The following is a 56,691-nucleotide window of genomic DNA, read 5'->3' as shown; positions in this document are numbered from 1 at the left end:
TTCTACACCCCCTGCCCAACCTGCACTCCCTTCCCCACCCCCCAGTCCATTCTGCACCCCCTGCCCAATCTGCACCTCTTTCCCCACCCCCTGGTCCATTCTGCACCCCCTGCCCAATCTGCACCCCTTTCCCCACCCCCCAGTCCATTCTACACCCCCTGCCCAACCTGCACTCCCTTCCCCACCCCCCAGTCCATTCTGCACCCCCTGCCCAATCTGCACCCCTTTCCCCACCCCCCAGTCCATTCTGCACCCTCTTCCCTGACCACCAAGTGTATTCAACCCCTCCCCTCCTATCCAAACTGCCTCTCATGTGTTTCTCTCTTGTTGCTCTCTCGTATTGGCCAATACGTTCTGTCTGTTTTTTTCTGTGTCTTTGTCCTTGGTCTGCTTCTGCCGTGTCCTTGTACAGGACACGTACAGGCATTCCAGGTGAGCATCTCTACGGGTTAAGGGCCCAGGAGCTAAGGGGAATTCTGCAGGTACCCCAGTCGCGCAAGGGAGAGCAACGGGAGACCAGTGGTGCGTCATGGCAGACTGACTCAGTATTGTTGTAATGGACCCGATACAGAGGGGCGGGGGGGGCAAAACAGTGGTCTCCAACCTTTTTACACCCAAGATCACTTTTAAATGACAGACCAAGCCAAGATTTACTGCCCTGCCCCTTCCTTGAAGCCCCGCTCTCTCTATTCTCCTCCTCTCCATCACTTGCTGTCCCCAATCTTTATACTGTTACTTTTCTTTTAAAAAAAACAATTCTTCTGTAGAATGAGGTTTTTCCAACATTTGGCCTGTCTAGACTGGACCAAATGTCAGAAGAAAAAACCCTTCTTTTGGAAGCCACCTTATTCCTTGGGGAAAGAGGAATATAGGGGTGACCGAAAGAGCCTGATTGCTCTTCCACTAAAAAAGCGGAAGAACAAACGCAACCCTGGATGCAGCAGAGTTTTTCTGAGATATCTCCAGAATCCTGAAAAACTCCTGCAGTCTAGCCGGACTCCCGCTGGGTTGAGACAGGATGTGTAGTCTCTGCGGTGGGAATGAGGGATTTGGGTGTGGGAAGAGGTGAGAGGTGCAAGCTCTGGGAGGAAATCTGGATGGAGGAGGAGGTGGAGAAGGGGACACTGGCTCGGGGAGGGGGCTCCAGGCTGGGCGGTGTTGGGATACTAAGCAAGTCACAGGCTTGTGGATGTGAGAATGCAGGAATTTGGGTTGGGGTATGTGAAGGGCTCAGGGCAGAGGGTTCCAGTGTTTGATGGGCTCAGATCTAGGGTCTGGGGAAGAGGGAGTGCAGGAGTGGTTGTGGCCAGATGGGGGCTAGGCCCCAATTGGGGGTTTGTTGGCCAAGCTCCATTTTTAAATAAAATACTATGTTAAGCACAAAAAGTTTCTGCATTGTCTTTATTTATGAGAATGGCAGGGAACCTGCCTTGAGTCAGGGGTCACTGACGCATAGAAAAGTCCTTTGGGAGCAGGAAACACAATACTGGGGAGGGGTGCTAGTGGGTTCTGGGACAGGGAACAGGGTGCCAGTGGGGACAGGGGAGAGGGGGCAGGGTGCCAGGACAGGTTTCTGCAGCAGGGGACAGGGTGCTGGGGGGGGGGGGCAGGTTTCTATAGTGGGGAAGGCAGGGGGACAGGTTTCTGCAGTAGGAGGCAAGGTGCCAGAGGGAACCGGTTCCTGCAGGGGGGGCAGGGTGCCGTAGGACAAGTTTCTGCAGAGTGGGGAAGGGTTATATAGCGGGGTGGGGGGGCAAGGGAGAGGGAACGGGGCCAGGAGGGCGGGGGACAGGTTTGGGGCAGAGGAGAGGAAACAAGGTTGGGGGCAGGGAGTTCCCTACACAAGCCACGGAGGGAAGCCTCCGACCCGCGCTCCCTCCGGACTGACCGCAGGGCAGCCAGGCTGGAGTGAAGAGAAGCGGCTGCCCGGAGAGCTGGTCATGGCGCTCAGCCAGGGTGCACCAAGCTCCACGTGGGCAGGCGCAGAGGAGAAGCCGCCGATCAGCTGGAGCGCGGGGCAGCGTCTTTCTGCTGAAAGCCACAGTCAGCTGGCTGGGGTGTTTCAGCCCTCCAGAGCTCCCAGCTCCCACCATTCCTTGCAGCTACACACCTGTGTTGTTGCTCGGTGAGTAGCTGCTCCTCAAATGAGGAAATCTAATGTAAATGTACTGCGCACGCACGCAGTTCAGAGAGGGCTGAAGAGCTACTCTTAGAGCCTCAACATCTACCGGTAGATCGTGATCTATTGGTTGGTGACCATGGGGCTAAAGGCTAGAATTCCCGCAGCCACAGACCTTAGCGAGTGAGAGCTCACGCTGCGCTTTTTCTGCCGCCCTTGCAGAGGAATCAGTGCGGGTCCGTGGGCGGAGAAGAAACCGCCCGGGATGGACTTGAGCTGCCTGGACGTGATTCTCGGAACACGGGAAGGGTCCTCAGCGTTCGGCCTTGCCATGGCTCTGTGTGAGTAAGAGATGCGTGCTTTCAAATCTTCAAGCGTCCTGGCAGTAGGTTTCTTCTGAGGCAGAGAGCTTCCTGCTGGGGCACGGAGCCTGGTGGCTTAGGGACTGGTGAAGGGGCAGTAGGCGGTTCAACAGAGCGTGGATAGAGATTCAAGGCCTCCTTTCACTCCCCGTTCCTGTACTGGCAACGGGAGGTGGTGGCCGACGGTGGGAGGCTGCGGTGCGATGGTGGGAGGAGAAGCGATGCCGCGTCCTTGCGGACTGAAACGCTAAGTTGTTTGTTTGTTTTTTCCCCTCTGCTGTGTTCGGTAGCGAGCGATAAGAAGTCAACCCTCCCGGTGTCCTCCCTTCTGGGGATGGAACGGAAATGAGAACAGCCAGCTCGGGAGCTTGATCGAAGCGAGAACCGTCCGTCTGGCAGCGGAGCAGCCATCGCTGACACGGAGATAAGTGTCGGGTCTGGAAATCTCTCGCCTTACGGCCCACTCGGGTCTAGGAAGGGAAGTCAGGTTTGCTTAGACAGCGAGTCCGAGCGGAGGTTTCCGAGGTGCTTCCTAGGTAGTGGGAGAAACAGGGCTCCCGTTTGTCAGGGGTGCTGGTTTCTTTGGAACACGGTGTCCTTCTCAGCAGATGCTTGGCTCGAGGAGGAAGACGCAAGGTGGTAAGGTTTCTGACTGCCTCTTATGTGTTTCCATCTTGTTGCTCTCTCGTATTGGCCAATACGTTCTGTCTGTCTGTTTCTGTCTGTGTCTTTGTCCTTGCTCTGCTTCTGCCGTGTCCTTGTACAGCACAGTTGCAGGCATTCCAGGTGAGCATCTTCAAGGGTTAAGGGCTCAGGAGCCAACGGGAATTCTGCAGGTACGCCAGTCGCGCAAGGGAGAGCGGTGGTGCGTCATGCCTGACTGACTCAGTGTTCTTGTAGAGGGCCCGATACATAGGCGAGACGGGGGGAAAGGGCTAAAGGATAGAATTCCCACAGCCACAGACCTTAGTGAGTGAGAGCTCACGCTGGGCTTTTTCGGCCACCCTTGCAGAGGAATCAGTGCGGGGCCGTGGGCTGAGAAGATAGCATCCGAGATGGACTTGAGCTGCCTGGACGTGATTCTCGGAACACGGGAAGGGTCCTCAGCGTTCGGCCTTCCCATGGCTCTGTGTGAGTAAGAGGTGCGTGCTTTGAAATCTTCAAGCGTCCTGGCAGTATGTTTCTTCTGAGGCAGAGAGCTTCCTGCTGGGGCACGGAGCCTGGTGGCTTGGGGACTGGTGAAGGGGCAGTAGGCGGTTCAACAGAGCGTGGATAGAGATTCAAGGCCTCCGTTCTCTCCGCGTTCCTGGAGTGGCAGCGGGAGGGGGTGGCCGACGGTGGGAGGCTGCGCTGCGATGGTGGGAGGAGAAGCGATGCCGCGTCCTTGCGGACTGAAAAGCTAAGTTGTTTGTTCGTTTTTTCCCCTCTGCTGTGTTCGGTAGCGAGCGATAAGAAGTCAACCCTCCCGATGTCCTCCCGTCTGGGGATGAAACGGAAACGAGAACAGCGAGCTCGGGAGCTTGGTCAAAGCGAGGCGAGAACCGTCCGGCTGGGAGCGGAGCAGGCCATCGCTGACAGGGAGATAAGTGTCGGGTCTGGAAATCTCTCGGCATACGGCCCACTCGGGTCTAGGAAGGGAAGTCACGTTTGCTTAGACAGCGAGTCTGAGCGGAGGTTCCCGAGGTGCTTCCTTGGTAGTGGGAGAAACAGGGCTTCCGTTTGTCATGGGTGCTGGTTTCTCTGGAACACGGTGTCCTTCTCAGCAGACGCTTGGCTCGAGGAGGAAGACGCTTGGTGGTAAGGTTTCTGACTGCCTCTTATGTGTTTCTCTCTTGTTGCTCTCTCGTATTGGCCAATACGTTCTGTCTATCTGTTTCTGTCTGTGTCTTTGTCCTTGCTCTGCTTCTGCCGTGTCCTTGTACAGCACACTTGCAGGCATTCCAGGTGAGCATCTTCAAGGGTTAAGGGCTCAGGAGCCAACGGGAATTCTGCAGGTACGCGAGTCGCGCAAGGGGGAGCGGTGGGGCGTCATGGCTGACTGACTCAGTATTCTTGTAGAGGACCCGATACATAGGCGAGACGGGGGGAAAGGGCTAAAGGATAGAATTCCCACAGCCACAGACCTCAGTGAGTGAGAGCTAACGCTGGGCTTTTTTGGCCACCCTTGCAGAGGAATCAGTGCGTGGCCGTGGGCGGAGAAGAAATCGTCCGAGATGGACTGGTGCTGCCTGGACGTGATTCTCGGAACACGGGAAGGGTCCTCAGCGTTCGGCCTTCCCATGGCTCTGTGTGAGTAAGAGGTGCGTGCTTTGAAATCTTCAAGCGTCCTGGCAGTATGTTTCTTCTGAGGCAGAGAGCTTCCTGCTGGGGCACGGAGCCTGGTGGCTTGGGGACTGGTGAAGGGGCAGTAGGCGGTTCACCAGAGAGTGGATAGAGATTCAAGGCCTCCGTTCTCTCCGCGTTCCTGGAGTGGCAGCGGGAGGGGGTGGCCGACGGTGGGAGGCTGCGCTGCGATGGTGGGAGGAGAAGCGATGCCGCGTCCTTGCGGACTGAAAAGCTAAGTTGTTTGTTCGTTTTTTCCCCTCTGCTGTGTTCGGTAGCGAGCGATAAGAAGTCAACCCTCCCGATGTCCTCCCGTCTGGGGATGAAACGGAAACGAGAACAGCGAGCTCGGGAGCTTGGTCAAAGCGAGGCGAGAACCGTCCGGCTGGGAGCGGAGCAGGCCATCGCTGACAGGGAGATAAGTGTCGGGTCTGGAAATCTCTCGGCATACGGCCCACTCGGGTCTAGGAAGGGAAGTCACGTTTGCTTAGACAGCGAGTCTGAGCGGAGGTTCCCGAGGTGCTTCCTTGGTAGTGGGAGAAACAGGGCTTCCGTTTGTCATGGGTGCTGGTTTCTCTGGAACACGGTGTCCTTCTCAGCAGACGCTTGGCTCGAGGAGGAAGACGCTTGGTGGTAAGGTTTCTGACTGCCTCTTATGTGTTTCTCTCTTGTTGCTCTCTCGTATTGGCCAATACGTTCTGTCTATCTGTTTCTGTCTGTGTCTTTGTCCTTGCTCTGCTTCTGCCGTGTCCTTGTACAGCACACTTGCAGGCATTCCAGGTGAGCATCTTCAAGGGTTAAGGGCTCAGGAGCCAACGGGAATTCTGCAGGTACGCGAGTCGCGCAAGGGGGAGCGGTGGTGCGTCATGGCTGACTGACTCAGTATTCTTGTAGAGGACCCGATACATAGGCGAGACGGGGGGAAAGGGCTAAAGGATAGAATTCCCACAGCCACAGACCTCAGTGAGTGAGAGCTAACGCTGGGCTTTTTTGGCCACCCTTGCAGAGGAATCAGTGCGTGGCCGTGGGCGGAGAAGAAATCGTCCGAGATGGACTGGTGCTGCCTGGACGTGATTCTCGGAACACGGGAAGGGTCCTCAGCGTTCGGCCTTCCCATGGCTCTGTGTGAGTAAGAGGTGCGTGCTTTGAAATCTTCAAGCGTCCTGGCAGTATGTTTCTTCTGAGGCAGAGAGCTTCCTGCTGGGGCACGGAGCCTGGTGGCTTGGGGACTGGTGAAGGGGCAGTAGGCGGTTCACCAGAGAGTGGATAGAGATTCAAGGCCTCCGTTCTCTCCGCGTTCCTGGAGTGACAGCGGGAGGGGGTGGCCGACGGTGGGAGGCTGCGCTGCGATGGTGGGAGGAGAAGCGATGCCGCGTCCTTGCGGACTGAAAAGCTAAGTTGTTTGTTCGTTTTTTCCCCTCTGCTGTGTTCGGTAGCGAGCGATAAGAAGTCAACCCTCCCGATGTCCTCCCGTCTGGGGATGAAACGGAAACGAGAACAGCGAGCTCGGGAGCTTGGTCAAAGCGAGGCGAGAACCGTCCGGCTGGGAGCGGAGCAGCCATCGCTTACCGGGAGATAAGTGTCGGGTCTGGAAATCTCTTGGCTTACGGCCCACTCGGGTCTAGGAAGGGAAGTCACGTTTGCTTAGACAGCGAGTCCGAGCGGAGGTTCCCGAGGTGCTTCCTTGGTAGTGGGAGAAACAGGGCTCCCGTTTGTCAGGGGTGCTGGTTTCTCTGGAACACGGTGTCCTTCTCAGCAGACGCTTGGCTCGAGGAGGAAGACGCAAGGTGGTAAGGTTTCTGACTGCCTCTTATGTGTTTCCATCTTGTTGCTCTCTAGTATTGGCCAATACGTTCTGTCTATCTGTTTCTGTCTGTGTCTTTGTCCTTGCTCTGCTTCTGCCGTGTCCTTGTACAGCACACTTGCAGGCATTCCAGGTGAGCATCTTCAAGGGTTAAGGGCTCAGGAGCCAACGGGAATTCTGCAGGTACGCCAGTCGCGCAAGGGAGAGCGGTGGTGCGTCATGGCTGACTGACTCAGTGTTCTTGTAGAGGGCCCGATACATAGGCGAGACGGGGGGAAAGGGCTAAAGGATAGAATTCCCACAGCCACAGACTTTAGTGAGTGAGAGCTCACGCTGGGCTTTTTCGGCCACCCTTGCAGAGGAATCAGTGCGGGGCCGTGGGCTGAGAAGATAGCGTCCGAGATGGACTTGAGCTGCCTGGACGTGATTCTCGGAACACGGGAAGGGTCCTCAGCGTTCGGCCTTCCCATGGCTCTGTGTGAGTAAGAGGTGCGTGCTTTGAAATCTTCAAGCGTCCTGGCAGTATGTTTCTTCTGAGGCAGAGAGCTTCCTGCTGGGGCACGGAGCCTGGTGGCTTGGGGACTAGTGAAGGGGCAGTAGGCGGTTCAACAGAGCGTGGATAGAGATTCAAGGCCTCCGTTCTCTCCGCGTTCCTGGAGTGGCAGCGGGAGGGGGTGGCCGACGGTGGGAGGCTGCGCTGCGATGGTGGGAGGAGAAGCGATGCCGCGTCCTTGCGGACTGAAACGCTAAGTTGTTTGTTCGTTTTTTCCCCTCTGCTGTGTTCGGTAGCGAGCGATAAGAAGTCAACCCTCCCGATGTCCTCCCGTCTGGGGATGAAACGGAAACGAGAACAGCGAGCTCGGGAGCTTGGTCAAAGCGAGGCGAGAACCGTCCGGCTGGGAGCGGAGCAGGCCATCGCTGACAGGGAGATAAGTGTCGGGTCTGGAAATCTCTCGGCTTACGGCCCACTCGGGTCTAGGAAGGGAAGTCACGTTTGCTTAGACAGCGAGTCCGAGCGGAGGTTCCCGAGGTGCTTCCTTGGTAGTGTGAGAAACAGGGCTCCCGTTTGTCAGGGGTGCTGGTTTCTCTGGAACACGGTGTCCTTCTCAGCAGACGCTTGGCTCGAGGAGGAAGACGCAAGGTGGTAAGGTTTCTGACTGCCTCTTATGTGTTTCCATCTTGTTGCTCTCTAGTATTGGCCAATACGTTCTGTCTATCTGTTTCTGTCTGTGTCTTTGTCCTTGCTCTGCTTCTGCCGTGTCCTTGTACAGCACACTTGCAGGCATTCCAGGTGAGCATCTTCAAGGGTTAAGGGCTCAGGAGCCAACGGGAATTCTGCAGGTACGCGAGTCGCGCAAGGGGGAGCGGTGGTGCGTCATGGCTGACTGACTCAGTATTCTTGTAGAGGACCCGATACATAGGCGAGACGGGGGGAAAGGGCTAAAGGATAGAATTCCCACAGCCACAGACTTTAGTGAGTGAGAGCTCACGCTGGGCTTTTTCGGCCACCCTTGCAGAGGAATCAGTGCGGGGCCGTGGGCTGAGAAGATAGCGTCCGAGATGGACTTGAGCTGCCTGGACGTGATTCTCGGAACACGGGAAGGGTCCTCAGCGTTCGGCCTTCCCATGGCTCTGTGTGAGTAAGAGGTGCGTGCTTTGAAATCTTCAAGCGTCCTGGCAGTATGTTTCTTCTGAGGCAGAGAGCTTCCTGCTGGGGCACGGAGCCTGGTGGCTTGGGGACTAGTGAAGGGGCAGTAGGCGGTTCAACAGAGCGTGGATAGAGATTCAAGGCCTCCGTTCTCTCCGCGTTCCTGGAGTGGCAGCGGGAGGGGGTGGCCGACGGTGGGAGGCTGCGCTGCGATGGTGGGAGGAGAAGCGATGCCGCGTCCTTGCGGACTGAAACGCTAAGTTGTTTGTTCGTTTTTTCCCCTCTGCTGTGTTCGGTAGCGAGCGATAAGAAGTCAACCCTCCCGATGTCCTCCCGTCTGGGGATGAAACGGAAACGAGAACAGCGAGCTCGGGAGCTTGGTCAAAGCGAGGCGAGAACCGTCCGGCTGGGAGCGGAGCAGGCCATCGCTGACAGGGAGATAAGTGTCGGGTCTGGAAATCTCTCGGCTTACGGCCCACTCGGGTCTAGGAAGGGAAGTCACGTTTGCTTAGACAGCGAGTCTGAGCGGAGGTTCCCGAGGTGCTTCCTTGGTAGTGGGAGAAACAGGGCTTCCGTTTGTCATGCGTGCTGGTTTCTCTGGAACACGGTGTCCTTCTCAGCAGGCGCTTGGCTCGAGGAGGAAGACGCTTGGTGGTAAGGTTTCTGACTGCCTCTTATGTGTTTCTCTCTTGTTGCTCTCTAGTATTGGCCAATACGTTCTGTCTATCTGTTTCTGTCTGTGTCTTTGTCCTTGCTCTGCTTCTGCCGTGTCCTTGTACAGCACACTTGCAGGCATTCCAGGTGAGCATCTTCAAGGGTTAAGGGCTCAGGAGCCAACGGGAATTCTGCAGGTACGCCAGTCGCGCAAGGGAGAGCGGTGGTGCGTCATGGCTGACTGACTCAGTGTTCTTGTAGAGGGCCCGATACATAGGCGAGACGGGGGGAAAGGGCTAAAGGATAGAATTCCCACAGCCACAGACCTTAGTGAGTGAGAGCTCACGCTGGGCTTTTTCGGCCACCCTTGCAGAGGAATCAGTGCGGGGCCGTGGGCTGAGAAGATAGCGTCCGAGATGGACTTGAGCTGCCTGGACGTGATTCTCGGAACACGGGAAGGGTCCTCAGCGTTCGGCCTTCCCATGGCTCTGTGTGAGTAAGAGGTGCGTGCTTTGAAATCTTCAAGCGTCCTGGCAGTATGTTTCTTCTGAGGCAGAGAGCTTCCTGCTGGGGCACGGAGCCTGGTGGCTTGGGGACTAGTGAAGGGGCAGTAGGCGGTTCAACAGAGCGTGGATAGAGATTCAAGGCCTCCGTTCTCTCCGCGTTCCTGTAGTGGCAGCGGGAGGGGGTGGCCGACGGTGGGAGGCTGCACTGCGATGGTGGGAGGAGAAGCGATGCCGCGTCCTTGCGGACTGAAAAGCTAAGTTGTTTGTTCGTTTTTTCCCCTCTGCTGTGTTCGGTAGCGAGCGATAAGAAGTCAACCCTCCCGATGTCCTCCCGTCTGGGGATGAAACGGAAACGAGAACAGCGAGCTCGGGAGCTTGGTCAAAGCGAGGCGAGAACCGTCCGGCTGGGAGCGGAGCAGGCCATCGCTGACAGGGAGATAAGTGTCGGGTCTGGAAATCTCTCGGCTTACGGCCCACTCGGGTCTAGGAAGGGAAGTCACGTTTGCTTAGACAGCGAGTCTGAGCGGAGGTTCCCGAGGTGCTTCCTTGGTAGTGGGAGAAACAGGGCTTCCGTTTGTCATGGGTGCTGGTTTCTCTGGAACACGGTGTCCTTCTCAGCAGACGCTTGGCTCGAGGAGGAAGACGCTTGGTGGTAAGGTTTCTGACTGCCTCTTATGTGTTTCTCTCTTGTTGCTCTCTCGTATTGGCCAATACGTTCTGTCTATCTGTTTCTGTCTGTGTCTTTGTCCTTGCTCTGCTTCTGCCGTGTCCTTGTACAGCACACTTGCAGGCATTCCAGGTGAGCATCTTCAAGGGTTAAGGGCTCAGGAGCCAACGGGAATTCTGCAGGTACGCGAGTCGCGCAAGGGAGAGCGGTGGTGCGTCATGGCTGACTGACTCAGTATTCTTGTAGAGGACCCGATACATAGGCGAGACGGGGGGAAAGGGCTAAAGGATAGAATTCCCACAGCCACAGACCTCAGTGAGTGAGAGCTAACGCTGGGCTTTTTTGGCCACCCTTGCAGAGGAATCAGTGCGGGGCCGTGGGCGGAGAAGAAATCGTCCGAGATGGACTGGTGCTGCCTGGACGTGATTCTCGGAACACGGGAAGGGTCCTCAGCGTTCGGCCTTCCCATGGCTCTGTGTGAGTAAGAGGTGCGTGCTTTGAAATCTTCAAGCGTCCTGGCAGTATGTTTCTTCTGAGGCAGAGAGCTTCCTGCTGGGGCACGGAGCCTGGTGGCTGGGGGACTGGTGAAGGGGGGGTAGGCGGTTCAACAGTGCGTGGATAGAGATTCAAGGCCTCCGTTCTCTCCGCGTTCCTGGAGTGGCAGCGGGAGGGGGTGGCCGATGGTGGAAGGCTGCGGTGCGATGGTGGGAGGAGAAGCGATGCCGCGTCCTTGCGGACTGAAACGCTAAGTTTGTTTGTTTGTTTTTTCCCCTCTGCTGTGTTCGGTAGCGAGCGATAAGAAGTCAACCCTCCCGGTGTCCTCCCGTCTGGGGATGGAACAGAAACGAGAACAGGGAGCTCGGGAGCTTGGTCGAAGCGAGGCGAGAACCGTCCGGCTGGGAGCGGAGCAGCCATCGCTTACCGGGAGATAAGTGTCGGGTCTGGAAATCTCTTGGCTTACGGCCCACTCGGGCCTAGGAAGGGAAGTCACGTTTGCTTAGACAGCGAGTCCGAGCGGAGGTTTCCGAGGTGCATCCTTGGTAGTGGGAGAAACAGGGCTCCCGTTTGTCAGGGGTGCTGGTTTCTCTGGAACACGGTGTCCTTCTCAGCAGACGCTTGGCTCGAGGAGGAAGACGCAAGGTGGTAAGGTTTCTGACTGCCTCTTATGTGTTTCCATCTTGTTGCTCTCTAGTATTGGCCAATACGTTCTGTCTATCTGTTTCTGTCTGTGTCTTTGTCCTTGCTCTGCTTCTGCCGTGTCCTTGTACAGCACACTTGCAGGCATTCCAGGTGAGCATCTTCAAGGGTTAAGGGCTCAGGAGCCAACGGGAATTCTGCAGGTACGCCAGTCGCGCAAGGGAGAGCGGTGGTGCGTCATGGCTGACTGACTCAGTGTTCTTGTAGAGGGCCCGATACATAGGCGAGACGGGGGGAAAGGGCTAAAGGATAGAATTCCCACAGCCACAGACCTTAGTGAGTGAGAGCTCACGCTGGGCTTTTTCGGCCACCCTTGCAGAGGAATCAGTGCGGGGCCGTGGGCTGAGAAGATAGCGTCCGAGATGGACTTGAGCTGCCTGGACGTGATTCTCGGAACACGGGAAGGGTCCTCAGCGTTCGGCCTTCCCATGGCTCTGTGTGAGTAAGAGGTGCGTGCTTTGAAATCTTCAAGCGTCCTGGCAGTATGTTTCTTCTGAGGCAGAGAGCTTCCTGCTGGGGCACGGAGCCTGGTGGCTTGGGGACTAGTGAAGGGGCAGTAGGCGGTTCAACAGAGCGTGGATAGAGATTCAAGGCCTCCGTTCTCTCCGCGTTCCTGTAGTGGCAGCGGGAGGGAGTGGCCGACGGTGGGAGGCTGCGCTGGGATGGTGGGAGGAGAAGCGATGCCGCGTCCTTGCGGACTGAAAAGCTAAGTTGTTTGTTTGTTTTTTCCCCTCTGCTGTGTTCGGTAGCGAGCGATAAGAAGTCAACCCTCCCGGTGTCCTCCCGTCTGGGGATGGAACAGAAACGAGAACAGGGAGCTCGGGAGCTTGGTCGAAGCGAGGCGAGAACCGTCCGGCTGGGAGCGGAGCAGCCATCGCTTACCGGGAGATAAGTGTCGGGTCTGGAAATCTCTCGGCTTACGGCCCACTCGGGTCTAGGAAGGGAAGTCACGTTTGCTTAGACAGCGAGTCCGAGCGGAGGTTTCCGAGGTGCATCCTTGGTAGTGGGAGAAACAGGGCTCCCGTTTGTCAGGGGTGCTGGTTTCTCTGGAACACGGTGTCCTTCTCAGCAGACGCTTGGCTCGAGGAGGAAGACGCAAGGTGGTAAGGTTTCTGACTGCCTCTTATGTGTTTCCATCTTGTTGCTCTCTAGTATTGGCCAATACGTTCTGTCTATCTGTTTCTGTCTGTGTCTTTGTCCTTGCTCTGCTTCTGCCGTGTCCTTGTACAGCACACTTGCAGGCATTCCAGGTGAGCATCTTCAAGGGTTAAGGGCTCAGGAGCCAACGGGAATTCTGCAGGTACGCCAGTCGCGCAAGGGAGAGCGGTGGTGCGTCATGGCTGACTGACTCAGTATTCTTGTAGAGGACCCGATACATAGGCGAGACGGGGGGAAAGGGCTAAAGGATAGAATTCCCACAGCCACAGACCTCAGTGAGTGAGAGCTAACGCTGGGCTTTTTTGGCCACCCTTGCAGAGGAATCAGTGCGTGGCCGTGGGCGGAGAAGAAATCGTCCGAGATGGACTGGTGCTGCCTGGACGTGATTCTCGGAACACGGGAAGGGTCCTCAGCGTTCGGCCTTCCCATGGCTCTGTGTGAGTAAGAGGTGCGTGCTTTGAAATCTTCAAGCGTCCTGGCAGTATGTTTCTTCTTAGGCAGAGAGCTTCCTGCTGGGGCACGGAGCCTGGTGGCTGGGGGACTGGTGAAGGGGGGGTAGGCGGTTCAACAGTGCGTGGATAGAGATTCAAGGCCTCTGTTCTCTCCGCGTTCCTGGAGTGGCAGCGGGAGCGGGTGGCCGATGGTGGAAGGCTGCGGTGCGATGGTGGGAGGAGAAGCGATGCCGCGTCCTTGCGGACTGAAACGCTAAGTTTGTTTGTTTGTTTTTTCCCCTCTGCTGTGTTCGGTAGCGAGCGATAAGAAGTCAACCCTCCCGGTGTCCTCCCGTCTGGGGATGGAACAGAAACGAGAACAGGGAGCTCGGGAGCTTGGTCGAAGCGAGGCGAGAATCGTCCGGCTGGGAGCGGAGCAGCCATCTCTTACCGGGAGATAAGTGTCGGGTCTGGAAATCTCTTGGCTTACGGCCCACTCGGGTCTAGGAAGGGAAGTCACGTTTGCTTAGACAGCGAGTCCGAGCGGAGGTTTCCGAGGTGCTTCCTTGGTAGTGGGAGAAACAGGGCTCCCGTTTGTCAGGGGTGCTGGTTTCTCTGGAACACGGTGTCCTTCTCAGCAGACGCTTGGCTCGAGGAGGAAGACGCAAGGTGGTAAGGTTTCTGACTGCCTCTTATGTGTTTCTCTCTTGTTGCTCTCTCGTATTGGCCAATACGTTCTGTCTATCTGTTTCTGTCTGTGTCCTTGTCCTTGCTCTGCTTCTGCCGTGTCCTTGTACAGCAGACTTGCAGGCATTCCAGGTGAGCATCTTCAAGGGTTAAGGGCTCAGGAGCCAACGGGAATTCTGCAGGTACGCCAGTCGCGCAAGGGAGAGCGGTGGTGCGTCATGGCTGACTGACTCAGTGTTCTTGTAGAGGGCCCGATACATAGGCGAGACGGGGGGAAAGGGCTAAAGGTTAGAATTCCCACAGCCAAAGACCTTAGTGAGTGAGAGCTCACGCTGGGCTTTTTCGGCCACCCTTGCAGAGGAATCAGTGCGGGGCCGTGGGCTGAGAAGATAGCGTCCGAGATGGACTTGAGCTGCCTGGACGTGATTCTCGGAACACGGGAAGGGTCCTCAGCGTTCGGCCTTCCCATGGCTCTGTGTGAGTAAGAGGTGCGTGCTTTGAAATCTTCAAGCGTCCTGGCAGTATGTTTCTTCTGAGGCAGAGAGCTTCCTGCTGGGGCACGGAGCCTGGTGGCTTGGGAACTGGTGAAAGGGCGGTAGGCGGTTCAACAGAGCGTGGATAGAGATTCAAGGCCTCCGTTCTCTCCGCGTTCCTGGAGTGGCAGCGGGAGGGAGTGGCCGACGGTGGGAGGCTGCGCTGCGATGGTGGGAGGAGAAGCGATGCCGCGTCCTTGCGGACTGAAAAGCTAAGTTGTTTGTTCGTTTTTTCCCCTCTGCTGTGTTCGGTAGCGAGCGATAAGAAGTCAACCCTCCCGGTGTCCTCCCGTCTGGGGATGGAACAGAAACGAGAACAGGGAACTCGGGAGCTTGGTCGAAGCGAGGCGAGAACCGTCCGGCTGGGAGCGGAGCAGCCATCGCTTACCGGGAGATAAGTGTCGGGTCTGGAAATCTCTTGGCTTACGTCCCACTCGGGTCTAGGAAGGGAAGTCACGTTTGCTTAGACAGCGAGTCCGAGCGCAGGTTCCCGAGGTGCTTCCTTGGTAGTGGGAGAAACAGGGCTCCCGTTTGTCAGGGGTGCTGGTTTCTCTGGAACACGGTGTCCTTCTCAGCAGACGCTTGGCTCGAGGAGGAAGACGCTTGGTGGTAAGGTTTCTGACTGCCTCTTATGTGTTTCCATCTTGTTGCTCTCTCGTATTGGCCAATACGTTCTGTCTGTCTGTTTCTGTCTGTGTCTTTGTCCTTGCTCTGCTTCTGCCGTGTCCTTGTACAGCACAGTTGCAGGCATTCCAGGTGAGCATCTTCAAGGGTTAAGGGCTCAGGAGCCAACGGGAATTCTGCAGGTACGCCAGTCGCGCAAGGGAGAGCGGTGGTGCGTCATGGCTGACTGACACAGTGTTCTTGTAGAGGGCCCGATACATAGGCGAGACGGGGGGAAAGGGCTAAAGGATAGAATTCCCACAGCCACAGACCTTAGTGAGTGAGAGCTCACGCTGGGCTTTTTCGGCCACCCTTGCAGAGGAATCAGTGCGGGGCCGTGGGCTGAGAAGATAGCGTCCGAGATGGACTTGAGCTGCCAGGACGTGATTCTCGGAACACGGGAAGGGTCCTCAGCGTTCGGCCTTCCCATGGCTCAGTGTGAGTAAGAGGTGCGTGCTTTGAAATCTTCAAGCGTCCTGGCAGTATGTTTCTTCTGAGGCAGAGAGCTTCCTGCTGGGGCACGGAGCCTGGTGGCTTGGGGACTAGTGAAGGGGCAGTAGGCGGTTCAACAGAGCGTGGATAGAGATTCAAGGCCTCCGTTCTCTCCGCGTTCCTGTAGTGGCAGCGGGAGGGAGTGGCCGACGGTGGGAGGCTGCGCTGGGATGGTGGGAGGAGAAGCGATGCCGCGTCCTTGCGGACTGAAAATCTAAGTTGTTTGTTTGTTTTTTCCCCTCTGCTGTGTTCGGTAGCGAGCGATAAGAAGTCAACCCTCCCGGTGTCCTCCCGTCTGGGGATGGAACGGAAACGAGAACAGGGAACTCGGGAGCTTGGTCGAAGCGAGGCGAGAACCGTCCGGCTGGGAGCGGAGCAGCCATCGCTTACCGGGAGATAAGTGTCGGGTCTGGAAATCTCTTGGCTTACGGCCCACTCGGGTCTACGAAGGGAAGTCACGTTTGCTTAGACAGCGAATCCGAGCGGAGGTTCCCGAGGTGCTTCCTTGGTAGTGGGAGAAACAGGGCTCCCGTTTGTCAGGGGTGCTGGTTTCTCTGGAACACGGTGTCCTTCTCAGCAGACGCTTGGCTCGAGGAGGAAGACGCTTGGTGGTAAGGTTTCTGACTGCCTCTTATGTGTTTCCATCTTGTTGCTCTCTCGTATTGGCCAATACGTTCTGTCTGTCTGTTTCTGTCTGTGTCTTTGTCCTTGCTCTGCTTCTGCCGTGTCCTTGTACAGCACACTTGCAGGCATTCCAGGTGAGCATCTTCAAGGGTTAAGGGCTCAGGAGCCAATGGGAATTCTGCAGGTACGCCAGTCGCGCAAGGGAGAGCGGTGGTGCGTCATGGCTGACTGACTCAGTGTTCTTGTAGAGGGCCCGATACATAGGCGAGACGGGGGGAAAGGGCTAAAGGATAGAATTCCCACAGCCACAGACCTCAGTGAGTGAGAGCTAACGCTGGGCTTTTTTGGCCACCCTTGCAGAGGAATCAGTGCGTGGCCGTGGGCGGAGAAGAAATCGTCCGAGATGGACTGGTGCTGCCTGGACGTGATTCTCGGAACACGGGAAGGGTCCTCAGCGTTCGGCCTTCCCATGGCTCTGTGTGAGTAAGAGGTGCGTGCTTTGAAATCTTCAAGCGTCCTGGCAGTATGTTTCTTCTGAGGCAGAGAGCTTCCTGCTGGGGCACGGAGCCTGGTGGCTGGGGGACTGGTGAAGGGGGGGTAGGCGGTTCAACAGTGCGTGGATAGAGATTCAAGGCCTCTGTTCTCTCCGCGTTCCTGGAGTGGCAGCGGGAGGGGGTGGCCGACGGTGGAAGGCTGCGGTGCGATGGTGGGAGGAGAAGCGATGCCGCGTCCTTGCGGACTGAAACGCTAAGTTTGTTTGTTTGTTTTTTCCCCTCTGCTGTGTTCGGTAGCGAGCGATAAGAAGTCAACCCTCCCGGTGTCCTCCCGTCTGGGGATGGAACAGAAACGAGAACAGGGAGCTCGGGAGCTTGGTCGAAGCGAGGCGAGAACCGTCCGGCTGGGAGCGGAGCAGGCCATCGCTGACAGGGAGATAAGTGTCGGGTCTGGAAATCTCTCGGCTTACGGCCCACTCGGGTCTAGGAAGGGAAGTCACGTTTGCTTAGACAGCGAGTCCGAGCGGAGGTTCCCGAGGTGCTTCCTTGGTAGTGTGAGAAACAGGGCTCCCGTTTGTCAGGGGTGCTGGTTTCTCTGGAACACGGTGTCCTTCTCAGCAGACGCTTGGCTCGAGGAGGAAGACGCAAGGTGGTAAGGTTTCTGACTGCCTCTTATGTGTTTCCATCTTGTTGCTCTCTAGTATTGGCCAATACGTTCTGTCTATCTGTTTCTGTCTGTGTCTTTGTCCTTGCTCTGCTTCTGCCGTGTCCTTGTACAGCACACTTGCAGGCATTCCAGGTGAGCATCTTCAAGGGTTAAGGGCTCAGGAGCCAACGGGAATTCTGCAGGTACGCCAGTCGCGCAAGGGAGAGCGGTGGTGCGTCATGGCTGACTGACTCAGTGTTCTTGTAGAGGGCCCGATACATAGGCGAGACGGGGGGAAAGGGCTAAGGGATAGAATTCCCACAGCCACAGACCTCAGTGAGTGAGAGCTAACGCTGGGCTTTTTTGGCCACCCTTGCAGAGGAATCAGTGCGGGGCCGTGGGCGGAGAAGAAATCGTCCGAGATGGACTGGTGCTGCCTGGACGTGATTCTCGGAACACGGGAAGGGTCCTCAGCGTTCGGCCTTCCCATGGCTCTGTGTGAGTAAGAGGTGCGTGCTTTGAAATCTTCAAGCGTCCTGGCAGTATGTTTCTTCTGAGGCAGAGAGCTTCCTGCTGGGGCACGGAGCCTGGTGGCTGGGGGACTGGTGAAGGGGGGGTAGGCGGTTCAACAGTGCGTGGATAGAGATTCAAGGCCTCCGTTCTCTCCGCGTTCCTGGAGTGGCAGCGGGAGGGGGTGGCCGAAGGTGGAAGGCTGCGGTGCGATGGTGGGAGGAGAAGCGATGCCGCGTCCTTGCGGACTGAAACGCTAAGTTTGTTTGTTTGTTTTTTCCCCTCTGCTGTGTTCGGTAGCGAGCGATAAGAAGTCAACCCTCCCGGTGTCCTCCCGTCTGGGGATGGAACAGAAACGAGAACAGGGAGCTCGGGAGCTTGGTCGAAGCGAGGCGAGAACCGTCCGGCTGGGAGCGGAGCAGCCATCGCTGACAGGGAGATAAGTGTCGGGTCTGGAAATCTCTTGGCTTACGGCCCACTCGGGCCTAGGAAGGGAAGTCACGTTTGCTTAGACAGCGAGTCCGAGCGGAGGTTTCCGAGGTGCATCCTTGGTAGTGGGAGAAACAGGGCTCCCGTTTGTCAGGGGTGCTGGTTTCTCTGGAACACGGTGTCCTTCTCAGCAGACGCTTGGCTCGAGGAGGAAGACGCAAGGTGGTAAGGTTTCTGACTGCCTCTTATGTGTTTCCATCTTGTTGCTCTCTAGTATTGGCCAATACGTTCTGTCTATCTGTTTCTGTCTGTGTCTTTGTCCTTGCTCTGCTTCTGCCGTGTCCTTGTACAGCACACTTGCAGGCATTCCAGGTGAGCATCTTCAAGGGTTAAGGGCTCAGGAGCCAACGGGAATTCTGCAGGTACGCCAGTCGCGCAAGGGAGAGCGGTGGTGCGTCATGGCTGACTGACTCAGTATTCTTGTAGAGGACCCGATACATAGGCGAGACGGGGGGAAAGGGCTAAAGGATAGAATTCCCACAGCCACAGACCTCAGTGAGTGAGAGCTAACGCTGGGCTTTTTTGGCCACCCTTGCAGAGGAATCAGTGCGTGGCCGTGGGCGGAGAAGAAATCGTCCGAGATGGACTGGTGCTGCCTGGACGTGATTCTCGGAACACGGGAAGGGTCCTCAGCGTTCGGCCTTCCCATGGCTCTGTGTGAGTAAGAGGTGCGTGCTTTGAAATCTTCAAGCGTCCTGGCAGTATGTTTCTTCTGAGGCAGAGAGCTTCCTGCTGGGGCACGGAGCCTGGTGGCTGGGGGACTGGTGAAGGGGGGGTAGGCGGTTCAACAGTGCGTGGATAGAGATTCAAGGCCTCTGTTCTCTCCGCGTTCCTGGAGTGGCAGCGGGAGGGGGTGGCCGATGGTGGAAGGCTGCGGTGCGATGGTGGGAGGAGAAGCGATGCCGCGTCCTTGCGGACTGAAACGCTAAGTTTGTTTGTTTGTTTTTTCCCCTCTGCTGTGTTCGGTAGCGAGCGATAAGAAGTCAACCCTCCCGGTGTCCTCCCGTCTGGGGATGGAACAGAAACGAGAACAGGGAGCTCGGGAGCTTGGTCGAAGCGAGGCGAGAACCGTCCGGCTGGGAGCGGAGCAGCCATCGCTTACCGGGAGATAAGTGTCGGATCTGGAAATCTCTTGGCTTACGGCCCACTCGGGTCTAGGAAGGGAAGTCACGTTTGCTTAGACAGCGAGTCCGAGCGGAGGTTTCCGAGGTGCATCCTTGGTAGTGGGAGAAACAGGGCTCCCGTTTGTCAGGGGTGCTGGTTTCTCTGGAACACGGTGTCCTTCTCAGCAGACGCTTGGCTCGAGGAGGAAGACGCAAGGTGGTAAGGTTTCTGACTGCCTCTTATGTGTTTCCATCTTGTTGCTCTCTAGTATTGGCCAATACGTTCTGTCTATCTGTTTCTGTCTGTGTCTTTGTCCTTGCTCTGCTTCTGCCGTGTCCTTGTACAGCACACTTGCAGGCATTCCAGGTGAGCATCTTCAAGGGTTAAGGGCTCAGGAGCCAACGGGAATTCTGCAGGTACGCCAGTCGCGCAAGGGAGAGCGGTGGTGCGTCATGGCTGACTGACTCAGTATTCTTGTAGAGGACCCGATACATAGGCGAGACGGGGGGAAAGGGCTAAAGGATAGAATTCCCACAGCCACAGACCTCAGTGAGTGAGAGCTAACGCTGGGCTTTTTTGGCCACCCTTGCAGAGGAATCAGTGCGTGGCCGTGGGCGGAGAAGAAATCGTCCGAGATGGACTGGTGCTGCCTGGACGTGATTCTCGGAACACGGGAAGGGTCCTCAGCGTTCGGCCTTCCCATGGCTCTGTGTGAGTAAGAGGTGCGTGCTTTGAAATCTTCAAGCGTCCTGGCAGTATGTTTCTTCTGAGGCAGAGAGCTTCCTGCTGGGGCACGGAGCCTGGTGGCTGGGGGACTGGTGAAGGGGGGGTAGGCGGTTCAACAGTGCGTGGATAGAGATTCAAGGCCTCCGTTCTCTCCGCGTTCCTGGAGTGGCAGCGGGAGGGGGTGGCCGAAGGTGGAAGGCTGCGGTGCGATGGTGGGAGGAGAAGCGATGCCGCGTCCTTGCGGACTGAAACGCTAAGTTGTTTGTTTGTTTTTTCCCCTCTGCTGTGTTCGGTAGCGAGCGATAAGAAGTCAACCCTCCCGGTGTCCTCCCGTCTGGGGATGGAACAGAAACGAGAACAGGGAGCTCGGGAGCTTGGTCGAAGCGAGGCGAGAACCGTCCGGCTGGGAGCGGAGCAGCCATCGCTTACCGGGAGATAAGTGTCGGGTCTGGAAATCTCTTGGCTTACGGCCCACTCGGGTCTAGGAAGGGAAGTCACGTTTGCTTAGACAGCGAGTCCGAGCGGAGGTTTCCGAGGTGCTTCCTTGGTAGTGGGAGAAACAGGGCTCCCGTTTGTCAGGGGTGCTGGTTTCTCTGGAACACGGTGTCCTTCTCAGCAGACGCTTGGCTCGAGGAGGAAGACGCTTGGTGGTAAGGTTTCTGACTGCCTCTTATGTGTTTCCATCTTGTTGCTCTCTCGTATTGGCCAAAACGTTCTGTCTGTCTGTTTCTGTCTGTGTCTTTGTCCTTGCTCTGCTTCTGCCGTGTCCTTGTACAGCACAGTTGCAGGCATTCCAGGTGAGCATCTTCAAGGGTTAAGGGCTCAGGAGCCAACGGGAATTCTGCAGGTACGCCAGTCGCGCAAGGGAGAGCGGTGGTGCGTCATGGCTGACTGACTCAGTGTTCTTGTAGAGGGCCCGATACATAGGCGAGACGGGGGGAAAGGGCTAAAGGATAGAATTCCCACAGCCACAGACCTTAGTGAGTGAGAGCTCACGCTGGGCTTTTTCGGCCACCCTTGCAGAGGAATCAGTGCGGGGCCGTGGGCTGAGAAGATAGCGTCTGAGATGGACTTGAGCTGCCTGGACGTGATTCTCGGAACACGGGAAGGGTCCTCAGCGTTCGGCCTTCCCATGGCTCTGTGTGAGTAAGAGGTGCGTGCTTTGAAATCTTCAAGCGTCCTGGCAGTATGTTTCTTCTTAGGCAGAGAGCTTCCTGCTGGGGCACGGAGCCTGGTGGCTTGGGAACTGGTGAAGGGGCAGTAGGCGGTTCAACAGAGCGTGGATAGAGATTCAAGGCCTCCGTTCTCTCCGCGTTCCTGGAGTGGCAGCCGGAGGGGGTGGCCGACGGTGGGAGGCTGCGCTGCGATGGTGGGAGGAGAAGCGATGCCGCGTCCTTGCGGACTGAAAAGCTAAGTTGTTTGTTCGTTTTTTCCCCTCTGCTGTGTTCGGTAGCGAGCGATAAGAAGTCAACCCTCCCGATGTCCTCCCGTCTGGGGATGAAACGGAAACGAGAACAGCGAGCTCGGGAGCTTGGTCAAAGCGAGGCGAGAACCGTCCGGCTGGGAGCGGAGCAGGCCATCGCTGACAGGGAGATAAGTGTCGGGTCTGGAAATCTCTCGGCTTACGGCCCACTCGGGTCTAGGAAGGGAAGTCACGTTTGCTTAGACAGCGAGTCCGAGCGGAGGTTCCCGATGTGCTTCCTTGGTAGTGGGAGAAACAGGGCTCCCGTTTGTCAGGGGTGCTGGTTTCTCTGGAACACGGTGTCCTTCTCAGCAGACGCTTGGCTCGAGGAGGAAGACGCTTGGTGGTAAGGTTTCTGACTGCCTCTTATGTGTTTCTCTCTTGTTGCTCTCTAGTATTGGCCAATACGTTCTGTCTATCTGTTTCTGTCTGTGTCTTTGTCCTTGCTCTGCTTCTGCCGTGTCCTTGTACAGCACACTTGCAGGCATTCCAGGTGAGCATCTTCAAGGGTTAAGGGCTCAGGAGCCAACGGGAATTCTGCAGGTACGCCAGTCGCGCAAGGGAGAGCGGTGGTGCGTCATGGCTGACTGACTCAGTATTCTTGTAGAGGACCCGATACATAGGCGAGACGGGGGGAAAGGGCTAAAGGATAGAATTCCCACAGCCACAGACCTCAGTGAGTGAGAGCTAACGCTGGGCTTTTTTGGCCACCCTTGCAGAGGAATCAGTGCGTGGCCGTGGGCGGAGAAGAAATCGTCCGAGATGGACTGGTGCTGCCTGGACGTGATTCTCGGAACACGGGAAGGGTCCTCAGCGTTCGGCCTTCCCATGGCTCTGTGTGAGTAAGAGGTGCGTGCTTTGAAATCTTCAAGCGTCCTGGCAGTATGTTTCTTCTGAGGCAGAGAGCTTCCTGCTGGGGCACGGAGCCTGGTGGCTGGGGGACTGGTGAAGGGGGGGTAGGCGGTTCAACAGTGCGTGGATAGAGATTCAAGGCCTCCGTTCTCTCCGCGTTCCTGGAGTGGCAGCGGGAGGGGGTGGCCGATGGTGGGAGGAGAAGCGATGCCGCGTCCTTGCAGACTGAAACGCTAAGTTTGTTTGTTTGTTTTTTCCCCTCTGCTGTGTTCGGTAGCGAGCGATAAGAAGTCAACCCTCCCGGTGTCCTCCCGTCTGGGGATGGAACAGAAACGAGAACAGGGAGCTCGGGAGCTTGGTCGAAGCGAGGCGAGAATCGTCCGGCTGGGAGCGGAGCAGCCATCGCTTACCGGGAGATAAGTGTCGGGTCTGGAAATCTCTTGGCTTACGGCCCACTCGGATCTAGGAAGGGAAGTCACGTTTGCTTAGACAGCGAGTCCGAGCAGAGGTTTCCGAGGTGCTTCCTTGGTAGTGGGAGAAACAGGGCTCCCGTTTGTCAGGGGTGCTGGTTTCTCTGAAACACGGTGTCCTTCTCAGCAGACGCTTGGCTCGAGGAGGAAGACGCAAGGTGGTAAGGTTTCTGACTGCCTCTTATGTGTTTCTCTCTTGTTGCTCTCTCGTATTGGCCAATACGTTCTGTCTGTCTGTTTCTGTCTGTGTCTTTGTCCTTGCTCTGCTTCTGCCGTGTCCTTGTACAGCACACTTGCAGGCATTCCAGGTGAGCATCTTCAAGGGTTAAGGGCTCAGGAGCCAACGGGAATTCTGCAGGTACGCCAGTCGCGCAAGGGAGAGCGGTGGTGCGTCATGGCTGACTGACTCAGTGTTCTTGTAGAGGGCCCGATACATAGGCGAGACGGGGGGAAAGGGCTAAAGGATAGAATTCCCACAGCCAAAGACCTTAGTGAGTGAGAGCTCACGCTGGGCTTTTTCGGCCACCCTTGCAGAGGAATCAGTGCGGGGCCGTGGGCTGAGAAGATAGCGTCCGAGATGGACTTGAGCTGCCTGGACGTGATTCTCGGAACACGGGAAGGGTCCTCAGCGTTCGGCCTTCCCATGGCTCTGTGTGAGTAAGAGGTGCGTGCTTTGAAATCTTCAAGCGTCCTGGCAGTATGTTTCTTCTGAGGCAGAGAGCTTCCTGCTGGGGCACGGAGCCTGGTGGCTTGGGAACTGGTGAAGGGGCGGTAGGCGGTTCAACAGAGCGTGGATAGAGATTCAAGGCCTCCGTTCTCTCCGCGTTCCTGGAGTGGCAGCGGGAGGGAGTGGCCGACGGTGGGAGGCTGCGCTGGGATGGTGGGAGGAGAAGCGATGCCGCGTCCTTGCGGACTGAAAAGCTAAGTTGTTTGTTTGTTTTTTCCCCTCTGCTGTGTTCGGTAGCGAGCGATAAGAAGTCAACCCTCCCGGTGTCCTCCCGTCTGGGGATGGAACAGAAACGAGAACAGGGAGCTCGGGAGCTTGGTCGAAGCGAGGCGAGAACCGTCCGGCTGGGAGCGGAGCAGCCATCGCTTACCGGGAGATAAGTGTCGGGTCTGGAAATCTCTTGGCTTACGGCCCACTCGGGTCTAGGAAGGGAAGTCACGTTTGCTTAGACAGCGAGTCCGAGCGGAGGTTTCCGAGGTGCATCCTTGGTAGTGGGAGAAACAGGGCTCCCGTTTGTCAGGGGTGCTGGTTTCTCTGGAACACGGTGTCCTTCTCAGCAGACGCTTGGCTCGAGGAGGAAGACGCAAGGTGGTAAGGTTTCTGACTGCCTCTTATGTGTTTCCATCTTGTTGCTCTCTAGTATTGGCCAATACGTTCTGTCTATCTGTTTCTGTCTGTGTCTTTGTCCTTGCTCTGCTTCTGCCGTGTCCTTGTACAGCACACTTGCAGGCATTCCAGGTGAGCATCTTCAAGGGTTAAGGGCTCAGGAGCCAACGGGAATTCTGCAGGTACGCGAGTCGCGCAAGGGAGAGCGGTGGTGCGTCATGGCTGACTGACTCAGTATTCTTGTAGAGGACCCGATACATAGGCGAGACGGGGGGAAAGGGCTAAAGGATAGAATTCCCACAGCCACAGACCTCAGTGAGTGAGAGCTAACGCTGGGCTTTTTTGGCCACCCTTGCAGAGGAATCAGTGCGTGGCCGTGGGCGGAGAAGAAATCGTCCGAGATGGACTGGTGCTGCCTGGACGTGATTCTCGGAACACGGGAAGGGTCCTCAGCGTTCGGCCTTCCCATGGCTCTGTGTGAGTAAGAGGTGCGTGCTTTGAAATCTTCAAGCGTCCTGGCAGTATGTTTCTTCTGAGGCAGAGAGCTTCCTGCTGGGGCACGGAGCCTGGTGGCTGGGGGACTGGTGAAGGGGGGGTAGGCGGTTCAACAGTGCGTGGATAGAGATTCAAGGCCTCCGTTCTCTCCGCGTTCCTGGAGTGGCAGCGGGAGGGGGTGGCCGATGGTGGGAGGAGAAGCGATGCCGCGTCCTTGCAGACTGAAACGCTAAGTTTGTTTGTTTGTTTTTTCCCCTCTGCTGTGTTCGGTAGCGAGCGATAAGAAGTCAACCCTCCCGGTGTCCTCCCGTCTGGGGATGGAACAGAAACGAGAACAGGGAGCTCGGGAGCTTGGTCGAAGCGAGGCGAGAATCGTCCGGCTGGGAGCGGAGCAGCCATCGCTTACCGGGAGATAAGTGTCGGGTCTGGAAATCTCTTGGCTTACGGCCCACTCGGATCTAGGAAGGGAAGTCACGTTTGCTTAGACAGCGAGTCCGAGCAGAGGTTTCCGAGGTGCTTCCTTGGTAGTGGGAGAAACAGGGCTCCCGTTTGTCAGGGGTGCTGGTTTCTCTGAAACACGGTGTCCTTCTCAGCAGACGCTTGGCTCGAGGAGGAAGACGCAAGGTGGTAAGGTTTCTGACTGCCTCTTATGTGTTTCTCTCTTGTTGCTCTCTCGTATTGGCCAATACGTTCTGTCTGTCTGTTTCTGTCTGTGTCTTTGTCCTTGCTCTGCTTCTGCCGTGTCCTTGTACAGCACACTTGCAGGCATTCCAGGTGAGCATCTTCAAGGGTTAAGGGCTCAGGAGCCAACGGGAATTCTGCAGGTACGCCAGTCGCGCAAGGGAGAGCGGTGGTGCGTCATGGCTGACTGACTCAGTGTTCTTGTAGAGGGCCCGATACATAGGCGAGACGGGGGGAAAGGGCTAAAGGATAGAATTCCCACAGCCAAAGACCTTAGTGAGTGAGAGCTCACGCTGGGCTTTTTCGGCCACCCTTGCAGAGGAATCAGTGCGGGGCCGTGGGCTGAGAAGATAGCGTCCGAGATGGACTTGAGCTGCCTGGACGTGATTCTCGGAACACGGGAAGGGTCCTCAGCGTTCGGCCTTCCCATGGCTCTGTGTGAGTAAGAGGTGCGTGCTTTGAAATCTTCAAGCGTCCTGGCAGTATGTTTCTTCTGAGGCAGAGAGCTTCCTGCTGGGGCACGGAGCCTGGTGGCTTGGGAACTGGTGAAGGGGCGGTAGGCGGTTCAACAGAGCGTGGATAGAGATTCAAGGCCTCCGTTCTCTCCGCGTTCCTGGAGTGGCAGCGGGAGGGAGTGGCCGACGGTGGGAGGCTGCGCTGGGATGGTGGGAGGAGAAGCGATGCCGCGTCCTTGCGGACTGAAAAGCTAAGTTGTTTGTTTGTTTTTTCCCCTCTGCTGTGTTCGGTAGCGAGCGATAAGAAGTCAACCCTCCCGGTGTCCTCCCGTCTGGGGATGGAACAGAAACGAGAACAGGGAGCTCGGGAGCTTGGTCGAAGCGAGGCGAGAACCGTCCGGCTGGGAGCGGAGCAGCCATCGCTTACCGGGAGATAAGTGTCGGGTCTGGAAATCTCTTGGCTTACGGCCCACTCGGGTCTAGGAAGGGAAGTCACGTTTGCTTAGACAGCGAGTCCGAGCGGAGGTTTCCGAGGTGCATCCTTGGTAGTGGGAGAAACAGGGCTCCCGTTTGTCAGGGGTGCTGGTTTCTCTGGAACACGGTGTCCTTCTCAGCAGACGCTTGGCTCGAGGAGGAAGACGCAAGGTGGTAAGGTTTCTGACTGCCTCTTATGTGTTTCCATCTTGTTGCTCTCTAGTATTGGCCAATACGTTCTGTCTATCTGTTTCTGTCTGTGTCTTTGTCCTTGCTCTGCTTCTGCCGTGTCCTTGTACAGCACACTTGCAGGCATTCCAGGTGAGCATCTTCAAGGGTTAAGGGCTCAGGAGCCAACGGGAATTCTGCAGGTACGCGAGTCGCGCAAGGGAGAGCGGTGGTGCGTCATGGCTGACTGACTCAGTATTCTTGTAGAGGACCCGATACATAGGCGAGACGGGGGGAAAGGGCTAAAGGATAGAATTCCCACAGCCACAGACCTCAGTGAGTGAGAGCTAACGCTGGGCTTTTTTGGCCACCCTTGCAGAGGAATCAGTGCGTGGCCGTGGGCGGAGAAGAAATCGTCCGAGATGGACTGGTGCTGCCTGGACGTGATTCTCGGAACACGGGAAGGGTCCTCAGCGTTCGGCCTTCCCATGGCTCTGTGTGAGTAAGAGGTGCGTGCTTTGAAATCTTCAAGCGTCCTGGCAGTATGTTTCTTCTGAGGCAGAGAGCTTCCTGCTGGGGCACGGAGCCTGGTGGCTGGGGGACTGGTGAAGGGGGGGTAGGCGGTTCAACAGTGCGTGGATAGAGATTCAAGGCCTCCGTTCTCTCCGCGTTCCTGGAGTGGCAGCGGGAGAGGGTGGCCGATGGTGGGAGGAGAAGCGATGCCGCGTCCTTGCAGACTGAAACGCTAAGTTTGTTTGTTTGTTTTTTCCCCTCTGCTGTGTTCGGTAGCGAGCGATAAGAAGTCAACCCTCCCGGTGTCCTCCCGTCTGGGGATGGAACAGAAACGAGAACAGGGAGCTCGGGAGCTTGGTCGAAGCGAGGCGAGAATCGTCCGGCTGGGAGCGGAGCAGCCATCGCTTACCGGGAGATAAGTGTCGGGTCTGGAAATCTCTTGGCTTACGGCCCACTCGGATCTAGGAAGGGAAGTCACGTTTGCTTAGACAGCGAGTCCGAGCAGAGGTTTCCGAGGTGCTTCCTTGGTAGTGGGAGAAACAGGGCTCCCGTTTGTCAGGGGTGCTGGTTTCTCTGGAACACGGTGTCCTTCTCAGCAGACGCTTGGCTCGAGGAGGAAGACGCAAGGTGGTAAGGTTTCTGACTGCCTCTTATGTGTTTCTCTCTTGTTGCTCTCTCGTATTGGCCAATACGTTCTGTCTGTCTGTTTCTGTCTGTGTCTTTGTCCTTGCTCTGCTTCTGCCGTGTCCTTGTACAGCACACTTGCAGGCATTCCAGGTGAGCATCTTCAAGGGTTAAGGGCTCAGGAGCCAACGGGAATTCTGCAGGTACGCCAGTCGCGCAAGGGAGAGCGGTGGTGCGTCATGGCTGACTGACTCAGTGTTCTTGTAGAGGGCCCGATACATAGGCGAGACGGGGGGAAAGGGCTAAAGGATAGAATTCCCACAGCCAAAGACCTTAGTGAGTGAGAGCTCACGCTGGGCTTTTTCGGCCACCCTTGCAGAGGAATCAGTGCGGGGCCGTGGGCTGAGAAGATAGCGTCCGAGATGGACTTGAGCTGCCTGGACGTGATTCTCGGAACACGGGAAGGGTCCTCAGCGTTCGGCCTTCCCATGGCTCTGTGTGAGTAAGAGGTGCGTGCTTTGAAATCTTCAAGCGTCCTGGCAGTATGTTTCTTCTGAGGCAGAGAGCTTCCTGCTGGGGCACGGAGCCTGGTGGCTTGGGAACTGGTGAAGGGGCGGTAGGCGGTTCAACAGAGCGTGGATAGAGATTCAAGGCCTCCGTTCTCTCCGCGTTCCTGGAGTGGCAGCCGGAGGGGGTGGCCGACGGTGGGAGGCTGCGCTGCGATGGTGGGAGGAGAAGCGATGCCGCGTCCTTGCGGACTGAAAAGCTAAGTTGTTTGTTCGTTTTTTCCCCTCTGCTGTGTTCGGTAGCGAGCGATAAGAAGTCAACCCTCCCGATGTCCTCCCGTCTGGGGATGAAACGGAAACGAGAACAGCGAGCTCGGGAGCTTGGTCAAAGCGAGGCGAGAACCGTCCGGCTGGGAGCGGAGCAGGCCATCGCTGACAGGGAGATAAGTGTCGGGTCTGGAAATCTCTCGGCTTACGGCCCACTCGGGTCTAGGAAGGGAAGTCACGTTTGCTTAGACAGCGAGTCCGAGCGGAGGTTCCCGATGTGCTTCCTTGGTAGTGGGAGAAACAGGGCTCCCGTTTGTCAGGGGTGCTGGTTTCTCTGGAACACGGTGTCCTTCTCAGCAGACGCTTGGCTCGAGGAGGAAGACGCTTGGTGGTAAGGTTTCTGACTGCCTCTTATGTGTTTCTCTCTTGTTGCTCTCTAGTATTGGCCAATACGTTCTGTCTATCTGTTTCTGTCTGTGTCTTTGTCCTTGCTCTGCTTCTGCCGTGTCCTTGTACAGCACACTTGCAGGCATTCCAGGTGAGCATCTTCAAGGGTTAAGGGCTCAGGAGCCAACGGGAATTCTGCAGGTACGCGAGTCGCGCAAGGGAGAGCGGTGGTGCGTCATGGCTGACTGACTCAGTATTCTTGTAGAGGACCCGATACATAGGCGAGACGGGGGGAAAGGGCTAAAGGATAGAATTCCCACAGCCACAGACCTCAGTGAGTGAGAGCTAACGCTGGGCTTTTTTGGCCACCCTTGCAGAGGAATCAGTGCGTGGCCGTGGGCGGAGAAGAAATCGTCCGAGATGGACTGGTGCTGCCTGGACGTGATTCTCGGAACACGGGAAGGGTCCTCAGCGTTCGGCCTTCCCATGGCTCTGTGTGAGTAAGAGGTGCGTGCTTTGAAATCTTCAAGCGTCCTGGCAGTATGTTTCTTCTGAGGCAGAGAGCTTCCTGCTGGGGCACGGAGCCTGGTGGCTGGGGGACTGGTGAAGGGGGGGTAGGCGGTTCAACAGTGCGTGGATAGAGATTCAAGGCCTCCGTTCTCTCCGCGTTCCTGGAGTGGCAGCGGGAGGGGGTGGCCGATGGTGGAAGGCTGCGGTGCGATGGTGGGAGGAGAAGCGATGCCGCGTCCTTGCGGACTGAAACGCTAAGTTTGTTTGTTTGTTTTTTCCCCTCTGCTGTGTTCGGTAGCGAGCGATAAGAAGTCAACCCTCCCGGTGTCCTCCCGTCTGGGGATGGAACAGAAACGAGAACAGGGAGCTCGGGAGCTTGGTCGAAGCGAGGCGAGAATCGTCCGGCTGGGAGCGGAGCAGCCATCTCTTACCGGGAGATAAGTGTCGGGTCTGGAAATCTCTTGGCTTACGGCCCACTCGGGTCTAGGAAGGGAAGTCACGTTTGCTTAGACAGCGAATCCGAGCGGAGGTTTCCGAGGTGCTTCCTTGGTAGTGGGAGAAACAGGGCTCCCGTTTGTCAGGGGTGCTGGTTTCTCTGGAACACGGTGTCCTTCTCAGCAGACGCTTGGCTCGAGGAGGAAGACGCAAGGTGGTAAGGTTTCTGACTGCCTCTTATGTGTTTCTCTCTTGTTGCTCTCTCGTATTGGCCAATACGTTCTGTCTATCTGTTTCTGTCTGTGTCCTTGTCCTTGCTCTGCTTCTGCCGTGTCCTTGTACAGCAGACTTGCAGGCATTCCAGGTGAGCATCTTCAAGGGTTAAGGGCTCAGGAGCCAACGGGAATTCTGCAGGTACGCCAGTCGCGCAAGGGAGAGCGGTGGTGCGTCATGGCTGACTGACTCAGTGTTCTTGTAGAGGGCCCGATACATAGGCGAGACGGGGGGAAAGGGCTAAAGGTTAGAATTCCCACAGCCAAAGACCTTAGTGAGTGAGAGCTCACGCTGGGCTTTTTCGGCCACCCTTGCAGAGGAATCAGTGCGGGGCCGTGGGCTGAGAAGATAGCGTCCGAGATGGACTTGAGCTGCCTGGACGTGATTCTCGGAACACGGGAAGGGTCCTCAGCGTTCGGCCTTCCCATGGCTCTGTGTGAGTAAGAGGTGCGTGCTTTGAAATCTTCAAGCGTCCTGGCAGTATGTTTCTTCTGAGGCAGAGAGCTTCCTGCTGGGGCACGGAGCCTGGTGGCTTGGGAACTGGTGAAAGGGCGGTAGGCGGTTCAACAGAGCGTGGATAGAGATTCAAGGCCTCCGTTCTCTCCGCGTTCCTGGAGTGGCAGCGGGAGGGAGTGGCCGACGGTGGGAGGCTGCGCTGCGATGGTGGGAGGAGAAGCGATGCCGCGTCCTTGCGGACTGAAAAGCTAAGTTGTTTGTTCGTTTTTTCCCCTCTGCTGTGTTCGGTAGCGAGCGATAAGAAGTCAACCCTCCCGGTGTCCTCCCGTCTGGGGATGGAACAGAAACGAGAACAGGGAACTCGGGAGCTTGGTCGAAGCGAGGCGAGAACCGTCCGGCTGGGAGCGGAGCAGCCATCGCTTACCGGGAGATAAGTGTCGGGTCTGGAAATCTCTTGGCTTACGTCCCACTCGGGTCTAGGAAGGGAAGTCACGTTTGCTTAGACAGCGAGTCCGAGCGCAGGTTCCCGAGGTGCTTCCTTGGTAGTGGGAGAAACAGGGCTCCCGTTTGTCAGGGGTGCTGGTTTCTCTGGAACACGGTGTCCTTCTCAGCAGACGCTTGGCTCGAGGAGGAAGACGCTTGGTGGTAAGGTTTCTGACTGCCTCTTATGTGTTTCCATCTTGTTGCTCTCTCGTATTGGCCAATACGTTCTGTCTGTCTGTTTCTGTCTGTGTCTTTGTCCTTGCTCTGCTTCTGCCGTGTCCTTGTACAGCACAGTTGCAGGCATTCCAGGTGAGCATCTTCAAGGGTTAAGGGCTCAGGAGCCAACGGGAATTCTGCAGGTACGCCAGTCGCGCAAGGGAGAGCGGTGGTGCGTCATGGCTGACTGACACAGTGTTCTTGTAGAGGGCCCGATACATAGGCGAGACGGGGGGAAAGGGCTAAAGGATAGAATTCCCACAGCCACAGACCTTAGTGAGTGAGAGCTCACGCTGGGCTTTTTCGGCCACCCTTGCAGAGGAATCAGTGCGGGGCCGTGGGCTGAGAAGATAGCGTCCGAGATGGACTTGAGCTGCCAGGACGTGATTCTCGGAACACGGGAAGGGTCCTCAGCGTTCGGCCTTCCCATGGCTCAGTGTGAGTAAGAGGTGCCTGCTTTGAAATCTTCAAGCGTCCTGGCAGTATGTTTCTTCTGAGGCAGAGAGCTTCCTGCTGGGGCACGGAGCCTGGTGGCTTGGGGACTAGTGAAGGGGCAGTAGGCGGTTCAACAGAGCGTGGATAGAGATTCAAGGCCTCCGTTCTCTCCGCGTTCCTGTAGTGGCAGCGGGAGGGAGTGGCCGACGGTGGGAGGCTGCGCTGGGATGGTGGGAGGAGAAGCGATGCCGCGTCCTTGCGGACTGAAAATCTAAGTTGTTTGTTTGTTTTTTCCCCTCTGCTGTGTTCGGTAGCGAGCGATAAGAAGTCAACCCTCCCGGTGTCCTCCCGTCTGGGGATGGAACGGAAACGAGAACAGGGAACTCGGGAGCTTGGTCGAAGCGAGGCGAGAACCGTCCGGCTGGGAGCGGAGCAGCCATCGCTTACCGGGAGATAAGTGTCGGGTCTGGAAATCTCTTGGCTTACGGCCCACTCGGGTCTACGAAGGGAAGTCACGTTTGCTTAGACAGCGAATCCGAGCGGAGGTTCCCGAGGTGCTTCCTTGGTAGTGGGAGAAACAGGGCTCCCGTTTGTCAGGGGTGCTGGTTTCTCTGGAACACGGTGTCCTTCTCAGCAGACGCTTGGCTCGAGGAGGAAGACGCTTGGTGGTAAGGTTTCTGACTGCCTCTTATGTGTTTCCATCTTGTTGCTCTCTCGTATTGGCCAATACGTTCTGTCTGTCTGTTTCTGTCTGTGTCTTTGTCCTTGCTCTGCTTCTGCCGTGTCCTTGTACAGCACACTTGCAGGCATTCCAGGTGAGCATCTTCAAGGGTTAAGGGCTCAGGAGCCAATGGGAATTCTGCAGGTACGCCAGTCGCGCAAGGGAGAGCGGTGGTGCGTCATGGCTGACTGACTCAGTGTTCTTGTAGAGGGCCCGATACATAGGCGAGACGGGGGGAAAGGGCTAAAGGATAGAATTCCCACAGCCACAGACCTTAGTGAGTGAGAGCTCACGCTGGGCTTTTTCGGCCACCCTTGCAGAGGAATCAGTGCGGGGCCGTGGGCTGAGAAGATAGCATCCGAGATGGACTTGAGCTGCCTGGACGTGATTCTCGGAACACGGGAAGGGTCCTCAGCGTTCGGCCTTCCCATGGCTCTGTGTGAGTAAGAGGTGCGTGCTTTGAAATCTTCAAGCGTCCTGGCAGTATGTTTCTTCTGAGGCAGAGAGCTTCCTGCTGGGGCACGGAGCCTGGTGGCTTGGGGACTGGTGAAGGGGCAGTAGGCGGTTCAACAGAGCGTGGATAGAGATTCAAGGCCTCCGTTCTCTCCGCGTTCCTGGAGTGGCAGCGGGAGGGGGTGGCCGACGGTGGGAGGCTGCGCTGGGATGGTGGGAGGAGAAGCGATGCAGCGTCCTTGCGGACTGAAAAGCTAAGTTGTTTGTTCGTTTTTTCCCCTCTGCTGTGTTCGGTAGCGAGCGATAAGAAGTCAACCCTCCTGGTGTCCTCCCGTCTGGGGATGGAACAGAAACGAGAACAGGGAGCTCAGGAGCTTGGTCGAAGCGAGGCGAGAACCGTCCGGCTGGGAGCAGAGCAGCCATCGTTGACAGGGAGGTAAATGTCGGGTCTGGAAATCTCTCGGCTTATGTACTCCGATCTAGGAAGGGATGTCATGTTCGCTTAGACAGCGAGTCCGAACGGAGGTTCCACTCCGTCAGTACATTTCAACTTCCCCCTCACACAACGTGCACCCCCACCAGTGCTCTTCCCTATCCCATACCCCGTATTCCTGGTGTCCGTCAGTTTCCCTTCTTCTCTCCACAGACTCAGAGCAACCTGCACCCTCAGAGCATCCCTCCATTCATGTTTCCATCAGCCCCTCTTTTTCCTCCCTAGAACACTCCCCATCCCACACTCTATCCCTATCCCTACCTTTCCCCCCTCTATAAGACCCTTCAGCCCTGTTTCTTCCCTTCCCAACCCACAGTCCCTCCCCCCACAATCCCATCCCACCTGCCATGTGACCCCCATCACTACCTTCCCCCCAGCCCTCCTTCCGCAGGTATGGACTCCCTCAACCACTCTCCTCTTCCTCCTCAACAAGCCCCCATCCCATGCCATCCCACACTCCAGACCCTTCCAATCCATGCTCCCATCCATTGGGTCCCACCCCCCTTCTCTTCCTTTCTACACCCACATCCCATGGCAACCTGCACTCCTAACGCTGCCCTTCCTCCATCCATGCCTACACCCATACACGGTATGCGTGCTTTATTTTGTTTTGATAAACAACAGCAATCTCTCAACTGTAAAAGCTAGATTTTAATAAAACAAATGTAGTTTATGTAATTTCTAACAGCAGGAGGGGAGCGGGAGAAGTTGTGCGTATGTTACTCCTCATTGAGGGGATGGGCAAACGTATGAGCTTACATTGTAGTGATTTCTCTCCCTCGTCAGATAATATTATTTTGGGTGTACTTTCCGGAGGGGAACTGCAATTGAGTGCTGGACGATTTTCTAGCTAAGCCTTACCGTAGAGAGCTGTTTGCAGACTCTGTGTTTCCACACTTGGTGCGTCCCAACCTGCGTGGGCTCCCAGAGGCCAGAGAGCCTAAGTCAGCAAAACAGGGAGAGGCAGGCAAGGCTAGTGGAGCAAGTAGTCTCAGTGAAATCCCAGCACATCCGGTGGCATCCCAGAAGGAGGACCAAACCCATCAGAAGCTGGGCCTTTGAGAAAAGGTCTCTCCATGTACTGGGTAAGCTTGGAGGCCTCTCAAGGCGTACCTACTCCCGGCAGTGCACTTAGTCCGTTACAGAAATGCTAACAGTGACAGTCGGTGAATGGGATGTTAGCGTATAGTTGTGTATACGATTAACTGATAAGCCTGGGCTTATCGGTTAATCCTGACAACTACACACGCTTCCCTCCCCCTTGCTGTCTCTGTATTAGAGTCAGCAAGGGCTGGGGGGAGGTGAGAGCCTGTGCACGTGGGGAGCTGGCTTTTAAGTCTTCGCCCCTGAAGCACCAGATCCCGCGGAGCTACGTGCTCCGTATCCATCGGTGCACTTCTGATACTGATAAGAACATAAGAATGGCTATACTGGGTCAGACCAAAAGGCCATCTAGCCCAGTAGCCTGTCTGCCAACAGTGGCCAGTGCCAGATGCCCCAGAGGGGGTGGACCGAAGACAATGATCAAGCAATTTGTCTCCTGCTATCCATCTCCAGCCTTTGACAAAGAGAGGCCAGGGGCACCATTTCTTCCTTCCCCCAGGCTAATAGCCTTTTATGGACGTAACCTCCATGAATTTATCTAGTTTGTTTTAAAACTCTGTTATAGTCCTAGCCTTCACAGCATCCTCTGGCAAGGAGTTCCACAGGTTGACTATGTGCTGTGAGAAGAACTACTTTCGCTTATTAGTTTTAAGCCTGCTGTGCATTCATTTCATTTGGTGTCCTCTAGTTCTTATATTATGGGAACAAGTAAAGAACTTTTCTATATTCACCTTCTCCACACCACTCATGATTTTATAGACCTCTGTCATATCCCCCTCAGTCTCCTCTTTTCTAAGCTGAAAAGTCCTAGTCTCTTTAGCCTCTCTTCATATGGGACCTGTTCCAAACCCCTAATCATTGTAGTTGCCCTTTTCTGAACCCTTTCCAAAGCCAAAATATCTTTTTTGAGGTGAGGAGACCACATCTGTACACAGTACTGAAGATATGGTGTACCATAGTTTTATACTTCATTTTAGTTGCCCTTTTCTGAACCTTTTCTAATGCCAAAGTACAGTATCTTTTTTGAGGTGAGGAGACCACATATAGTACGCCCTCATCTTGAACACTTTGTACAGAAGTTTTATATAGGGGCATTAAGATAGTCTTCATCTTATTTTCTATCCCTTTTTTAATAATTACTAGCATCCTATTTGCTTTTTTGACCGCATACTGCATTTTCAGAGAACTATCCACGATAACTCCAAGATATCTTTCCTGATTAGTTGTAGCTAAATTAGCCCTCATCATATGGTATGTATAGTTGGGGTTATTTTTTCCAATGTGCGTTACTTTATACTTATCCACATCAAATTTCATTTGCTATTTTGTTGCCCAATCACTACATTTGGTGAGATCTTTTTGAAGTTAAACAGTTACACAATTGCTTTTGTCCTTAAGTCCGAGCAGTGGGTGGTAGGGAGTGGCCTCAGAGGAAAGCAGAGGCTGTGGTCTTTTGTCTGGGTGTCACGTTAGTGGATTTTAAGGGGAGCAGCCAGATCACTGCTGCACCAATTGGGGAGAGGTGTTTGCCCCAAAGTCTATACAAAGGGGGCCATGCGAGATGTCAAATGAAAGTCATGTTCTACTGATTCTGTATATGCTACTCATGTACTTGTATGATATCTGTGTGTGGAGTTATGAATATGGTGTCTGTGCTGATATTGGCCTGCACTGCCTGTTGTAAAGGAGGATTGTCCGTTGAATGAGTATGCTAATTAGCACTGGTCCAGGGATAATGGCTCTCAAGGTGCCCAATACACACCTGAGGACTGTGTCTGGGAACATGCAACCCAGCCAGGGCAAAATGGCTGCTGACATATGAAACAGAGCTAAGTCATTCGACCATGTGACCTGCTCCACTTGGAAGGTACCGGGGAGATATACAAGTGCCATGAGGCGGACTCCATCTTGTCTTCAATTCTGCTACTGATCCTAGATGCAGCCTTGCAAGGAACAGAGAGCCGAGGAGGATTGCTGACCCATCCTGACATAGGATGAACACCAGAGACCTTTAAGATAGCAGTTATAACATCTCTGCTGAGAGCCTGCATCGAGAACTCGGTGACTGGTGCATGTAATGTATTTGCCTTAACAACCTTACTCTCATACTTTTCTTTCTTCTATTAATAAACCTTTAGATTTCAGATTCTAAAGGATTGGCCCAGCGTGATCTTGTGGGTAAGATCCAGAGTGTAAAGTGACCGGGGATTTGTGGCTGGTTCTTTGGGACCAGAAAGACCCGTTCGGGGAAGGTGAGATTGGGTTCTACAACCCCCTCACCTGTGTGCAGGCCCGGGGCTAATTGTGGTACAGGGAGAGCTGGGGTGTCTGAGGGGTTTTGCTCGTGAGGCTTCTGGCTGGCCAGATTGGCAGCTAAAGCACTCAGTGTGACCGGTTTATGGCCTATTTGGGAAAGGCTTCCCGTCTGGGGCTGTAAGGAGCCCTGAGTTTTGAGCAATTCGCCCTGAGCGGACGCCCTCAGCTGTGCCAAGACCTGGCCCGGTCCGTCAAAGCCACCTCCCAGCTCACCTCAACCCTCACCCTACCTTCTCCCCATTCATCTTTCAACACATAAGGACCCCCTCACCCACCCTCCTCTTCCTCCCTAACGGCCCCCAGCCCAACACGCTCTTGATCCTTCCAGTTCACCCGTCCATCCAGTGGATCCCTCTACCCCTCCTTTCTCTTCCTTTTAACACCCCCAGCCCATAGCAATGTGCACTCCTAACCCTGCCCTTTCTCCACCCATAAGGCCAAGGGCACCATTGTTTGAGGGGGGTAGGTGCCCTTGGTCCTATGGGTGTAGAATTGGGTAGAGAAATGGGGTAGGAGGGCAGTAGCCCCCCTCCTGAGTTTGAAACCCTGGATTTCATACATGAGGTGTGCTTAAAGCCCATGTCCTAACTCCAGAGGCAGTTCTTAAATGCAACAGAGTTTGAGCTGATGCGGCTTTGCCTTTGGGGCATGGACTTTATTATACTTACATCACCCCGCCCCTCTCGTTCTTTATAACAAATGGACGGACATTCAAGCAGTTGAAGTATTGTTAGATCCTCATAAAAACATTGCTGGGTTCTCCCCGTAAAAGATGGGGGGGAGTAACCCACTGTGGCACAACAAATGCAGGAGCAGGGGCCTGCAAAAGTACCCCAAAACCTGATCTCTCCAGGCTTTGGTACAAAAACTTCCCCCCAAAATCCTAAAACCCAAATTTTAGGGAATATCCACTGCCATCACCCAAGTAGTCCAAGAAAACTAGGGATGAGATCACTTGGGAAACCTCCTCCCTAAAACCTCAGGGGTACCTCAAGCTCTTTTTCCCCTCAGAGCTTGAAAAAGAAAAGAGAAAAACAAGCTGCAGTCTGTGCTAGCTGACTCCCAGCCAGTCAGACAGAGAGCTTACAGATAAAACTAGGACACCAAAATAAACCTATAGCAGGTTAATTAGAAAAGAAAACAAACTTTTTATTATCAAAACAATACTACCATTGCAAGTATAGTTAAGGTAGCTAGATGGCAAGGGCCACCAATTTGTATACTCAGAGGCTGTGTCTATACTGGCCACTTATTCCGGAAAATCAGCCGCTTTTCCAGAATAACTTGCCAGCTGTCTACACTGGCCGCTTGCTTTTCCGGAAAAGCACTGACGATCTCATGTAAGATTGTCAGTGTTCTTGCGGAAAACTATGCTGCTCCCATTCGGGCAAAAGTCCTTTTGCACAAAACTTTTGCGCAAAAGGGCCAGTATAGACAGCTCAGCTTTGTTTTCCGCAAAAAAGCCCCGATCACGAAAATGGCGATCAGGGCTTTTTTGCGGAAAAGCACGTCTAGATTGGCATGGATGCTTTTCCGCAAAAAACGCTTTTGCGAAAAAGCGTCCGTGCCAATCTAGACGCGCTTTTCCGAAAATGCTTTTAACGGAAAACTTTTCCGTTAAAACCATTTCTGGAAAATCATGCCAGTCTAGACGTAGCCAGAGACAATTCTGTGGGTTAGAAAGCTTCAAAGAGGAAAAAAAAAACACTTTTAACATCAATTTGAAATTCCTAAACCATAAAACAATTAAAAACCTGATAGATTAATTAAACTTTGCCCTACTTACATATTGTGAAAAGACTTTTCTTAGAGAGAGCGAGACAGCCTCGCAGCTCCCTGTTACCTGGAAGAACCCACTCTGCCTCAGACAGAGGAGGAAAAAGTTAAAAATTGCTTTGTTCCCAGTTTGAAATCCCTACCTGCATTGTTGTTGGCTGACCAAATATCTGGCTAGGATAACCCCTTAACCACGAGGACTGACCAGCAGCCTGGTGGCTATGACGGGGAGAGTAGGAATGAGTGTTATGCTTTTGGGATCTGCATTTGGACCACTGCTATTAAACGTCTCACAAATGTTCTTGAAAAAGGAGAGACTAAAGGGATAAATAGTGGCTAAATCAAAGTTGATAGGCACTTCCCCATTCCTCCTTTGAAAAGTACAAGAGCCCAGCAGGGACTCTTGTGCATTTCAAAGTAGTGGAGCTTGGGTTCAGCTGGGGACTCTGAGTCCCCCACTGACCCCAGGCTCCATGCCGTGCTGCATGCCATGAGGAGCCCCAGGTCATGCCGTGTGGAACCTGGGGCCAGCTGGGGAAATGTTACGCAGAGCTGGGGATCAGCTGGGGAGTTCTCAGCTGACCCCGGGGTCCATGGCTGCCCCTTTAAACGTGTGGAGGTGGCTTTTCAAAGGGGCAGCTGCCGCAGAGCTGATCCCCAGCTCAGCCATGCAGTGCTGCCACTTAGAAAGCTGGGGCAGGGGGGAAGGAGTACTTCAATCTCAGAGAGGCAGCAAGGTGTGGGGAATCGACTAGCTGACTAGTCAACAGACAACTATCCCATAAGCATTTGCTTATGGGGATAGACTCGTCTTTAACATCCCTAATCCAAAGCTGGTAGGAATGAGTTAAAAAGGGGTCTCACAAAACTGGACGTTTGGGCAACACCAGAGCATATGAATCCGTGTTAGCCAACACAACAGAAAAAAGAGAGGAAGCGGCATGTGAGGTGTGTTTGCATTCTTACTGGCTTGGACTCGAGCGCATGGAAGATGAGTGGGTCTCTTGGCATAATCCTGATGTCAGTGGGGAGCTACAGCCAACTGACCCGTTGGTGTTCAGTCTGTGTCTTGTAGCGGAACAGCCATGTTGTAGAAAGGGTTGGAGAGAGAGGCAGGTACTGGACGGTCTCATGCAGCTGTAGCATTTTTGGCAGTGATACTTCTTCCATGGGTTATTTGCTGTTTTTGCAGAGGCCTGCTGTAGGCAATCGGAGTCACTCTGGAGATCCAGCTAGATGAGGGGCATGTGCCTGAAGTGAGTCTGAGTCACCTGTTGTTACTATTGACAGTGGAGCTGAGGAGCTCTCTTGTGACAGTGTAGGAGCTGGTGTATGTTTTGTGAAATTATCTTCAGCCAGTGTCTGTGCAGCGAGGTGCCTCCTTGCGTGCAGAGAGATGCTTGTGATTTCCATGGGACGGATCCTGGGGAAGGCAGAGCTCTGCCTGTGGCTGGTAATTGTCTGGGATTGTCCTTTCCTCTCCGTAAGTAGCTGCACGTGGGTCGCTGCCCTTCAAATACAGCGATGTGGAGGGAGGGACGACAAACTACAGAGCATCTGTCCGTGTAATCACCGGACATCATCACATTGTTCTCCAGTTGCTTGCTCAATCATCACGTCGCTCAGAGGACCAGAGTATTGTGGGTATAGTGGACTGAGGGTGTGGTGAAGTGGAGATGGTCATAGTTTCTTATAAATTATGAGCATTTTAGGACCTGGATAGGCTGGAGAGGAATAAAGAAGGGGTCTCCAGTGACCAGCAGTTAGGTGATGCACATGTTTATGTCTGTGTTTTGACCACTAGTGGTGGTCGAGTTTACAAGTCTCCTCTCATTCTCTTTTCAGTTCTCAGTGGCATTGGATTCATGAAAGAATGGCTGACTTGTGGCAGAGACTAAAGCCTTGAGCCCATCACTAGGGCTGGAAGCCAGCTAGCGCAATGCAGACTAAGAGCAAATGGAAATTTGCAGTTTTCCTTCAGTACTTAGTTAGGCAGTTATACCTTGAATCTTTTAAAATTATTTTGAACAATGTCTACACTGCACACTTATGTCAGAATAAGCTAACTACTTTGAAATAGAACATCCAAACTACAGGGAAGCCTTGAAATTAGTCTGAGTCAGGCTTCCCTAATGTTGACGTACTACATTGATTTAGAGTCTCAGGAAGCACTGGGGAGTAATTACTTTGAATGACTCTGGGGAGTAGTTATTTCTAAATAAGAACAGCTGAGCATATATACTGAAGACATTTCAAAATAACAATTTCTACATGAGGGTTATTCCTCATCACAAACAGGAGTCATTAGCCTGTTATTTCATAACTCCTAACTGCCTAGCGTAAAAATGCTGCAACAGAGCAACAGTGACACTCGATGGCCACTTTTGGCAATGCATGCACAATTCTGTAATGCAGCAACTCTGACACTCGGGGTGTGTCTAGACTACAGGGATTGTTCGAAAAATCTGTACCTGCGTCTAGACAGCCGCCGCGTTCTGTCGACAGTAAATCAACAGAATGCGGCGGTTTTGTTGACAGCGGTAAATCTCATTTTACGTTTTACGAGGAATAACACTATTTTTGACAGAGATCTGTCAAAAAAAAGGGAAGTGTGGACGCGGGGAAGATTTTTTGTCGAAAATAAAGGCCTCCGGGTAGAAGCCCTGGTGGACACTCCTGCCAGACCTTTCATCTCTATTGTTCCTGCCCAGACAACTTTGGGCACCAGGGAGGGAACATCAGGTGAGTGCTGTGAGGGTCCATCATACACAGGGCAGGGGAGGCGGGAGCAAAGTGGATGGTGCAGTACTGTGACATGTCATGCTGATCACATCCTGGGGGGAGGGGGACACACACATGGCTGACCTCAGGGAGGGACGTCCGACCTCAGGGAGGGACGTCTTACCCCTGCACCCACATGGCTGCGAGGAACCACCTGCTCCTACAGACACTGATGCCAGGTCCAGGCAGGGGTTTGGGACCCTGGGAATTGCCACACAGCTTCAGGCTTCTTAGCAACCTGCGGGAACCCCAACTGTGGCCTGGCACTTGTCTGTGCTGCTTGGCCATGGGGAGGGGGGCAGGATGGTGGCCTGCACACTGTCTGGGCTTCAGGGAGGCTGTGGCTGCTGCTCAGGGCATACCACTCCTTGCTGAGACCACATGAGCATCTGCTGATCCTAGAGGACAGGCACTGACTGCTGAGGAGGGCATGCTGTCTCTCAGGGAAAGTGTGAGCATGCATGACTGATGACTTTTCCCTCTTGTCCTCCACATCCAGCCCAGCTGTCCAGGAGGGTGGGGGGGCCATACCTCTCCCACCTCCCAGACGGCTGCAGGGAACCCATCGGCACTGGCGCACGTATTTGGACCTGGTGCGCCAGCACATCTCGGCCCTGCAAGGGATGCAGGAGACCTGTAATCAGAGGATGCAGGCAGAGACAGAGAGGTGCAGTCGCTTGCTGGACGAGTTTGTGCAGCAGCTGTGGGAGAAAAACTCCAATTGTGTCTAAGGAGGGACTGTGCAGGAAATCAAAACTCTCTAACAGAAAACTGCTGTAAGGGTTAAAAGTTTTCCAGGCCTCTCTCCCTGTAACAGAGAGAAATCATCTTAACTCTAATCAAGACCCTTACAATGCCTATCTCAACTTCATGGAGACTCCTAGTCTGTCACAAATTGTCGTGTAAACTCTTATCTTTGTCACAGTTTGCCTTGTAGACTCCTCACTCAGGTTCTCATGTGCCTTTGTACTGTAAAACTTACTTCTAGCACAGCTGGTGTGAACAGAAATGTCTTAGAGTACTTCTGCTGAGACTTTGATATGTTAAAGAAAACAATCAACAACTAAACTGAACACACTGTATAAAGGATCCCGGAAACTCTCTCTCAGGGCTGCTGCTGCTCTCACTCTGGTAGCTGTCAGCCTGCATGCATAATAAAATTTTCCTTTTGGATTTCTCTCCTGCCTCACTGCTTTGACCTCCAGCCTTGGACCCTTCTGGGGACTCTGTACCCGAGGGGAGCGAGATTTCCTCAACACAGCGCACTGCTATTTGCACTGCTATCCGGAGGCCATAGCCTTCCCCGGTCCTGTGTCTGTTCCTGCTCCTCCTGCTCAGCCTGCCCTCCCCCCCCCCCACCAGCTCCCCCACCCCTCCCCTCACCCTCCGACGCTCCTTCACCTGCTGCCATCCCAGACTCAGGTACAGCCGCACCTCCTGCCCAGCCCCAGCCCGCACGCGCAGCCATCTCCAAGCAGGCCTCCGCAGCGAGGGTGGCAGGGGCTCGTCATCCAGGTGGCACCCTCAGCCCTGAGCCTCCCTCCTCCCTTCCAGCTTGACATCCCCCTTCCTACCTGTGAGAGTCAGTAAGGGAAGCACTTTACTTTGTTAACAAACAATTTATTTTTGGGACTGGTTTGTGGCCTGTTTGGGAAGGTCACCAGTCTGGGGACTGTAAGGAGCCCCTAGTTTGAGCAATTCACCCAGAGCGGACGCCGTCAGCTGTAACCAGACCCGGCCCGGTCTGTCACAGCCTGTCTCTGTTCTCAGTGTGAATGTGGGGCTGGGAGGGGCTTTGGACGGGGGAGGGAAGGCACTGGAGGCATGGGGCAATCCCACATTTGGAAGGCCCTGGGGAAACTCATTGGGCTCCTTGGGAGAATCACTCCCTCAGGGCTTCCTGAATGCGCAATCCCAGCTGGAGGGCTTGCCAGATGGCAGCTGTCCGGGGCTGCTCAAAGTGCCTCCCCTCCACAGCAGCTCGTGTCCCCCACGCTGGGAGGAAGGCCGCCTCTTTTCTCTCCACTAAGTTGTGCAGCACACAGCATGCAGCAACCACATCGGGGATGTTGTGTTCCCCCATGTCCAGCTGAGCGAGAAGGCATATAAACCTGCCCTTCAGACGGCCAAAGGCGCACTCTACCTCCAAGCAAGCCCGATTCAGGCGAGAGTTAAAGAGGTCCCTGCTCGCATCCAGGTGTCCAGTGAATGGCTTCATGAGCCAGGTCATAAGGGGGTTCGCCGTGTCAGTCACAATGCATGTAGGTATCTGAACATCCCTGACTGCATAGTTTCACTCCAGAAAGAATGACCCAGCCTGCAGGCTGCGGTACAGGTATGAGTTCCGGAAGATGCGGGCATTGCATGCCTGGCCTGACTACCCGACGCAAATGTCTGTGAATTCTCCCCAACACAGTGAAAAGCAGAAAAAAACCCTGAACCTGAAAATAAACTGCTGTGGTGTCCGAGGAAGCAGGGCAACCAGAGCAAGCACTGCAGCAGCTTTGCTTTCCCTCCAGGAGGTAGGCAAGCCAAAAGCAGGAGCAGAGCAACGGCTGTCCGGGGGATCCCTTTAAGCACATGTCTCTGCAAAGGGCATGCAGCAACACCTGGAAATAAAGGCTGCCCCCATGCCCTGCCAGAAACACTTCTGGGTGCCTTTTTTTTTTTTTTTGAAAGAGCATCTGGCAGTCTGGACGCTCTTTTTCGAAAAAGCTGATAGCATGATGCGGAGCAAAAAAATTAATCTAGAAGCTTTTTCAACAGAGGCTTTTTCGAAAAATACTTTAGAAAAGGCCTCTGTTGGAAACGGCGTGTAGTTTAGACGCACCATCGGCGGCCATTTGCTGATAGACAGGCACAAATCTCTAAGGGTGTGTCTCCACTACAAAGTTAATTCGAACAAACAGCCATTAGTTGAAATTAACTTTAATAGTGGCTATACATACAAACCGCTTAATTTGAACTAGGCGTTACTCCTCGTAGAGTGAGGTTTACCTAGTTCGAATTAAGTAGTTCGAATTAAGGGCTGTGTAGCTACTTAATTCGAACTAGTTGGAGGCTAGCCCTTCCCAGGTTGCCCTGGTGGCCACTCTGGGCCAAACCAGGGAAACTTTTCTGCCCCCCTCCCGGCCCCGGAGCCCTTAAAGGGCCACAGTCTGGCTACAGTGCTTGTGCCAGTTGCAATCCTGCCAGCACCCAGCCAGCAGACCCTGCACCTGGCACGGCATGAGCCAGCCACTGGCTGCCACCCAGCCCTCTGCCTCTTCCCAGGACCAGGCTGATGGCTCCCAGGAGCCTGCCCGGGGCTGCAAGAGGCGGGCGCCCGCCTGATCTAGTGCGGAGATCGTGGACCTCATCAAGGTTCGGGGGAGGCCTCCAACATCCACGATCTCCACACTAGGCACAGGAATATGGCCATCTAGGGCAGGATAGCTGCCAGCCTGGCCACCAAAGGTCACATGTGAGCCCATGAGCAGGTTTTCATGAAAATCAAGTTGGTCCAGTGAGATTCCCGGCCCTGAGCTTAGAACATAAAAACGGCCATACTGAGTCAGACCAAAGGTCCATCTAGCTAAGTAGCTTGTCTGCCGACAGAGGACAGCACCAGGTACCCGGAGGGGATGGACCTAAGACAATGACCAAACGATTTGTCTCGTGCCATCCATCTCCAGCCTTCCACAAACAGAGGCCAGGGACACCGTTCCTACTCCATGGACCCAACCTCCCTGAATTTATCTAACTTCTTGTTAAACTCTGTTATAGTTCTAGCCTTCACAGCCTCCTGTGGCAAGGAGTTCCACAGGTTGACTATGTGCTGTGAGAAGAACTACTTTCGCTTATTAGTTTTAAGCCTGCTGTGCATTCATTTCATTTGGTGTCCTCTAGTCCTTCTATTATGAGAACTAATGAAGAACTTTTCTTTATTCACCCTCTCCATACCACTCATGATTTTATAGACGTCTATCATATCCCCCTCAGTCTCCTCTTTTCTAAGCTGAAAAGTCCCAGTCTCTTTAGCCTTTCTTCATATGGGACCTGTTCCAAACCCCTAATCATTGTAGTTGCCCTTTTCTGAACCCTTTCCAAAGCCAAAATATCTTTTTTGAGGTGAGGAGACCACATCTGTACACAGTATTGAAGATATGGTGTACCATAGTTTTATACTTCCCCTCCTCCTTCTTCCCCTGGCTTCCCCCTTCCAGCTCCCTCCTCCCAGGTTTCCACCTCCCCTCTCCCACCCTCTCTCCCACAACCTTTTCCCAGTCTCCCCAGAGGTTAATCCCCACCCCTCAGTTTTCAAAAATATAAACTCTCTTTATTTAACAACACACGTGTCATTTATTTTTTAAATCAGGAAGGGGGCTAGGGAAGGGTAAGTGGAAGGAGGTTAGGGAGGAATGGGGCATGAGCCCCCGATGGGGAGGACTGGGGTGGCTCTGCGGGCTCCTCGGGGTGGAAGCTCTCCTGCAGGGTCTCCTGGATCCTGACAGCCTCCCAATTGATCCCCTTGGATGGCAGCCTGCGGCAAGTGCAGCCGGGCTGATGGCCAAGTGCTTTGATGTGCCTCCAAGACAGGACTGCTTTGCTGTCCCTCATCGAGGTAGACAAGCAAGTGGGGAACCCTGAGAACTGTCTGTCCAGGGTGGGGGTCGGGTTCCTTTAAGCAGAGCCCTCGGCTAGCAGCTCCACACTCTAAGTCCTAACCTGATGCCCTGCAGGCACTGGTTCTGGCCAGCCTTAACTTCGGTTCAGGGTCCACTCAATGTGGATACGCTATTTCGAATTAGCAAAATGCTAATTCGAATTAGTTTTTAGGTCTAGATGCACTAATTTGAATTACCTTAGTTCGAATTAACTAATTTGAATTAAGTTAGTTCCAATTAGTGCTGCAGTGTAGACATACCCTAAGGGTGTGTCTACACTGTACCATTTTTCTGGAATAAGGGACATTATTCTGGCAGAACAACAGTAGCATCCACACAGCAATTGCGTTATTTCAAAAGAAAATTGAAACAATGGAGGGCTTATTCCTCACGGAATGAGGTTTACCAGTGTCGGAAAAACGCCTCTTCTGAAAAAGCTTTTTCAGCAGCGGGTGAGCGAGTGAACGCTCTACTGCTGCTATGTCAAAATAGCACCTCATTCTAAAGTTAGTCTTTTCCAGTGCATCCTGGGGCGCTAAATCGAGATAGAGCGTCCACACTACCAGGACGCCTCAAAATTAGTCTGAGATAAGCTCCCCTAATGTAGATGTGCTATTTCCAAAATCAGCTTTTCCAGAAGATATCTTCCAGAATCGCTTTCTCCGAACGAAACTTGCGGTGAAGACATACCCTTAGGGTATGTTTACACTGCAGGCTTATTTCAAAAAGCACTTAGCGATTTCAAACTAAAGCTCCACACTGATTGGATGCAGAATTGCATTTAAGGCCACTCAGAACCACTTCAGGCAGGGCTTTGGGTCAGCAATTACTTCTGGGAGCTGCTGCTTGAGGCTATCTGAGACCCTTTCACCTGGCAGGGCAGGCTCGTGGGCCCATCCCACCCACCTTGGGAGCGGCCAAACAGCCAACATAGACCCCCCCAGGGATGGAGCTGGCTCCCACATTAGGAAGGCAGGAGAAGGGACCCACTGAAGGCAGGGAGACAGAGTGGGATCTCCAGTGAACTCAGGGATAGGGCAGGGATTTGTCTGGGAAGCACAGAATGGTGGGCTTGATCCCACCCCCCTCTGCCCACACCATTAGTGGCTGGGCAGACAACACCATCTGCCTCAGGGATGGGCCTAGGTCCTGTGTTAGAGAAGTGGGATAAGGGACCCTCTGAAGGTAGCAAAGGACACCCCCCCCCCCCCCGTACAACCATTTCTCGGGTGCTTCTCCTTTCCCTGGAGGGACAGCAAAGCCTTAGCTCTGACTGCTCCGGTTGCCTTTGTGGACACCTCAGCTTGCCAGTCGTGGAGCTAGAGCTGCCTCTGGGCACTTGACGGCCCTTAGCTATCGTGCTGCAGTTTCTACAGGCTGCCGTCCTGGCCATGCAGGAACGCAACCACCAGCTGATTGTCCGGGAGCGCAGCTCTTCCAGCTGCACTACACTGTGCACCGCCGCTTCTTGCGCTGGAGACTAGTTCTGACTGGTGGGACCGGCTTGACATGGAGCTCTGGGATGACCAACAGCGGCTCCAGAATAAAAAAAACCAAGTTTGCTGTGAAGATGAGGGATTGATATTTTGGGATTCTTGGGTATATGGAAATAGCCAAACATTACAGCTACACTGCACTGCTATGTTCACACTGGGGAATTAAGGTATTTTGGGTATTTTCAAATAAAGTATTTGAAAATATTTTTCAAAATAGTGTGTTCCCACAACAGGGAAGCATCAAAATTTGTGAGAGGTAGGCGCCCTTAGTAAGGACATGCTACTTTGACTCAAAGTATGTCTACACTACACACTTATTTTGGCAAGTTATATTCTGAAATAGATGTTTTAGAATATGCTATTTTGAAATAGCATTTCCCCATTACAGAGAAGCCTTGTAATTACGCTGAGGCAGGATGTGCTACCTTGATTTAGAGCCCCAGGAAACACTAGAGCATAATTACTTTAATGGCCCTAGGAAGGAGCTATTTGTAAATAGCGACAGTGGAGCATACACAACCTAGAAATAGCAATTTCAACAATGGCATTATTCTGGAACAATAAACTCTCATGTCACAAAAAATAAGAAGCCTGTTATTCTGAAATACGTTCAAAATAACGGGCTTCCCCTCTGGATGCTCACGTTACCACTTTTCTAAAGTGATGTCTTATAGACGTGCTGTTAGTTACTCCCCAGTGCTTCCTGGGACTCCATTTTGAGTGACTGTGGGGAGTACTTACTCTGTTATACAGCACAAGCCTTACATTGAAATAACAATCGTTTTTATTGGGAGATAAGATCATCTGAGCATATACACTGAATCCATGTCAATTTAAAACAGGAAATATTATTAGGGTAGAAATGCCCCATTCCGAAATACCTGCCCTTAGCAGAGCAACAGTGACACTCGGTGGTCATTGCAGGTAATGCACGTATAATTCCGTAGCGCCTCCACAGTGACACTCGGTGGTCATTGGCGGGAATGCACGTGTAATTCCGTAGCGCCTCCACAGTGACACTCGGTGGTCATTGCAGGTAATGCACGTATAATTCTGCAGCGCCTCCACAGTGACACTCGGTGGTCATTGCAGGTAATGCACGTATAATTCTGCAGCGCCTCCACAGTGACACTCGGTGGCCATTTGCGGTATTGCGTATTGCGGGCACAATTCTCTAAGGCTGTGTCTAGACTGTGTACATTGGCACAAGAGGGCTTTTTCCCAAGCGGGAACATCACTGTTCTTGCGCAAGAACATGGACAATCGTCAGTGTGCTTGTGCAAATTCTCGCAGCCAGTTTAGACAGCTGCCAAGATTTTGTGCAAAAGCAGCCACTTTTGTGCAAAATCTTGCCAGTCTAGATGGACCTTTAGGCTACGTCTAGACTGGCATGATTAACGGAAAATTTTTCCATTAAAAGCATTTCTGTACAAAGGCACTTTCAGAACAGAACATCTAGATTGGCATGAATGCTTTTATGCAAAAAGTGCTTTTGTGGAAAAGCATCTGTCCCAATCTAGATGCGCTTTTCTGCAAAGAAGCCCCAATCGCCATTTTTGTGTTCGGTGCTCTTTTGCGGAAAACAAATCTGAGCTGTCTTCACTGGCGCTTTTGCTCAAAAGGGAGCAGAATAGTATTTCTGCAAGAAGGACTGATTTCTTACAGTAGGAAGTCAGTGCTTTTGTGGAAATTCAAGCGGCCAGTATAGACAGCTGGCAAGTTTTTCTGGAAAAGCGGCTGATTTTTCCAGAAAAACTGGCCAGTCTAGACACAGCTCTGGGGAATAGTTATTTCAAAATAACAGGCCAATTCACGCTCACTCAATTTGTCCTGTGTCTAGTTGTCCTCCATATACACTCAGTTTCCTCAGACTGGGCCTCGGGTTTGGGCAAGAGTAAGGGGTCTGGCTCTGGGTGAGATTTTTGAGGTGTGGGGGTTGGGGCAGGGTTTTGTGGTGTGGGAAGGGGTGAGGGGTTTTGTGTTTACATCCACTGTCTCGGGCCCATGGGACATTTGAAATGGAATGGCTTCTAGGTAATTGCTACCTTTGTCCTTTACCAGTGGTGCTGGGGTGGGTGGGTGGGTGGGTGGGTGTGGGGATGTGTGTGTGTGTGTGTAGGGCTGGGTTGCCTTTAGAACTGAGCACTGTCCTAGCAGCTGCTGCTCCATACTTGGCCACCCATGTTCTAATTTGTGTCAGGATTGAGGTCTGAGACCTTTGTGTATGAAAATTAAGTATTGGGGGAGGCAGTGGGGTCTAGAGGAGATGGGGGGAGGGAGCCTGAAAGGAAGCGTTGGCCAGTGCTGAACCTCACATCATCAGAGTACAAGTTCTCACAGGTTGCCATTTGCCCATCATATTGGCTCTGGGGGGCATGGTGGGTTTCTTGTTTGTATCAGGTGGCCGGCACTATAACAGGGAACGACCCCCCCCCCCCCCCTCAGCTTGAGAATGAGGCAGCGTGTATCCTCTCTGGCACCAGCCAAGTAATGTTTCCTACACTCTGCATATACTCCAGTTCAAACACCCTCTTCAGTACATCTAAAGTAGCTATTTCAGCACCCAGTAGCTATGTACGCCCTGAGAAACCCTATTTCAGGTTCCTAAAAGGAAAACCTTGCCCCCAGAAAGGGGGGTGACTGTAGCCTCACCTGGTCACAGAGTTTGAGTCTGTGGAGAGTAGTATTTGTTAGGAGAACAGATGATAAATGCTTCAGCATGAGCTGCTCTTGCCACTGCTAATGTAGAAATGAAGTAAAGGGAGTCTGTGGCCTATGAGTCTGCATTTATACCTTCCTTTGGCCTACAAGGCATGCTGGGATATTGAGGGGGCGGAGCTTATGGTAGCATTTAAGCTGGGCATCTAGACCCAGGGAGTCATTCAGCTTTGGGTTGCTTTGAGGAGGTGTAGCTAGGTACTCCTACGATCATGGTGAGTCTTGATATTGGGTAGATATTGGGTAACGCTGGGCTGTATTTTTGGTTAAAGTACCATTCTTCTGTTCTCATTTTTGTATTGTGATTTAATTGCATTTTATGTTATTTGTAGTGTATTTAATGCATGTGGGAAGATGATACAGGGAATTGTTTCCGATAGCCATTCTGCAAAACACACATCATTAGCATTGATAGGATTTCTAGAGTGTCTGCTGCAGAAGCATAGCAATTTTCTGGCTGGGTTAGGCAGGGGCTGCTCTGAGACTACTGTAATGTGTAATGCAAGTTCTCTCTGATTCATTGTACTTGTGGGGCTTTAGATGACTGAACGTGAAAGAAAAGGGGAAAAAATATAGCTGAAGTTAGCAATCAGGTTTGCAGTTGGGTTTTATTTGCATTTGCAAGTATCGTCCAATTTTGTACGGATCGGTGTTGTCATTTTCAAGATGCATGAATATTTTTATGCATTTTTCTCGTAGCGCCGTAGGTCTGTGAGTCCTCGACGACCGAGGGGAACGAGACATCGAGAGGGGAAACGCCTGTCAAATCGTCCTAGTTAAGTATCTGCCAAAAGGTTTGATGACGAGAAGCATTCCTGCGGTTGTGTCTTCTCGTTTTTGTACAGAAGCTCTCTAAACGGTGACTGTCGCTAATGGGAGTAGGAAAGGCATGCGGGTGGAAGGTTATTGTAGGAAGGGACCATGCATTTCCTCTGGAGGAAAGGGTGTTTCTGGGCCAGTGACCCATCTGTAGCTAGAGATGCTCCACTCTCAGTTGCCTGTCTGTTACACTGCACTGGGCTTGCATAATCGGTCACCACTACTTTTTTCTTTCATCCTCTTCTGGGTGTCGGTTTTCTGCAGAGCACGAGAGCATCTTAGTTAACGATGGGCTACTGTGGCAGCAAGAGAGGGAGGACGAGCAGGAGTATGTAGAAGCGTAGCCATTTTCCGTGTCCTCAAAAGCGATCAAGGGGGAGGGGGTGCGGCAGCAGGGCACGGGGAGTGTACTTTGTAAAAGAAATGTCTTTTGTTAATGAAGCAGTAGGCGGTTGAAGTTTGCTCATGGGCAAGAACGGTACCGGATGCGGATGCCGGTCGTCACGTTCCACGGAGGATCGTGACCATTTGTTCATTCGTCCGGGAAGACGTCACCGACCGAGGGACGACGACGTACGAGAGCGATGGCCTGTAGACAAAGGAAAAGAAGACCTCGAGAGCAGGAGGGGACATCAAAGTTAAGCGTCTTTCCAAGAGTCGGACGGTCCGAAGGATTTGTGAGGCTGAGGTTCATTGTTTAGGAACGGAAGTCCTGTCACACGTGGCTATTGTCAAGAGGGATGGGGGGCGGGGGGGTCGTTATATGGAGGAAGTGAGTATTTCTCCCGAGAGAGCGATGCGCACGTTGTAGTAAAAACTAAGTGTGCTTCTTCCCCTCCATTGCTTAAGCTCGAAACAGCATGTATCATTTAGGTGATCGTGCATGTCTTAGAAGCTGCTAAACTTTCCGCCTGGGAACTGAGTAAATTTGCAGCGACCGATCACGTTGCGACACGCTGACTGGAAGGAATGTGAAATCTATAGAAGTTTCAGCTCAGGCGATGGTCAAGGTTGACCTTGCTTTGAGCGCCGAGCTCCTCGGCCGAACTTGTTTGCTAACAATAAAATAGAGTTGGACCCGGCCTGAAAGCGTGACTCTCTTCGTGAGGCAAATTGAACTAGCCTGCAGGGGACAAAACTAGCAATTTATGCAACAATGTCACTAGAGATGCACTGGGTTTGCACGAGCGGTCACCACTATGTCTTTTGTTCTATACGCAGTTGTGGTTTTCTGAAGCAGATGCGAGCGTCCTAGTTAGCGAGAGGCCCCAGTGGGGTGGGAAATGCGGAGGGCTACGTTCAGGAAGTGAGTTGCGTCTCTGTCATAGATACGTACGCGTCAGGGGTCTTTCGGGCATCGGATCGGTTATTTTAGCAAACGGAGAGCGATAACTTAGCATCGTCGCTTTTAGCGCTAATGCGGCATTTGTTGTCGACGTGCCATAGGAGGATTCGAGCACAGAGTCGAGGGAACGAGGCACGGCAAGTCCATCCCGTTCGGTCCACGCGGTTTGCAGCAACGGAGACGCAAGCGGAAGCGGCATAACCGGCGGCATCCGTGAGGTAAGTCTTAAGTTAGAGCTTTGAGCTCAGCCTCGACCAAGGGAACGTGGCCTTTGCTGCGTTAGGTGAGGCGGGCTAATTGCGAAAGGGTCCTCGGCTAATTACATTAACTCGGATGCTGTTTTTCCACGCCTGCCGTCCCTTCTAAGGCGGCGTGCCGTCATCGGGTCGTTAGCGCGGTTGTCGTCACGTACGATCAAACGTGTCGAGTTTTGTCATTTTCTTCGAACGGATCGCAGACGTGCAATGTAGGCGTGGAGATGCGTCGGTATTATCAGAAGCATAGGAATAATGGCGATGAGAGCCGTGTGGAACGTGCGTGGTGGGGGGGGTGAGTGTTGCGATACTAGCTTGGCGAGGGGTCTCGTGACGTGTGATTCTCGATGTAGTTATTTAAGGGTTTGTGGGGGAATGGGACAGAGTCATGTCAAAATAGATGCCATTTCCATAAATGTAACCGGCTTACAATAGTCTTTAGCGCATAGGCCATTTGTCATGTTAAGTTTTTGTCATTGTTGTAGGTTCTGCATCCAGAAGATATCTAATTTGGAGAACCGGCGATGTAGTTGGCGAGTGGAATAATTTTTTTTCTGTCACAAAGTGGATTCGATTTCACATTTGCAAGTTAAGTACAGCCATCGATCGGGGGGTGTGTTTGTTGTGCGCCGTCTGCGTTTCACTTGGGAAATGTGGTTCACCGGGCGCACGTCACTGGGGAAATTCACACGTGTTTTTTGGAAGTGAAGGTTTGCATTTGTCGTACGTGCCTTAACCGTGAGAATTGGTTTTCATAGGAAGCGTTCCCCGTTGGTGTGATGTGAAGATTTCGCCATGACTAGAGACGAGTTTGGCGTGTGTTAGTCGGTTTGGAAGATGAAGAGTTTGCATAGGATTCGCTTTCAGATTTGCAAGTTAAGTACGGTCCCGATCAGGGTTTTGTTTTGTTGTGCATGTTCTGTGTTTCGCTTGGGAAATGTATTTCACTGGGTGCATGTCACTGGGGAAATTCACATACATAACATAGCACATGTGTTTTGGAAGCGAAGGTTTGTGTTTGTTATATGTGCCTTAACTGTGAGAATTGTTTTTTCATTTCAATAGGAAGTGTTCTCCATCGTTGTGATCTGAAGATTTCTCTGTGAATGGAGAAGAGTTCCATGTGACTTTGCCATTTTTGAAGATTCGATTTCAAGTTAAGTACAGTTCTCAATCGGCGGTTGGATTTTGTTGCGTGTGCTCTGCGTTTCGCTTGGAAAATGCGGTTCACTGGGTGCATGTCACTTGGGGAAATTCACCTGTGCTACGTTGAAATGTATATGCACGCTTTGGAAGCTGAGGTAGTTTGCGTTTGTCATGTGCGCCTTAACCGTGAGAATTGTTTTTCATTTCCATAGGAAGCGTTCCGTGTCGGTGCGCTCTGAAGATTTCTCTGCGAACGAAGAAGAGGTTGGCTCGTCTTTGCCGGTTTGGAAGATTTGCTTTCAGATTCTCAAGTTAAGTACGGTTCTCGATCAGGGGTTGGATTTTGTCGCGCGTGCTCTGCGTTTCGCTTGGGAAATGCGGTTCACCGGGTGCATGTCACTTGGGGAAATTCACCTGTGCTACGTTGAAATGTATATGCACGCTTTGGAAGCTGAGGTAATTTGCGTTTGTCGTGCGGGCCTTAACCGTGAGAATTGTTTTTCATTTCCATAGGAAGCGTTCTGTGTCGGTGCGCTCTGAAGATTTCTCTGCGAACGAAGAAGAGGTTGGCTCGTCTTTGCCGGTTTGGAAGATCTGCTTTCAGATTCTCAAGTTAAGTACGGTTCTCGATCAGGGGTTGGATTTTGTCGCGCGTGCTCTGCGTTTCGCTTGGGAAATGCGGTTCACCGGGTGCATGTCACTTGGGGAAATTCACCTGTGCTACGTTGAAATGTATATGCATGCTTTGGAAGCTGAGGTAATTTGCGTTTGTCGTGCGGGCCTTAACCGTGAGAATTGTTTTTCATTTCCATAGGAAGCGTTCCGTGTCGGTGCGCTCTGAAGATTTCTCTGCGAACGAAGAAGAGGTTGGCTCGTCTTTGCCGGTTTGGAAGATCTGCTTTCAGATTCTCAAGTTAAGTACGGTTCTCAATCAGGGGTTGGATTTTGTCGCGCGTGCTCTGCGTTTTGCTTGGGAAATGCGGTTCACCGGGTGCATGTCAGTTGGGGAAATTCACCTGTGCTACGTTGAAATGTATATGCACGCTTTGGAAGCTGAGGTAGTTTGCGTTTGTCGTGTGCGCCTTAACCGTGAGAATTGTTTTTCATTTCCATAGGAAGCGTTCCGTGTCGGTGCGCTCTGAAGATTTCTCTGCGAACGAAGAAGAGGTTGGCTCGTCTTTGCCGGTTTGGAAGATTTGCTTTCAGATTCTCAAGTTAAGTACGGTTCTCGATCAGGGGTTGGATTTTGTCGCGCGTGCTCTGCGTTTCGCTTGAGCAGTGCGGTTCACCGGGTGCATGTCACTTGGGGAAATTCACCTGTGCTACGTTGAAATGTATATGCACGCTTTGGAAGCTGAGGTAGTTTGCGTTTGTCGTGCGCGCCTTAACCGTGAGAATTGTTTTTCATTTCCATAGGAAGCGTTCTGTGTCGGTGCGCTCTGAAGATTTCTCTGCGAACGAAGAAGAGGTTGGCTCGTCTTTGCCGGTTTGGAAGATTTGCTTTCAGATTCTCAAGTTAAGTATGGTCCTTGATCAGGGTTTTTTTGTTTTGTTTTGTTTTGTTGTATTTCACCAGGTGCATGTCACTGGGGAAGTTTACCTGTGCTAGATTATATAGAGGCCTTTTGCAAGCTGAGGTGGTTTGTGTTTTGTTGTATAGGCCTTAACTGTAAGAATTGTTTTTCATTTCCATAGGAAGTGTTCTCCACTGGTACCATCTGAAGGTTTCTCTCTTATCGGAGAAGAGTTTGGTGCGTCTTTGCCGGTTTGGAAGATGTAGAGTTTGCATAGGATTTGCTTTCAGATTTACAAGGTAAGTATGGTTCCGATCAGGGGTTGTGCGTGCTGTGTATTTTGCTTGGGAAATGTATTTCACCGGGTGCATGTCACTGGGGAAATTCACTTGCACTACACTGTATATGTGTTTTTTGGAAGCGGAAGTGGCTCGAGTTTGTCATACAGGCATTAACCGTGAGAATTGTTTTGTCTTTCTCTAGGAAGTCTTCCTCTTTGGTGCGATCTGAACATTTCTACGTGTCCGGAGAAGAATTTGGCGTGCCTTTGTTTGGAAGATGTAGAGTTTGTGTATTTCTTGCTTTGTGATTTGCAGCGTCCTCTTGTCTTGATGGCTAGTACCAAAGTTCTGAGTTGGCATTGTTAATATTTTCACAGTCCCAATTGGTAGATATGTCAAGTTCATGTACCAAAAAGCCAAAATTAATGAAGTTGGTGGTTATTTTGTGCGTTCTAGCCATCAAAGTAATGAGGGCACTGTAATGTGCCGTATGTGTTTTTGTTTTGGAGTGTTTTATTATTTGATGTATTGTTCTGCATTTGAAGTGTTTTGGAGTGCTGTATCATTTGATGTATTGGAGTGCTGTATCATTTGATGTATTGTCATGCATTTGATGTATTGTAAGTGCTGTATTTCTAAGAGTGTAAGGTGTAGTTTGAGTCTTGGTGAGATGACTCATTTTGTCATCCAAGTCATAAAGTATATCATCACTGCAGTGATGATAAACCCTGATGCAGTGCAGTCAAACAGCCGCAAGGCTGACTTTTTTTCAAACTGTCAGCCTTCCGGCTGTTTCGCTGCACTGCACCAGGGTTGGGACTGTCCCGGACAGTCTTTGACTTAACTTTTTTGACAAGACAGTGCTAAGGAGGAACCATGCCGGCCGTTTGCCAGGCGACACGTGGTCGACTCTGGATCACAAAGGCTAGAGATGCGGGCCAAGATATTGTAGAGGAGAGGTTTTGATATGAGAAGGTATTGCTTGAAGTGTATGTTCACCATGTCATGTAAGACTCTGAAAATGGAACATTATTATTGTTCATGTCATAGGACTTGTCCAGTATTGGTCACAGTCCAAAATGTGTAAGCTGTTGCTGTAAAAGGAAGCAATTTTGTTGCCAAATAAACTTGATGTGAAATCCTGTTGTGGTGTCATTCTCTGTAGCCTGGAAAGACGTGAGCCTGGGTCTGTAGACCCAGCAAAACCATCTTTTTGGGCTTTAGGGTTTGGGCTTTAGGGTTTGGGCTTTAGGGTTTGGGCTTTAGGGTTTGGGCTTTAGGGTTTGGGCTTTAGGGTTTGGGCTTTAGGGTTTGGGCTTTAGGGTTTGGGCTTTAGGGTTTGGGCTTTAGGGTTTGGGCTTTAGGGTTTGGGCTTTAGGGTTTGGGCTTTAGGGTTTGGGCTTTAGGGTTTGGGCTTTAGGGTTTGGGCTTTAGGGTTTGGGCTTTAGGGTTTGGGCTTTAGGGTTTGGGCTTTAGGGTTTGGGCTTTAGGGTTTGG

At 53.2% G+C, this 56,691-nt stretch overlaps 3 long non-coding RNA genes across 3 annotated transcripts; all 3 read left to right on the top strand.

Annotated features, from left to right (window-relative positions):
• Window positions 1-4,514: 4,514 nt before the first annotated feature.
• On the top strand, window positions 4,515-7,961 carry LOC142825766 (uncharacterized). The gene is made up of 5 exons (XR_012900119.1): window positions 4,515-4,781; window positions 5,082-5,939; window positions 6,240-6,389; window positions 6,967-7,096; window positions 7,397-7,961. It is a non-coding gene; the product is annotated as an uncharacterized LOC142825766 (long non-coding RNA).
• Window positions 7,962-8,086: 125 nt separating this feature from the next.
• LOC142825764 (uncharacterized) lies at window positions 8,087-17,294 on the top strand. The gene is made up of 12 exons (XR_012900113.1): window positions 8,087-8,254; window positions 8,555-9,412; window positions 9,713-10,570; window positions 10,872-11,021; window positions 11,599-11,728; window positions 12,029-12,178; window positions 12,756-12,885; window positions 13,187-14,043; window positions 14,344-15,200; window positions 15,501-15,650; window positions 16,228-16,357; window positions 16,659-17,294. It is a non-coding gene; the product is annotated as an uncharacterized LOC142825764 (long non-coding RNA).
• A 60-nt stretch (window positions 17,295-17,354) lies between these two features.
• Window positions 17,355-42,152, top strand: LOC142825763 (uncharacterized). Its single transcript, XR_012900112.1, has 21 exons — window positions 17,355-17,516; window positions 17,818-18,674; window positions 18,976-19,832; window positions 20,133-20,989; window positions 21,290-22,147; window positions 22,428-23,284; window positions 23,585-23,734; window positions 24,312-24,441; window positions 24,722-25,578; window positions 25,879-26,028; window positions 26,606-26,735; window positions 27,016-27,872; window positions 28,173-29,030; window positions 29,332-30,188; window positions 30,489-31,345; window positions 31,646-32,502; window positions 32,803-32,941; window positions 36,039-36,176; window positions 39,387-39,647; window positions 40,040-40,936; window positions 41,475-42,152. It is a non-coding gene; the product is annotated as an uncharacterized LOC142825763 (long non-coding RNA).
• The last annotated feature ends 14,539 nt before the right edge of the window (window positions 42,153-56,691 follow it).

The sequence above is a fragment of the Pelodiscus sinensis genome, unplaced genomic scaffold (genome assembly GCF_049634645.1).
Source record: "Pelodiscus sinensis isolate JC-2024 unplaced genomic scaffold, ASM4963464v1 ctg55, whole genome shotgun sequence".
NCBI lineage: Eukaryota > Metazoa > Chordata > Testudines > Trionychidae > Pelodiscus > Pelodiscus sinensis.
The sequence above is the reverse complement of the archived record's forward strand: the minus strand, read 5'-3'. Positions and strand labels throughout refer to the sequence as shown.